Genomic DNA, 72,089 nt, shown 5'->3' with positions numbered 1-72,089 from the left:
TCCTCTTGTCCACGGGGAGCCAGTGAAGGTTTCTCAGGTGGTGGGAGATGTGGCTGCGGCGGGGTACGTCAAGGATCAGCTGAGCGGAGGCGTTTTGGATGCGTTGGAGGCATAGTAGGTCTTTTGCTTGGATGCCTGTGTAGAGTGCGTTGCTGTAGTCTAGCCTGCTGCTGACGAGGGCCTGTGTAACCATTCTTCTTGTTTCTAACGGGATCCACTTGAAGATCCTACGGAGCATTCGGAGTGTGTTGTAGCAAGAAGAGGAGACTGCATTGACTTGTTTAGACATGGTGAGGGAGGAGTCGAGGACGTAGCCCAGGTTGCGTGCATGGTTGGTTGGTGTTGGTGGGGTTCCTAGTGCGGTAGGCCACCAGGAGTCGTCCCAGGCGGAGGGGTTGGGTCCTAGGATGAGGACCTCCGTCTTGTCCGAATTGAGTTTGAGACGGCTGTTTTTCATCCATTTGGCAATGGATTCCATTCCCTCGTGGAGGTTGGTTTTGGCAGTGCGCGGGTCTTTGGTGAGCGAGAGGATGAGCTGGGTGTTGTCGGCATAGGTGAGAATGTTGAGGTTGTGTTGTTGGGCTACTTGTGCGAGGGGGGCCATGTAGATGTTGAACAGCGTTGGGCTGAGGGATGATCCTTGGGGGACGCCGCAGATGATGTCGGTGGCTTCGGAGCGGAAGGGGGGGAGGTGGACTCTTTGGGTTCTGCCGGAGAGGAATGAGATGATCCAGTCGAGGGCTTTTCCTTGGATTCCGATTTCGTGGAGGCGGGTTTTCAGGGTGTGGTGGCAGACTGCGTCGAAGGCGGCAGATAGGTCCAGGAGGATGAGGGCTGATGTTTCGCCGTTGTCCATTCGACGTCTGATGTCGTCTGTGGTGGCGAGAACGGCGGTCTCAGTGCTGTGGTTACGTCTGAAGCCGGATTGGGAGGGAGCCAGGATGTTGTTGTCTTCGAGGTGGCTGGTTAGTTGTGTCCCGTCAGGCGAAATCTAAATCCCTTGATATCCAGAGGGATTTGGATTTCCGTGATGGGATATAGTAACCCGTCTGCCAAGTTCTAACTCAGGCCCTAAGTGTCTCTTGGTTAGGGTTTAAAGGTGTTTGCCAAGGAGTTGTATGCTGCCACCTTCCTGGGGTGCTCTTGCGGTTAAGCAGAGGTTCAGACATGCGGGAGGGGACGGGTGGGATGGGGAGAGAGGGCACCTGCAGGAGGTCGCAAAACAAAGTGGGTGGGAAAGTTCCGGCATGCAGGAGGTGCTCCCCTTTACACCAGGGAGAGGGGAGGAGGGTACTGTGGATAGCCCCAGCAGGAACACCAAGGCGAGGTGATTCTGGGACAGAGCAGAGGGAGTGCTAGGGACAGAAGTGGAAAAGATCCACTGTGAGAAGGAGGCTGATCCAGGGTGAAGTGAGACTAAATGAACCCTACTTCCGCAGCAGGGGAAGCAGGAGACTGGGGGCTGGGCCTGATGGGTGCAGGTAGATTAATGTGATTTATGGGAAGGACAAACATCAGGGAGAGAAGAGCAATGTTTTACAGACTTGGATCACGATCTTAGAATGAGTGAAAATTAAGAAGAATGAGAGATGAGCATTTGTAGGAGGGGAGGGCGTGAGAGAGTTTTTGATCATAAGGCTTAAGTGAAATATCCGGTGAGATTTGTATACCTGGCCTTTTTGAAGGGGCGCGGGCAACAGGAGGCAGGAGGATGGATTATGAGACCAAGACGTGAGGTCAGTTCTCTGATCGCCACACCTCGGACTCTCCTAGGGTCAGTATTCCCGGTGACCTTGAGGGAGCCTTTAAAGTTTATGGGTGCATTTATATTTGATACACCTTTTTATTAACGACTATGCAACAGTGATTATAACATGCCTTGTCAGGGGTGTTGGGGGGGGGTGTTGAGGAGCCCTCTACTTCATGACGTAATACATTTATGTATGACGGTCTGTATTTTATTTGGGTTTTAACTTTTCTATCAGTTTTTTTAGCGGTGTTAAGTCCTTTTATTTTAATGTCCTGGCACTTTTTCCCCGCGAGGGGTCGTGTGGCCAGGCTGCCCTCTGCTCTCACCCAGCGGGGTCCGCGTCTGGGCGCTGGAAGAGTTCACGGGCTCATTCCAGGCACATGAAATGAGACGTGTAGATTTATACAGCGCGGCTTGTCGCCCGTGAGGGCATCCAGGCGCTATCCCTGTGCACGGGGAGATTGGCCCAGAATCACAGGACGTTGCTGACAGCGAGGCTCGGACCCAGCTCCCGAGGTGCTCTGACCGCTGAGCTACATCCTCTCCCCGATGGGAGGGTGTGGATGAGTTTTACCTTGTTGCTAATATCAGGTTCGAGGGCCTGTATTTTTATTGTTCATTAAAAAAATTGTTAGGAAATGTTATTTTTATTGAGTAGCGCTGGCACTTTTGTTACGGGTCTATATGGAAATCCCCATGGGGGGTTGAAGAGTGTATTTGAATTGTTCTCTGTTTTGGACTGTACCCCACATTGCATAGACAGTGCATCGAGATTCTATGTGTTGCGAGTGATGCACTAGTTGCAAGATCCCTACATTCCTGCTGTTCAGGTTTAGTCTGTGTGATAGGGTGGCGTTCGCCCCAACTTTTAGAAGAGTCTCGATATCCTGAAAATCCCTCTCTAGGTTGGCCATCTTTTTCAGTTTTTCCTGGTTTACTCCCAGTATAAGGGATAGTGCCTTCCTACTCCCACAGTGTGAGGGCCAAGTCAATGGAACCCTCCTATTCATGGGCTGGTGTAATTCTGGAGCTCCTCTATGATTGACAGTTTTTTGTGGCATCCGGGGTTGATTGGCGATACCTTCTTCCAAGTGTCTAAATTGTGTGCATCACAGCCAATATCAGCAAAGGGTCTGAGATACTCCTGATGAGGTGGAGTACCTCCAAGTAGCAATGTACCTATGTATGTCGGGTGAGGAGATAATTGAAACAAGAGAGATTTCTATGTGCACCTGAGTAGCATGTGTATTGCCTTTCCTGAGGGTTATGGACACTCCTGAGATCCACCAGCTCTTCCTTTGATCAAAAAGTCTTGGAAAGGACTGAGTCTCCCTGATCACTTTTCTTGTTGATCTGTCTTAGTCCTCCCTCAATACCATGTTGAAGTTGCCCCCAGTATCAAGGTTGCCCCAAGTGTCAAGGAGCTGCAATAGCAAGGAACCCACATCCGGCAGGGCAAATGCATAAGGTATGGGGAGGAAATATACTGAGCAAATGTTGATTTGAGAGCCCTCTTAGTGCCCTGAGAGAACCACATATCCGCCCTGTGGGTCCCCCTAAGTCCGCCGGGGGATAATGTAAATGTTTTTTTGATAGGTATGCCCACCCCGCTGGATCCGATTGTATACCCTGCATGAGCCAGCATTTTGTAGCCCCATCTATTTCAAGCCCTGTGATTATTGCCCACCATATGTGTCTCTTAAAGCTGCACTGCATCGGGGGCATGGCATCTAAGGTATCGGAGTACCCCCCTCTTTTGATCTTATACGTCCAACCTGTTAACGTTTCACGATAGTTTTTGCAGCGATTTTACATTGGCCATGTTTGATCCACAACCCGAGTGGAACACTTTCACACACTACTCCCACTCCCCACCCCAGCAGGTCAGCTGAAATAGGCTGAGTAACTCCCCCATCTGTGTATCTTGATAGTGAAATCAAGCAACAAAAAATTGAAACACAAACAAACAGTCCCCCCTAGACCTGGGAGTTCTGCGAGAACTCCACGAAGTGCCCAAAAACTCTACAGCGATGCACAGAGTTCCATGAGCGGCGGGGTTTGGGTGTGATGCGCTGTTCGTAATGATTTTCAGCACGGGAGTGTCTCCCGCACTGTAAAATCAGTGTGAACAGTATCACACAGAGCACCATAGTGCGCTAACTTCTTTTTGCCGCTCGAGTAGATTTTCTCATCACGAGTGGTTGTGGCCTACCACGATCTCTTGCGTTCAGAAATCTCGCTTGCGCTCGCTTAGCAATTTCTCTCGCTCGTGCTCACCAACTTAAGGTTGACGAGCGAGAGGAAAATCTCTGCTCCGCGTCAGAGTTTTTCTGAACTTCGCACTCCACACTGAGTGGGGAAAACTCTACAAACTCCGCTGTCGGATCAGAATTCTTTCCCCACCCCTAGCCAAAACCAGAGTCTCCCACCGCATCCGAAAGAAAGTGCCTTCTTCACGAAAAACCATGGAGACCCTGTTGAACTGCGTAAGGAAAGCTTCCCAGACCCTGATGGCCTCCCTCATCCCCACGTAAATCCGAATCCAGTGATGAGGAAGCGATGCGCCTGACATAGTGAGGCCCACCGGCCGATAAAAAGTCCTGCCCCCGTGCACCACTCTGCAAGCAAAATTCCGAAAGCCAAGCAGCTGCTGCAATACCTTCAATTCAACCTTGTGCAAAACCACAATCTCTTCCACTTTGTCCACTGGCAGCCATGCCACAAGTGTGACCATGTCCAATTCAGTGCCCAGGAATGTCAGTACCGTACTAGGACCCTCCATCTTTTTGGGAAACAAAGGAACCCCCAGGTCACATGCCAATCACTCAAAACACTTCAGAGCCCTGCTGCGAGCCCCGGACTCAGCCTTGCCCACAATCAGGAAATCATCCAGATAGTGAGACACATCATGATGTCCGCTCACGTTTATCAAAACCCACTTCAAACAATGCACAGGAGACAGCACAACCCATCGGGAGGACCTGTCCACAAATATAGCCCCATCCATCTGCATGCCCAAAATATAAAAATCTTCCGGTGAATGGGTGACAGCCGAAAAGCTGCCTTGATTTCACACTTGGCCAGTTCCGAACCCCTTCCACATCCATGAATAAGGCAAATGGCATTGTCCGCTCATGTGTCCTCAGGTGCGATGAAATCATTCACTAACATCCCCTCCAGCCAAGACAAGTGGTGTATTTCTACTTCTTTGGCACCATACCTAACGGTGAGATCATCAAGTCCTCCATGGGCCACCCGTAGAAAGTGCCCACAATCCTCCCCTCACTGACCTCCTTGCTCAACTTGTTTGATACCTCTCCTGGCAACTCCCTGGCTGACTGCAAATTGTCAGCCCAACGCTTCACTCTTATCCCCTGATATCCCACCCGGAAACCTTCTCTGAAACCCCACAATGCTGTTTCTCTTACAGGATACAGATCTGACCAGGGCAGCGACTTGCTAAGCCTAATTGGCGTAGAAGCCCTTTGGCCCAGCAGTCGCTCTGGATGCTCTCCATTGCTCTGCTGTGGTGGCCAGCGAGAAGCACTTCATATCTGGGTGTATCCCCCCGCATTTGGAGCACTCGTGTTTAAATTTACAGAGGTGTCACAAGCAGAAACCTTTATTGAAATTCCAGCAGGCTCCCGCATTAGAGACAGGGAGGACGCTGTGTGTTACCCGCCCCCACCTGGGTGGAACAAGGTTAAAAAGGCTTATAGATCGCAGGCAGACTGCCTGCTGTGTGGATCGATGCCACCAACTGGGAGGACGCCATCCACTACATCCACAACTCGGAATCCATATCCCTCCAAGGTTTTTCTGGATTCACGCTCACCTGTGCCCAGAACTCCTCATCGTAGCTAAGCCATGCATAAGCCCCAAAATGCATCTGAGCTTTCTGGATGATGTGCATGTACTTGAACAGAGCAATAGCCACCTCTGGGTATTTGTCACAGTAAATGCTCAGGTATATCAGGAAAGCAGATGTGCAATTGTCCATCGTGATGTAGACTTGGGCACTACATGCCAGTTCCCACTCCTCCTCCTTGGACCCCTCTTTATACTGTATTTCCCTGTGTAATAGCTTAAACACATATTCATATGTATTCATGATTCCATATTCAAGCTTTTGTTGTTTCAGACACGTGAGACCTGAGGGGCATCGCCAAACCCATATAGGGTAGCCTTTTCCTGTGTTCCCCCGTCCTTCTCCTCAACCTCTGTCCCCTTCACTTTTCTTACCCGCTTCAGCCTCTGTGCCCACATCCACCTTGGTCTTTTTTACTTCCTGGCTCTACTCCTGAACTTCCCCAGTACTTGTCACCTCATGTATTGTCCCTTTCCCCACGCCAATAGATTTGTATTAGACTTGGCTTGATCCGCGCTGGGGTGTTACCCACGCAGACCACCACTCTCCCTTACCTTTGAGCCCCTTCATCTGTTCCTGACCGTCCTGTGGCCCTGTCCGCGTTTGTCCTTGCGGGTGCATACAAGGGAGCTGAGGCTCCCTTGTCTGCGCTGGGCTCCTGCAAAACATCAAGTGAAGAGGGGGTTGTGCCGCTTCTGTGCCCCTTCCCCCCACCCCTATCTTGCTCACCTCAGCCTCCTGTATCTCCCCCTCTTCTTAATCATCGCTGCCATCCTCGAAATCGAGTTCCACCTCCGCCTCATTGTCACCCCTCAAATCGACATACTCAGCATCCAAAACACCTTGCCGTGTCTCCTCTCCATCACCCACATGGTGCCTGCCAGGTAGAGGTTGCGGCTGCACCATAGGGAAGGCTGCCACTAGCCCACTGAGGAGACAAGGCATATTCAGTAGAATAATGAAGTTAGAATGTAGTGAGGTAGTTATGACATGGGATGGAATGTGGAGGTCAGAGCAGCTCAGCTGGAGATGTCATGTGAAGAAATAAAGATTTTGTACTGAACGGATTTCATTGGAGTTAAATCTTTACAATGGCAACGAGCTAAAACTAATCTGTGCAAGGGGCAGACTGAAACAGACATCTCCACCCCTGGAACCTCAGAAGCAAATGTTATGACGTGCGGATGCGGACTGGAAATTATAAAGTTTATTAATAAGCAAGTCAACATTTCCTTTACAATTTAGGCAAGGCAGGCAGCAAAAGCAGAACTGTATTTAATTAAATGTACTTACGATGGAGTTGCTGCAGTTATTCGTGCGTGCATTGGGCATCCGCGCTGGTGCGAGCATTAGACCGCACAACTTCATAAGCGCGAGCATTTTACCGAGTACAACCGTGCGAGTACAAAATGAACCCATGTCACTAGAAACAGTGACCTGTTGACAAATGTAGAAACTGACCTGTTATCAAGGTAGCTACCATGAATTATGTTGAACAGCACAGCAACGGAAAAGAAGCAGCTACAAGACGAACGAGAACTCACGGTCTCATGGTACTATTCTTGACAAGCACTGGCAGTGTCATAGTAATAAACAAAAGACTATTCTTGATGCTCAATTGATGAAAATAAACGAAGGACTGCCGTTTCCTCCTAAGTAGAATGTAAACTTCCAAAGCAGCAGGCTCTTATAGATACTAAAGAATAATACATGTACAATATTTAAACTATTGCATATAATACTAAACTAGTACATAGAGACAAGGGTGAACACAACACCAGTTTGATTTTTTTTAAGTGGTATTTTAAACAAGTGCTTGGCTGGTAGACATCTGTCGATGCCTTCAAAAGGAGAGACTCAGGAAGCTGCTAGTCTCTGATAGGATGCATAAATATTGTAAGATTTCAGAGGTGCTATAAAGTATTTAGACAAAGTAACTAGAGAGACATAAAATAAATAATAATTGCATTTTTTTCATCTGTGTTAAATATTTTTACAGTTCTTTATTTAAATAACTGAATTAGCATTATTAGTATTTAAGGCTATAATCAGGGAAAAACAACAATATGGCAGAACAATCTATGTCCTCACCGCCACCATTCCTGTCAACACCTGGGAATCCACCTATTCCTTGGAAACAATGGATTTTCACAACATATTTGTTAGCAATTGGAGGAGTCCGATATGGACCATCTGGACGTCAAGCCATTTTATTACATCATTTAGGAATTGAAGGCAGGAGGATTTATGAAGACGTACCAGAACTATCACTATGAATGGGCGATGGGCAACCTACCAATGTACTTCATATGTCAATGCAAATGTTAGACATTCAATTTACTCCTAAAACAAATTTAGTTCTGGAACTGCATACATTTTTTTCAAGAGTACAAAGGGAGGATGAGGATATTGCATCATATGTAGCAGCGTTGAGAGGCATTGTGCTATCTTGTCAATTTGAACACTTAAGTGATTCTTTACTAAAAGATCAAATCATAAGATGTGCATACAGCAAGAGGGTAAAAGAAAAATGATTGATGAAAGACCTCAAATTAGAAGAAGCTATAGAAATAGCTAAAGGAATGGAACATACAGCAGTGTGGTTACAAGAAATAGACAAGACTGATGATGACAAAAAAAAATATGATGCAATAAATTAACTTAAAAATGACAATGGCAAGGAAACAACTAAAGAGAGGAATAGAAAGGTGAAGGAAAACCTATAACAACCAAGGTCGGAATACAGCTGGAGCAAAAAACCTCTGGATGGAGGGAAGTGAAATGTTTTCGTTGTGGTGCTCCAGCTCATATTGCATCTAGTAAAATGTGTGCAGCAAAGAATGTAATTTGTAGAAATTGTGGCAAAAGAGGGCATTTTGCCAAAGTATGCAAACCACCATTTGACTCAAGCAGTAATAGAAGGATACAACTAGTAGAAAAGGAAGATCAAGATAAGTATAAAGGTATTCATGAGGTAATTTTAACTGTTGATCAGTGAAATGGAATTGATCAATGTAAACAAAAAGATGATTATAGATCTGCAAAGAATTAAACCAGAGAGTACTGACAAATTAGAAAAGCCCCATTGTCAGTTTTGTTTTAATGATACACCAACTAAGGTGGTAATAGATTCAGTAAGCTTATTTACCCTTGTATCAAAGGAAACATATGAAGCAAATTAGGTGGGGATGCAAAATGCACAGTTAATTAAAGCAGATGTAAGGGCTGTAGGATATGCAAGAAAGAAAATAAAACATTTAGGAATTATATGGATGACGATTACTTTTAAGAACAGATCTGTGCACGGAAGAATATATATTACAGATTATGGTTCAGATTTGTTAGGGTGGCGTCATCAGAAGGATTTAGGTTTAATAATCAATCCAAATGTGAAAAAAACAGTTATGTTAGCAGAAAAAGAGACGAAAAGAGAAGTAGTTGAAGGTTGTAGTGACAAAGTGGATGAAAAATATCCACAAGTATTTTCTAACAGTCGGGGGTTGTTGAAGGGTTTTTCTCATAAAAAATATTAAAGGAAGGGGCAAAGCCAGTAATTCACAAAGTAAGAAATATTCCTAATTTGATGAGAGAACCTTTCAAATAAGAATTGGATAAACTGCTGGAACAAGACACTATTGAACCCACAGAAGCCCCTGAATGGCTTGCACCAGTTATACTTTTGTGCCAAAAGAGGGAGGTAAAATTCGGCTATGTGTAGATCTTAGAGATCTTAATAAAACATTTTGGTGGACAGACAACCTCTTCCTAATAAATCTCAAATGTTAACAATGATGGGAAAAGGAGAGATATTTAGTGTTCTCGACATGTCATCTGCATACCATCAAGTAAAGCTATGTGAGCAATCTAGGCATCTTACATCCTTTGTAACACTGCTAGGAGCTTTTCGTTACAAAATAATGCCTTTTGGATTAGCCTCAGACTCTGCGGTATTCCAAAGAATAATGGAAAATATTTTTGGAGATATGAAGCAAGTGCTTTGTTTTCAAGATAATATATTGATTGTGGGAACCAGTGCGAATGAGCATGAATTGTTATTCAACGATATAATGAAGACGTTTGAGAAACACTAATTAATTATAAAAAAAAGAGAAGTGTCAAATTAGGGAACGTGAGGTAACCTATTTGGGACATGTTGTATATGGTAATGGACCAAAAAAAAGCATAGTAGAAGCGATAGAGAAAGCACCAAAACCTGGGACCAAAGATGAGTTGAAGTCGTTTTTAGGACTTGCAGAGTACTGTTCAAAGTTTGTACAAAACTTTACGGAAATTGTGGAGCCTCCAAGAAGGTTAATGAAGAAAGGGGTAGAATTTATTTGGAATGAGGAGTGTGAATATGGCTTTGGAGAAATAAAAAAATGTATAATTCAGGTGCCCACATTGGGCCATTTTGATGTTATGGCAAGAACGTATATAACCACAGATGCTAGCAATGTTGGTATTGGTGCAGTCTTGACCCAATAGAAGGATGATAAGGAGTTTGTAGTTGGATTTGTGTCTAGGAGGTTACAAGGAGCTGAAAAGGCATATTCTGTGATAGAGAGGGAAGCCTTGGCTTGTTGCTGGGGAATTAATCATTTTAAGTTCTATGTGTGGGGTTTACCTTTCAAGGTAAGAACTGATCATAAACCCTTGATATATATTTTTGAAGGAGGAAGAAGATTGGAAGGGAATGTTACGTCATGCATTTCAAGATGATTATTGTCTGTTATGGATTATAACTTTGAGGTCGAATTTGTCCAGGCTAGTAAGAATGTGGTAACAGATTACTTATCGGGAATGCCGGGTGATGTGGAAACAGTTTTAGATAATGTAACTGCAAGTGAAGAGGAAATTAGGAAAATGTGTCTTGAGCAGGTGACTGTAAGTGTTGAGGAATAGGAGGTTGCTAAAGGAAAATACTTTGTTATGAAGGAGGTTGAAATAAGAGTTGTGGAAGGATGGAAAAATAAAGATAGATTTAACAGCGATATAAGTGAGTACTTTAAAGTAAGATAAGAATTGAGTATAGTAAATGGTAAATGAATGAGGAGAAATCAATTGGTTCCTCCAAAAGGAATTTGTGGACACATTATGGACACTGCACTTGAAGGGCATTCTGGTTGAGGAATGATGAGGAGAAAAGTGAGGCAATCATATTGGTGGCCTGGAATGGACCAGGAAGTGGAAGAGAGGGTAAGGAATTGTGTTGCATGTGCAAACAGTGACAAGATCAAAACAGTAAGACAACCCCAGTTATCAGTCATGGAGTTCCCGGAAAAACCGTGGGAGAAGTTGGCCATCAATTTTATGGGTCCGATATTTAAGTTAGGAGTAAGGCATAAGTACATAGTAGTGCTAGTGGATTATCACACTAAGTGGTTTGTGGTTAAAACAATGGAACATGTAAATACAGCAGGAGTAATTGTATTTTTGGAAGAAGTTTTTGAGGAAGAAGGAATACCGAAGAAAATTGTGTCGGATAATGGGGTACAGTTTGTTTCTAGGGAAATGACTGATTATTTGAATAGGATGGGAATAACACATGAAAGGGTAGCTTTATTCTGTCCACAAGCAAATGGATTCGAAGAAATAATAAATCGCATTGTGATGAAAAATATACAGCTATCTTTAGCTAATCAACTTTCATGGCAAAAAGAACTGAGGAAGATGATCTGGTCACACCGAATAACTCCACATTCTGTAACGGGTGACTCACCTTTTGTATCTTTGAAAGGGAGGGAACTACGTATAAAAGAGTATCCTATGTGGTTAAAAGAACAAAATATAGTGAAAGTTGATCGTGAAATAATAAAACAAAAAGTGAGTGATACGCAAGAGAAAAATATGTATTATTATAACGAAAAGGAAGGGTGTCAAAAATTGCAATGTACAAAGAGGAGACTGAGTCGTCATAAGGAAGGGAAGAAATGTCCACAAAGGGGACAGTAAGTTCTCTGTTTCGCAAAGAGTGAGAGAAGTTAGACACAATGTAGTAATTTTACAGAATGGAGCAACATGGAGCATGGGGAATGTATGCAAAGTCACACAGTGGTGAATATTATGTTGTTATACTCCTATTACTATCTTCAATGTTATACCCCTATAACTATCTTCATTGTAACAAGATGTGAAATGCAACAACAATTAACTATATTATAAGTTGTGGTTAAGAAATGTAAAGTTATTATAATAAATAATATATGTCAGTGTATAAGGGAGGAGATATGTGGAGACAATGCATATTGAGTAGAATAATGAAGTTATTGTGTAGTGAGGTAGTTATGACATGGGATGGAATGAATGTGGAGGTCAGAGTGAGGAGGGTTGGAGAGCAGAGCAGCTCAGAGCAGCTCAGCTGGAGATGTCATGTGAAGAAATAAAGACGTTATACTGAGAGGATTTCTTTGGAGTTAAATCTTTACACCCACCTAGTTCTTCCGAAAAATGCCCATGGGTCGTCTTGCACCCTGTTGGCATCGCCACCTGTCTTCCAGTCTCACCTACTGGCTTTGTCGCTCCCCACGCCATCTGGTCGCCCTTGCCACGTGTGCTTCTCACACTCCTGGCCCCGTAGGCCACGCTGGCCACCTGCTCCGCTCTGGACCCGTCATGCGGCATCCAAACCCAACTACTACTTTTGTCCGTCTGTCCCTCAGGGTCACTGTTTCCCCATGGGCCCTCCACACCAGTCTTCCTCTTTAGTTGCCCCTCCCACCCCAAAGCATCCTCCCTGTCCTTACACAGCTGCGCTCACCTGTCCTCAGTCTCCACCACCAACCTGCCCTGCTCCCGAATTCTAGCCTCAATGTCCACTTTGGACCAATCAATGGCTACTGCCTGGTGTGCCTTGGCCAACTGTGCCCGCTCTACATGGCTCCCAGGCCCCCCCTGACAATGGCCTGCAGCCCCCACACTGTAATATTTGTTCAGCCTACCACTGCCTGGATCCCTCCACCAGCTTATCATTGTTGGCCTTCTTTTTGCCCTCCAAGGCCTAGCTGGGTTGTTGGTCACTCACCCTGTTCTTCCCCATTGGCAGATCCACACTGGGGGGCTCTGTTTGCTCCTGCTCCAGCACCCTGCCTGTTGGAGCCCTGTCTGCTTGCTCTGGGGACAAAACTGCCTCACCCTGTGCCCCAGCCACCTTAGGGCCATCCAAATGTGCAGGGGGACATTTTACTTGACTCTGCCACCTCCCAGGGGCCTTCTTTGGGGCGGGCAGGGTAGACGCTCTGCATCCCCACCCCCTGCCGTCTTCTCCATTATTTCCTACATTTAGGCAATTGGCAAGTGGCAACCGCCGCAGCCACGCCGTGTACCACCGCTCCTGTTGGTCACATCATACCGACCCAGGCGTGGTCCTGTCCGACAGGCCTGAGCAGGCCTGCCCTCCCTGCCTCACCTATAATGTGGAGCGAGGTACGCACCGCCTCCGCGTTGGAACTCTCCGTCATGCTGCCTCGTGATCCATTGAGGCCGCTGCAACATGTCACAACTTCCCAACGCTCTCCTACCAGCCCAAACTTCCTGCAGTGCAAGAAGCAAGCCGCGTGGAAGAGGCCAACTCCTCCCCTCACTTACCTCTATATCCACCCACCCTGGACCCTCACCTGCTTCCCCCACCAATCCTGTCCCTACTGACGCTTCTCCTCATCACAAAGGATCCCGTGGAGAGACTAGGCTGCACCTGCTACTCTCTATGGGGCCCTTCATAATATGTAGGCACAAGCCCTGATCTGGGGCCCGCATCCAACACCAACCCAGCCGATGTTTCTCCAGGTCAGCAGTCATTCAACACCTTCCTGCTTTTAATGCTTCAGAAATAGGTGGTGCAGCGTGGATCCATGAATGGATGTCAGGGGATTACAGCATCCGTGATTTTGAGCCGCTTCAGCAAGAGGCCATTTTTCTCAGCTGTTGGCAATGACCCTTTGGGTGCATTTCTTATTAAATTAGGAGGATGTGTGATTTTATGGGAATTAGAACCTAAATTATTCAAATTGCTGCCAATGATAGTGTCATCGCTGCAAAGGTAAAGTTAGACTTTTGGTCTAAGTTTAGACGAAAAGTCTAACTTTTCAACTTTTGAGTATTCACAAAGTTAAGTTATGAGTAGTATATTTAGATCCGTACTTGGGGTGGAATCTCCACACTCGGGGTGGGATCTCCACACTCGGAGTGGAATCTCCACACTCAGGGTGCAGATATCACCCCGAATGCGAACGTAAGGATACTACTCATAACTTACATTTGTGAATACCGGAAGTCGTAAACTTATACTTTTGGTCTAAGTTTACTTTTGTGAATTGGGCCCTAGATGAGTAGGAAGAAACAGGATGGGAGAAGCGGATAGGGCAGAGTTCAAAGCCCATAGCAGGCAGTAAAGTTGCACATTAGCTAGTAAGCTGCAGGAGGGCACACACTAATGCCACGGTGAAGACAAACATGCATTGCTCTTAGCATTATGCCTGGGCGGAGTTCATGAAGTTCTGCATGACAAAAAAACCCTGCTGTGCTACACGGAATTCCGTAAGTGGCAGCGTGTGTTAGGTCTTTCTGTATGTGCTGATTTTTAGCACGGGTGTTTGCCCCCCGCTGAAAAATCAGCGTGAACTGCAACACGGTCAGTACAAGAGGTCACTGCTTCTTTCCTGCCGCTTGAGTAGATTTTCTACTTGAGCGGCAACTTCCTCAATGCAAATGGAACATTTCTAAATGCGGGCAGTTGAGACCATCCGCAACCGCCCGTGTTGACAAATCACGCTGGGAGGTGTTGATTTTCCTTGATTGCACTCAACAACTTAATGTTGGTGATTGCAAACGAGGAAAAAACTCCGCTCTGCAGAGATTTTCAGAACTCCATGCTCTACGTGGAGCGTGGGGTGGGGAAACCTCTGCAAACTCCACGAGCGGAGCGGAGTTCACCGCCCACCCCTACTTAGCATGAGCACTGGACTCAAACTGTAAATATGGAGAAAAGATTAAATAAATAGTTACGAGATCTAAGCTTCAGTTGTCAGAAGGCAGATAACTTTTTGAGACACCTCAGTAATTAGATAACACAATGAGGGGAGTCACCAAGGTAACTATAGACTGTAATGTTACTGTGGCTAGCAATGGTGGACTGGCCTGCAGCAGTTAATGTAGAATCGCTAGCATGCCCATGCCCTGAAAGGCCAGAAGAGCTGGAGTGGCATGCTGTGGTCCTGTATGATAAAGACATTAGAGAAGCCTGTAGGTGTGGATCCTCCTGCTGCAGGTATTATGGAGTTGTGACAGGCCAATGCCTCTGAAAGGCCAGACGGGCTGGGGAAGAATCAATTCCATGCCATGCTGCATGCCCTGGAACCCATCTACTATTCATGTCCCTCCATTCCTCCACAGATACCTGGGAGCAGTCTGGGCAGGACACTAGATACTTCCATGGGTGTGGGCCCTACTTAAGGTCATAGTGCACCTCTGTCTGCACCACAGTCTCTATCATGGTAGGTTGTGGTTATTCTTCGTCAATCATTGGCATAGACCCAGTCTTTTTGTGCATGTGACCTGGAACATCTGGTATTCCATCTTTCCCTAAACTAAAAGACGTGTTGCTCAGCCTAAACTCAGCTGTTGAAGAACCTCAGTATATTGCTTTGATCATTTACAAGTAATCTTCATTAAGTATGCAGGTGCATTGATAAAGCTAACACTTGCTTCAACACAACAGTACTGAACATGTGTGAGAGCCCAAGAATAGGATTCAGAAGCATTTGCTGGAGGGAGAATCTAAAGGGAGGCCACTCTCTGAAGAGGTGCCTCACCAGCTCTTTCCTGAACTGCAAAAGGTTTTGACTTTTCTGATACTCACAGCCTAAGGGATGGTATTGCCCACTATGAAAGCATAGACAGAGAAGGCATGCCTTCTGATGTCCTCCTTTTTACATTTTTTTTACTCTAGTCAGATGATGTCCTGTTACTAGTGTGACTCTGTCCTTCTACTGTGGTTATTTTCATGCCCCAGGTATGGAGGGTTGTGGTTATTGGTGGCCTCATAAGTTGTGCATTTGGACTTGAACGTGATGCAGGCTTAGAGGAGGGCACAATTCCCATCAGTGTTAGGGTGGTCTGCTTGAACCTCTGCATGCCTTTTCTGAGCCATGCTGTAGACTTTAGGATTCTTTCAATTGGATCAGTGTGCTGAAGAGAAGACAGGACACCGTAGTGTGAGGGGTTGCCTCAGTCCAGGTGGGAGAGGACCAGAGCTTGGACTCATTTCTCCTATTTTTCTGACTTTGCCCTAGCACGAGGGGTGGGATGAACTTCACAGAATTATATTAACAATTTCACAAGATTCCCCGCAGTTCCACCAACAGGCTGAACATATGCATGTCTCACTGCTTGTGCTGAAAAATAGCGCTGGTAGCATGAGCCGCGCTGAAAAATCAGAGTGATGACGCAAAAAAAGAGGGTCCAACATATATTCATATATCATATAACCAAAATCGTATAATGTAGTGTGATTTTAGTAAAGAAAATAATGTACGAGGGAAATTGTGCCCTCGGGGTAGTTCGCCATCATTATAAACAAGCTTTATTAATCGTGAAGAATTGAAAAATGTAGTAATCCGTCATAATTGCAAATGTATGCCATGATTACTTATTGAAACTGCTTTATGCTTAGCTTAAATTTAGTAGAGGCTTTGGCCTAGTTGCCTGGTCTCAGATTCTAACTGCGTGACTTTTCCTTGAACTAATGAAACATATATTCTTGCTTGAAGTTGTATTTTTCCAGTAGAGATGACTAATACACTTATCTCCAAGGTTTCGTACTAGGCCGGTTTCATCCCCTTTGATACAAGGTCAGTCTCTGCAGGTGCGTACAATGAAGGTACAGATACCAAAAATTATTGGCAAACTATGTTGCAACTTGTGTTCCAAGGCTCCAAGGACAATGTATGCATAAATGAGCGCTAGTAGAAAGACAGTTTTCATTGGACAATTTGAAGCCAACCTATAACCCCTCCAATGGAAGACCCTACAGAATTTGGAATGTTTCTTACTTAAACCCACTGGACAAAGAGAAGTCAGCCATTTTCCTTGATGCCAATTTGAAGCCAGATGCCAGACTCCATTTTGGACGACACCCTGATGCCCCTTTTCTCTATTCCAGAGAAAGAGACTTTAAGAATTCTCACCCTAGAGACTTTAACTTTGATTTGCCCCGTCTTGCCCATGCAGTAACTTTGCCCCATTCTCCTTGCCGCTGCAAGGAAGCTTGCCCTTAACCTTGCCCCTTTGAAACCTGCCCCATGCTGATCAAACCGGTACCTGAGGGACGAAGACTTTCTTGAATGCTGATTGTATTTGGTAAATATGGAAGGATAATTGTATTATGCATTGTGTTTTCCTTTTAGGTACCAACTGCTATTTTGATAGGGTCCAAGCTAGAAGTTTTCCAAATTTGTGTTGACTAAATTCGTTTTGCATGAAGTCCCACATGCCAATGCTAATTAGAGGCTAGTCGAGGTATTCATTTGATGCACCATGCAAATTTGAAATCTTATGCTGACCAATGTATGAAATTAGTCAAATACAGTTACTCATATTAGTGATTTGCATTGCCATAACTGAATGTATCATAATTCAGATTTTGCGTAGATTGCGTTTCTTCCGCTGCTATGGACAGCTAGTAATGTTCGTATACATATATCATTTGGTTTTGAGACTTATATACATCGTGCTAGCTTTGTTAATATAGGAAAATAAATTCACTAACTTTTAATAAACTGGTGTGGTTATTCATGACTGAAAGGTCATGGTGCGCCGAAATATCAACTGTTATTGATTTCTGATGTGTTATTTTGATTTATTAATTGAGTATTGAGTATCGATTACAATAGTTATTGATTATTGATCTAAGTGACCCGACTATTCTAGGATGAGGAGAGCCCGACTCGGCTAAAAGGTTCACCGAGCTCCAACGTGTCCAGATACAGGTAATTTATAAGGGCTGGACGCGTTATCAAGAGTGAAAGGCACCAGGTGGTGCGCAAGAAAGCACAGCCATTCGAGCTGACTTTGCTGCTGCTCGAGTATAGAAGCAGCACCCTGACCATGGCGGCTCCCAACCACCCGCATTAGAAAATGGTTCTTGGGGATGCCAAATCTCACTTGCATTTCTGGAGCCTTGCAGGAAAAAAATCCACCATGTGGCAATTGGCAGAATTTGGACGGAAATCCAGCTTACAACAGTAACATGGAGAAGTCACCAAATTCTGCCAAATCCGTGGGTGGAACGAAATATTTTGCTCACCCCTATCTAGCAGGTAATTTACCGAAGAGAGACCAACTCACAAGACAAGCAGTTGCTTTCAATTTCATAAAAACCCAACCCCACTCCTTCCCAAGCAACCCCCTGCTATGGTTTTGTGTGGTTTTGTTGCAGCATAAGATAAAGGGGCCTCCACTTTTTCAAGTACTCTAACAGGCTTGGAATTGAGAAAGAATCACTACTAGAAGTGAGAACCACTTACAAATACCCCTACTATAAAGGGAGACTAACGGACATTATAAATGAGTGATGTAGGAAAGTACCATCTTGCCTGGCATGTTACCCCCATATTTCACTGTATATATGTTGTTTTAGTGTATGTGTCACAGGGACCCTGCCAGCCAGGGCCCCAGTGCTCCTAAGTGTGCCCTGTATGTGTTCCCTGTGTGATGACTAACTGTCTCACTGAGGCTCTGCTAACCAGAACCTCAGTGGTTATGCTCTCTCTTTACTTTCCAAATTGTCACTAACAGGCTAGTGACCCATTTCACCAATTAACATTGGCATACAGGAACACCCTTATAGTCCCCTAGTATATGGTACTGAGGTACCCAGGGTACTGGGGTTCCAGGAGATCCCTATGGGCTGCAGCATTTCTTTTGCCACCCATAGGGAGCTCTGACAATTCTTACACAGGTCTGCCACTGCAGCCTGAGTGAAATAATGTCCACGTTATTTCACAGCCACTTACCACTGCACTTAAGTAACTTATAAGTCACCTATATGTCTAACCTTTACCTGGTAAAGGTTGGGTACTAAGTTACTTAGTGTGTGGGCACCCTGGCACTAGCTAAGGTGCCCCCACATCGTTCAGGGCAAATTCCCCGGACTTTGTGAGTGCGGGGACACCATTTCACGCGTGCACTATACATAGGTCACTACCTATGTATAGCGTCACAATGGTAACTCCAAACATGGCCATGTAACATGTCTAAGATCATGGAATTGGAGACAATTCCATGATCCCCTGAGTCTCTAGCACAGACCCGGGTACTGCCAAACTTCCTTTCCCGGGGTTTCACTGCAGCTGCTGCTGCTGCCAACCCTTCAGACAGGTTTCTGCCCTCCTGGGGTCCAGCCAGGCTTGGCCCAGGAAGGCAGAACAAAAGACTTCCTCAGAGAGAGGGTGTTACACCCTCTCCCTTTGGAAAAAGGTGTCAGGGCTGGGAGAGGAGTAGCCTCCCCCAGCCTCTGGAAATGCTTTGATGGGCACAGATGGTGCCCATCTCTGCATAAGCCAGTCTACACCGGTTCAGGGATCCCTAGCCCTGCTCTGGCGTGAAACTGGACAAAGGAAAGGGGAGTGACCACTCCCCTGACCTGCACCTCCCCTGGGAAGTGCCCAGAGCTCCTCCAGTGTGCTCCAGACCTCTGCCATCTTGGAAACAGAGGTGCGGCTGGCACACTGGACTGCTCTGAGTGGCCAGTGCCAGCAGGTGACGTCAGAGACTCCTTCTGATAGGCTCTTACCTGTGTTGCTAGCCTACCCTCCTTCCTAGGTAGCCAAACCTCCTTTTCTGGCTATTTAGGGTCTCTGCTTTGGGGAATTCTTTAGATAACGAATGCAAGAGCTCATCAGAGTTCCTCTGCATCTCTCTCTTCACCTTCTGCCAAAGGATCGACCGCTGACTGCTCAGGACACCTGCAAAACCGCAACAAAGTAGCAAAGATGACTACTGCAACCTTGTATCGCTGATCCTGCCGCTTTCTCGCCTGTTTCCTGGTGGGCCATGCTCTGGGGGTAACCTGCCTCCTTCTTGCACCAGGAGCTCTGAAGAAATCTCCCGTGGGTCGACGGAATCTTCCCCCTGCAACCGCAGGCAACAAAAGACTGCATCACCGGTCCTCTGGGTCCCCTCTCAGCACGACGAGAGTGGTCCCTGGAACTCAGCAACTCTGCAACTCAGCAACTCTGTCCAAGTGACTCCCACAGTCCAGTGACTCTTCAGTCCTTCCCACGCTAGACTGCATTGTTGGGTACTGCGTGATTTGCAGCTGTTCCGGCTCCTGTGCACTCTTCCAGGATTTCCTTTGTGCACAGCCAAGCCTGGGTCCCCGACACTCTAACCTGCAGTGCACAACCTCCTGAGTTGTCCTCCGGCGTCGTGGGACTCCCTTTTGTGTCTTCGGGTGAGCTCCGGTTCACTCCTCTTCCAAGTGCCTGTTCCGGTACTTCTGCGGGTGCTCCCTGCTTCTGTGAGGGCTCCCTGACTTGCTGGGTGCCCCATCTGTCTCCTCATCCAAGTGGCGACATCCTGGTCCCTCCTGGGCCACAGCAGCATCCAAACACCCTAACCGCGACCCTTGCAGCTAGCAAGGCTTTTTTGCGGTCTTTCTGCGTGGGAACACCTCTGCAAGCTTCTTCATGACGTGGGACATCCATCCTCCAAAGGGGAAGTTTCTAGCCCTCTTCGTTCTTGCAGAATCCACAGCTTCTACCATCCGGTGGCAGCTTCTTTGCACCCTCAGCTGGCATTTCCTGGGCATCTGCCCAATCTCGACTTTGTCGCGACTCTTGGACTTGGTCCCCTTGTTCCACAGGTACTCTTGTCCGGAAATCCACTTTGGTTGCATTGCTGGTGTTGGTCTTCCTTGCAGAATTCCCCTATCACGACTTCTGTGCTCTCTGGGGAATATAGGAGCACTTTACACCTACCTTTCAGGGTCTTGGGGTGGGCTATTTTTCTAACCCTCACTGTTTTCTTACAGCCCCAGCGACCCTCTACAAGCTCACATAGGTTTGGGGTCCATTCGTGGTTCGCATTCCACTTTTGGAGTATATGGTTTGTGTTGCCCCTATACCTATGTGCTCCTTTTGCAATCTACTGTAACTTTACATTGCTTGCATTACTTCCTTTTGCTGTTACTGCATATTTTTGGTATTGTGTACATATATCTTGTGTATATTTGGCATCCTCATACTGAGGGTACTCACTGAGATACTTTTGGCTTATTGTCATAAAAATAAAGTACCTTTATTTTTAGTATATCTGTGTATTGTGTTTTCTTATGATATTGTGCATATGACACCAGTGGTATAGTAGGAGCTTTGCATGTCTCCTAGTTCAGCTAAGCTGCTCTGCTATAGCTACACTCTATCAGCCTAAGCTGCTAGAAACACCTCTTCTACACTAATAAGGGATAACTGGACCTGGTACAGGTGTAAGTACCCCTTGGTACCCACTACAAACCAGGCCAGCCTCCTACGAGTGATCCAAGCATTAACTCCTCATCCCATTCCTCATCACAGTCCTTACCTTATTGAGGGTATATCATATCCACACATCTCAACCCCACAATCCGAAGCAACAGGAATACACCACAAACTCAAGCAGTATCAAAACACTTCTCTTTCATCCCACACAACAATGTGGAAGGAGCTGACAATTTGGGTGTTCAGGAGATGCATGTGAGAGATGCATGATGGGCTCCACATAGGATGTGGCAGTGCCCCATGTGGACCCATGGTGGATTACTTTATGGCCAGCTCCACTCCCTTCTGGGCCAGTGCGGTACACTTAATCCACTTCATGCACATGGAAACTGAAGCTTCCAGGCCGACCCTGATGGTCTTAAAATTTGTAAACAAGGCCATCACCCTGACCATAAACTGATGAAAATGGGGTATTGTACCACAACCATTGTGCCATTTTGAAGGTGGCACTGGAGAGAGAAAAAGGAAGGAAAACCAATGTCTAATTCATGAGAATGGGCATGTAAGAAAGTTAAAACTAAGTAGAGACCCAGGATATGAATAGAGGCAACGCATGGGACAAATGATTGCCAACCCTCCCAGCAAGACATTTCTCTGTCTTGAGCTCCTGCAGACCTCCAGCAAGAGTCAGACGATCACGATTGGTCAAATTACCAGGCGTAGGGCCACGGATCTGATCTTTTGCCTTGGGGCTCCGATACTAGGTTGGACCTTCGGTTTCATCAACAGGACTTTTATTGGGATGGGTCACCGGCCACACTTTCAGTGCTGTGGACCACTTGCTGGGTCACCCATGAGCCTTGGGGAGAGAACTGGCATCAAGAAGGCATGAAGAGGGTCTTCCTGGGAGGTCTGGCAATCATTTGCCCCATGTGTAGCCTTGATTTATTTCTGGGGTCTCACATTTGTTTTAACTTTCTTACATGGCCATCCTCATGAGCCTCCAGAAGAGGTCTGCTTAGTTTATTTATCTTGACGGCATTCTTCTTTGCAGCAATATATGGTGGAGTGAGGAGCCTGATTGTACAAATCTCCTGTGTTAGGGTCTTTTTAAATATGTTTGGTTTGTTCCACTTGTTATATGTTTCAAGGATATGCTTTACCATCCATAGGGAGGATCAGATGTTGCTCTCCTGTGTTTTTCCCTCTCTAGTGTCACCTCCAAGCTGGTACAATGGTAGTTGGTACAATACTCCATGCTCATCCGTTTATGGACAAGATGATGGTCTTGTTTGTAAACTTTGGGGTCACCAGGATTGTCCAGAGCCCTTCTGTTACCACCTGGAGTGGCTGGATTAAAGTTGCCTTCTTGACCTAGAAGGGTCACAGAAATACATAGTAAGTACGGATGTTGCACTAGACTAGATGCTTGCCTCGTCTGGACAGTTTCTGAGCCACTTAAAGTGTCTTCATTTCAGTGAAGTTCTCGTGTTTTTATGGTGCCTTCAGCACACCAGCACATGGGCCACTGGTCCCTCTGTTGCACTGCTTGAGGCTGGTGTCTCAGGGGTGTGATATGGGAATGCCTGTCTCCGGTGAGATTTGGCAGAGAAGGCCCAAGCCTCGGCAGGGGAGTTTTTCTCTAATACGGTCATGATTATGGCACACATCCACCATCTCTGGTCGTTCTCGGCACACCTGCAGCCAGGACACCATCAGATTGCAGACCAGCAAGTGTTAAAAGGTAAAGAAAAGGGGGCAGCCATTTTCCATCTATGCACCCAGGAACAACATCCCTGTATCCATCAGGACTGCACCAAAACTGCTTCAATTTAGGAGAGTTGAAGACACACCTCTTTAACCAACACTTCATTACAACACAATGACAGTCCCCAAACTAGCCAATGTTCCTATCACTCATTGGCTTTATACTTGCCCTAGACCCCATAAGGTGCCATTCACGTACCATACTTCCATTTGGATACGTTTGCACTAAACAAATAAGAGATACATACATACATACATAGATAAATCTCTCCATCCATGCATATATACATATTCACACATAAATATGTACATACATACATACATATATAAATACATACATACATGCACACATACATATATACATACATAGATACATAAATCCATCCATCCATACATCCATTCATACATACATACATACATACTTAAATAAATCCATCCATCCATACAACCATTCATACATACAAACATAAAGCTATGCATCCAGACATGCATATACACACATAAATACGTACATATATAAATCCATACATAAATCTATACATACAAACATATATGCATGCATACATACACACATACATACGTACATACATCCATACTTACATTAATCCATCCATCCATCCATTCATACATACATACTTAGATTAATCCATACATCCATTCATACATACACAAATACATACACACACACACATAAACAGATAAATAAATGCACACATTCATCCAGTGGGACGGGACTGGCAGCTGCCAGGCTGGAGTGGTTTCCTTTTGCTCTAGTGGGTCGCGCAGTGGTGGCACAGACTGAAGACAGGGTGCCCGGGTGATATGTTCGTAGACAGAGCCGGGCTGTGTTACAGACCCTGGAATCCTTGGCATTGCAGATGAGCTCTCGGACAGATGCCCCTCTCCTGGCCCTTGTGCTTTGTCATCAGAGTGGTGGACAGTTCAGGGGGCATGTGCCACCACCTCCGGGGAGAGGGTGGTCATGCCTGGGTCTCCCCACTTCTCGTACACCATGTCCCGGGGGCTTTCACCCATTTATCCTTCTCTAACCCTTCTTCCACCGCCCTCCCGACCTTGGGGTAGTCGTATCTCTCCCTCCCAGGGTCCTCTCCCTGCTCCCACCTCTGCCTTCAAGGCTGGTCCCACTTGTTAAAGTCCTTCAGTGGACGCCCCCTCACAGTCCAACCCGCCTCCCGCCGCCCACACCGCCGCCTGCAATCAGTGCGCCAACCAGTCAGATATTTGTAAAGCGCGGCTCATCACCCGGGGCCCAGTGGCGTAGCGTGGAGGGTTCAGGGGGGGCCGGCCGCACCGGGCGCAACATCTTGGAAGAGACTAAATCCACGGGTTAGGGGGCGCAAATTACTTGCCTTGCCCCGGGTTAGGGGGTGCAAATTACTTGCCTTGCCCCGGGTGCTGACAACCCACGCTACGCCACTGCCGGGGCCTCAATGCTGCAATGCCTTGAAGTCCATAAATCTGCAAGAAAATGTTGAAGCAAAAAGTAAACAAGCATTTACAATGCAACGGGTCTCGCGTTTGCTCATGTTAGAGCTGATCGCGTTGTAAACTCCTAAACCGACTTTTCACCTATCGGGAAAAAGTGCATTTATGTACATAACCCGAAAAAGTAAAATTAACTATGTAAAGCGCTCGACTTCTGCCAAGCGAGATCGCGCTCGTAAATCAGAGAAAAAGAAGTCCACGAGCCCGATGGAAAACAGCGAGCCTTGCATGGTTTCTGTACTTGGTCGCTGCGCTCGAGGAGGGCTAGCCACCGGAAAAGGCATGACGTATGCGTGCCTTCCACTAATGAAAGCAAGCAGATTTTATTAGGCAAGCACACAAAGCAATAAAAAACACTGACGTGAAGTTGACAGGGCTCCGAGCCCTTTTCTAAATACTAAAGCGCCCCGCTGCGATACGTACGCGCGAGCGCATGCAACGCAGGCTCGACCCTAAAAACGTCCATAGATTGCACTGCTCTTCCAGTTCAGGGGTGGTCTCCAACCCACTGACGCCCAGTTATTTCCTCTGCTGTCTCCTGGGTTCCTCCTTCCATCCCCTCTCTTTATAGTGGGGTCTGTCAGACCCACTTCCTGCTCAGCATCTCTGCAGGGGGCGTCGCTTGACACCTCATCTCACTTTTACATCTCATACAGGCCAACAAGTGGGAACACCAACCTGGGAGAGTTATAGCAAACAAGCCCCCCGTTTGGCATGCATTGGTGGGGAGAAAGCTGTGGGTGGGAAAAAGATGAACCGACGTAACCCTCTTCTCTACAATACCGGAAGTCTGCACCTCAGTCCTGAGCGTAAGGCTGTGTGTGAAACCCTAGTACTCACGCTTTCATAGCTACTCAGATAAAGTCACACCTGGGCTATGATTCAGGGAGAGGTGACCTGCAGGTGCACAGACGCAGCTTGTGTGCCTCTTTGGCACCCACTCCTCAAAATCAGAAATACCTAACAAGCATTAGCAATGCAGTGGGTGTCGCTTTTGCTCGAGTTAGAGCTATTAGCGTTGTAAATACCTAACTGGACTTTTCTTGCCACTTAAATTGTAAATGAAACGTAAAACATTAGTTGACATAAGCGAGCCGATTCAAAGCGCCATGGCCGCCATGAGCGAGAATGGGAGACACAAAACGAAAAAGAAGTTAGCTCACTGTAAAACGTATCAGCAGTGCAATTATCTATGTAACAGGGTCGGTGTCCAAGGTGGTAACGAAACCGCCCGAGGCTGGAGAAACGTAAAGCATTTACCAATGATAACAAAGGATTTTTGAAAGTCAGGCCCAGGAACGAGTAATAGTGATGGGCGTGCGGTGGTTAGAAACCCACAATGCTTACTACAGGTCAAAGCGCGTGCGCGCACAACCTAAAAAGGGGAGCAAAGTGACAATATTTTATCGAGAATCCCTTTTGTCAAACTTTAGTAAGATTTGCGGAGCAGGTACCACGTGGGCAGTAGCAGTGCCAACATAGCACACACATACGTTCGTTTGTATGCACATTCCTCCCAATCCCTCACACACCAGGTACAGTACTAGTCTCAGCAGTGTAAGCCTCCCTCTCGTACAGAACAAGTCCGCCATAGACATCCATGCACGCACATACATACACACGCACATACACACACACACATGCACACACACACATACAAATGCACACACACACACATGCACAGACTCACACATACAAATGCACACGCACAGACACACATGCACACACATACAAATGCACACACATATGCACACACAGGAAGAGGGAAGGGTCGAGGGTGGTAGGGATGCACATGTTTGTCATCAAGGCACAGGTGCGCGATGGCACAGAGAGCAAGAATGGCAAAAGGAGGTGTGAGTCAGGGAGCACACAGGCCAACAGTGATGGGCATGAGTGGTAGGGAGGCACAGAACCACACAAACATGAGCATATGGAGAACCAGCATGAAGGCACAGACGTGGCATGGGCAAGGATGGCATGGGGGCATGGGTAAGCAATGCAGAAGATGACACTGAGGCCATCGTCCTAGAGGGAAGGTGGCGCTGGCATGAAGGGACGGAAACCAGGCAGAGATTGCATGGGCTAGGGCATGCCCAGCAGGAGCTCTGGCAGGATGGCACAGGGTGGCACAGGGTGGTCGGACAGCCATTCACAGGACGTTATCTCCTCTGTGGCAGAGCCAGACCTCCTCATTCTCTCCATTCTCTTTCTGCTCTGAGAGCCTTACATGACTGCAGTTGCCCCCATGTCCATATAGTCTGCCCACACATACATCTAAATCCATACATATAATCTATAAGCACCTCACATGACTGCAGTGCCCCCAGGTCCATACAGTCTGCCCAAACATACATCTAAATCCATACATGTAATCTATAAGCACCTTACATGACTGCAGTGCCCCCAGGTCCATATAGTCTGCCCACACATACATCTAAATCCATACATGTAATCTATAAGCACCTTACATGACTGCAGTGCCCCCAGGTCCATATAGTCTGCCCACACATACATCTAAATCCATACATGTAATCTATAAGCACCTTACATGACTGCAGTGCCCCAAGGTCTATACAGTCTGCCCAAACATACATCTAAATCCATACATATAATCTATAAGCACCTTACATGACTGCAGTGCCCCCAGGTCCATATAGTCTGTGCACACATACATCTAAATCCATACATGTAATCTTATAAGCACCTTACATGACTGCAGTGCAGCCAGCTGCATATAGTCTGCCCAGAGATACATATAAATTCATAAATACAATCTACAACAACTCTAATTCTGATACAAGCATCTTATAAGACTGCACTGCACCCAGGTCCATACAATCTGCCCACACATACATCTATATCCATACATATAACCTATAAGCACCTTACATGTCTGCAGTGCCCCTAGGTCCATATAGTCTGCCCACAGATACATAGAAATGCATACATACAAGCTACAATAACTCTAATTCTGCTCCTAACATCTTACCTTATTCTCTTCTATGATACCAGAGTGGTATGTACTTATTTTGACTACTGTCCTGATGAAGACCTCATCCATTTCCAGACACTTGAGGCTGAAACATTAATAAACTTACTAACTGGACTTTTGCAAACATGCGAATGAATCGTAAACCGCGGCACATATCTACAGCGGTCAATCTTTTCTGGCTATATACATGAAACATATTGCAGCACTATTTTTCTTTTTTATGTATTCAGCACTGACTCACTTTACAACGTACTGTGTGTGCTCAGAGATATTTATACCTTTGATCACTTATAATTTTTAGTCCAGCTTTTTTGTCTCATATCCCCACACCACAGCTGGACCAAACAGCTGAAGACCAATGTAATCTAAGAATGAGGCATAACACCTGGAGGGGGATGGAGGCTCGGGTCAGTGGGTTAGTTTTGAAGGTGGTGAAGCATGATATGGGGTGGTATTTGAAGAGGATGAAGAGGAGGTTGACATGGGAGCTGGGATGGTCACAAAAGACTTATTTAGAAGAATGTCAGCTCTGCCACCTTGGTGGTTCTTTGGAGGAGTTTCTTAGGGGTGGACAGAGTATCAAGAGCAGCTGGTGTCAGTCCGTAGAGTCTAGCTCTTAATGATGGGTAAGTATCATAACTGGGCGGTGTATGAGTCAGAGTATTTGGTGTTGTATATGGTTTTGATGAACATGGATTGGGCACTCCAGAGAGAGTGAAGCTGATGTTTGTTGGATCAATATATTCAGCGACTTTCTTCTCTTTCAGTCTAGGTGAGTGCCGTAATATGTGGCCGGCGCCCATCTTCATGCTCGAAGGCGTGATGCAAGCGCAATACTTCTAACTGTCAGATGGTTCATGCATCCAAAGGAAGTAAAGGCTGGCTGTGTGCAGGGAGTGTTGGCGCTGTTTGTAGAGAGGCTTCGCATCTTTACCAGATGCAATATGTGAGATGCCTGGGGACCACCAAGGAAAATACATGTCCCTTGGAACCACAGGGCTCTCCTGAGAGGTGCTCTGAGGGGCGGCCATTTTTAAATTACCAAGTAATATTTCCTCATGGTCCAGAGCACCCTTGCAGGTCAATTGTGATACATTGTTGCTGCAGCCAGGCCCTGATTGTCACGGTTATTTTGAGAAACCTGGTAACTGTTGCAATCTTTCTTAAAGGACAGCTCTGAAACAAAACATTAGCCCTAGAGTTTTGTCTCCAAAAAAAGATTTGATTCTGAAGAATACTTCTATATCTTTAATTCAGATGTTGTTGATTCCAAGAGATTTACATGAAAAACTATATTTGAAGTGAAGTTCTTGTAGGAGGCTGGCTCAGTATATGGTGTACGCCTATGGTGAGGCACCCTCTACTGAGTCCAGGCAACCCTTAGTGATAGTGTTAGAGGTTCTAGATAACCAGAGTTCTTGAAGGGTAGCTGTGGAGAGCAGATAAGGCTTTTCCAGGAGGGTGTAAAGCAATTGCAAATACCACACAGGTCAGTCAGTGTTGTACACAAAGGAAAGAGCCACACAAGTGTTAGAAAAATATGTATCATTTATGATAACACAAACATTAAGACTAACTTTGGTATATCTCCTAACCTGAGATATGGACATACAAAAATGCACTTAGAAGCATGTAAGTAAAGGTATAGAATAACATTGACCCCTATTGGGACTATAAGGAAAGAGGGGGACAGAGTCCAGACCACCCGGAGGTGCCCACCCTTCAAGAAGATGTTTTCCTGTTGGATGGTGGACAAAGAAGTGTGGCTGTGGAGTTCAGGTGATGTAGGAAGATCACAGGAGTCATCCATGAGCAGTCCCATGACGGTCCTCGAATTGCAGAGGGGTCAGTGGTCAGCAGGACCACCAACAACTCTTGGCAAATGCAGGGAAGCATTGCACAGAGTTTACAGGGTTTTGGGGACCAGCAAGGGCCAGGTGACCCAACCTTTGTAGGTGGGTTAGGACCTGCCCTCAGCATGTAGGAAAGTCAATAGAAATCATCAGAGCTCCCAGATGGACTGGACCCTTTGGTAGCAGGCACAGGTAGTCACAGGGAGGCCTCAGCAGCACAGCAAAGAGGGATGCCCACATTGCAGAAGTTGCAGAGAGGATGTCGTTCTTGGAGCTGGAGAATGCTGAAGACAGGGGCTTCTTGGAGCTAGAAGATCTTCAGCCTGAATAGCCAACAAGCCTTGGCAACTACAAAAAGACGCAGTGCATAGGGGTTTCAGTTAAGCAGCTCCGGCGAGGGAACACAGACTTCTCAGATGTAAAGAAGACTGGTCAGACGTTTGGAGAGCCACAGAACCACCACCTGTGTTGCAGAGCCTTGGAGGGTCTGTGGGGCATCAGGATCCACAAACAGGTCATCGACTTTGGGGTGCCTGAGGATGCAAGGGAGTGACACCTTCACTACAATGGAGATTCCTTCTTGCTTCCTAAGTGCAGGCAGAGTCCTTGTGACTCTGGGGGATGCATGGCCATGGGGGTTGCAGAGTCCTTGCAATGCAGAGGGACAAAGTTGCAGTAGGAGCCCTCTGGCTAGACACAGCCTTCCCTTGGGTCCCGGCGAAGTCCAGCAGCGGTTCCGGTGTCCAGGTTGCCAAAGAGTCTTGCAGAAGTCTTCAGATGGGTCAACTGATTAATCTAGGGCCCCACCCTCAGGTGAGCCCCTAAGTAACCCAGTGAGGGGGTTGGACCCTTACTGCAGTGACCCAGCTATCACTGGGTGGGGCGTCAGGGATGTCACCCAGCTGGACTATCCAGTCAGATGTTCCCAGGGGTCTCAGCTCATCTTACTTCCAAAATGACAAAATCAAGTAGCCACCTGGTAGAGCTCTGTGAACCTCCCTAGAGGAGGAGCTGGGCAGAGGGGTGGTCACTCCCCTGTCCTTTGTGTGGTTTAGTTCCAGAGCAGGAATCAGGGACTCATGCACTGGAGCAAGGTGGTTTATGCAAGGAGGACACCAAATGTGCCATTCAAAGCAGTCTGTGGGTGCTCAGAGGCATCCCTCCCCAGCCCAGGAACACCTATTTCTAAAGGAGAGGTGGTCACACCTCTCCTCTACAAGAAAAGCTTTGTTCTGCCTTCCCCTGCCTAAGTTAGACTCAGCAGCAGGAGGGCAGAACGGTATCTGGGTTTGGCATCAGCACTGACTGGCATGCAGATACTTCAAGACTGTACAGGCAGACATAGGGGATCCCCTAGGGAACCCCCAGAGTACATGGCATCATGCAACTAGCACTGGAATCAGTGTAGGTGCATGTATCCAATATGTTTGATACCAAACATGACTAGGGTCTGTGAAGCCATTATGTAGTTGGACCACTCGTGTTGACCAGTATCCCCTATATACCTCAGGATGGCTTCCCTACACTTACAAAGCCCATGAAATGGAGCCTTGGATTTGTAGGGGCAGCTCTGCTCATGCAAGGGTGCCCTCACACTTACAATCAGGCACTCTACCGTTGGGCTGAAGGGCCTTCTTTAGGGGTGACTAATAGGGGCAGAATGCAGTGACTATGATATAAGGTAATCCTTATTTCTGGGGTGAAAGGTGCATGCACCATTTCACACAAGCTGCAATGGCAGGCCTGTAGTCACAGTTTGCATGGGCTACCATTGTGGTATAACACACACTGCAGCCCATGGGGGATTCCTGGTGTACCATTGCCCTGGGTATCTAAGTAGCATATACTAGGGACTTACGTGGGTGCACCAGTGTGCCAATTGTGTGGTGTAAAAGTCACTAACCAACTAAATTTAGGGAAGAGGACACTGACACTCGGGTCCTGGTTAGCAGTATCCTGTGTACTGCTGTCTGAACACACTGACACCAGGCAAAAAGTGGGGGTAACCATGTTAGAAAAATGTTACTTTATTACAGTTATGATTAAGGGTGGGTGGCTGTAACTAGCCTAATTCCATGTAGTGCAATCGTACAGAATTACGTGAGATAATGTTTGAATTATGTGAGATGAGTATTTCTGTGTTTAGCGCTATTTCTCAGTGCAAAAATGCCCCCTTGCTTCCAAAATGGATGCGAGGATGCATTTTGTGCTAATAAAAAGCAAAAAATGCAGCAAAACATAAATAGAAAGAGTGAGCGACCTCTCGCGCTTGCTAAATGTGCATGCATTAGGATTATTTCCTTCTAATTAGTCTTATTGACACAAGCTGGAGTAGTTGCGTACTTATCAGTAATTTTGCGTCAAAGAGTAACACAGAAAAAATCAAAATTACTCCGATTACTCTGGCGTAATCAAAATTCGGCCTGGGCTTAGTCATGATTAGAATTGGTTATAACATCTTAACATATGCATTAAAGCTATACACAAGGAGTGATACAGGATTGATCGGTTGTGGAACTCAACTAAATCTTCAGAACCACTTGGGTCTTCCTTGGTGATGGGCTAGCTGGTCTCCAAGTAGTGAATGCAAAGCCCAGATTGCACCAAGTGAAAAGTTTACGGCTCCCTTGCTTCACGCTCTGCATATTTTCGCACAGACGCTCATGCACCCCGCACAGCTTGCAACCTCAAAGTGGGTTTTGGCCTGGTACCAAGGGTGGCGTGCATTAGATGCTTGCTGTTAGAAATGAGGTGTTAATTATCATAATCTGGTAATTGAGAAAAATCTAATTATGCAGAGCTAATGGATTCTACAGTGGTGCCAGAAGACGGCGGGGAGGGGTGAGGTCGTTTCCTGGGCATCGCTTGCTTCCAGCCTACTCTCGCCAATGGCCAGTGCATCTGCAGAGGGCACCTCCACGCCACCTCAGAGAGGTTCATTCCATGCTCACTGAGCACTGACCGGGTTTTGTGTGATACCAGGAAGGTCCCTGAGCCTTTGACCAGCCTGGCTACCGCGCAGCACCCTTAGTTTAGGATGTTTTAATCTTTATGTGCAGAAAAAACATGCAACCCATTGGACCACAATGTGAACCACTGGTGCCCGTTAGCACCAGCAATGCATGCGTCATTATATGTACATTACGTCTCAAACTTGTGACCCACAAGCAATAATTTATGTATATAGATTAATATTCACATAACAATAACTTGTGCCGTAAGATAACTATAGCTTGTGCAAACGCCAGGTACAGTTTTCTCATCAACAGCTTTATTGCAAATGTTGCAGTGATATTCTGAATGATGTCACAGAAGATCCCATGAGTGATGTAATATGTGGGGTAATTAGCAATAGATGGCAAGGGACCGAGTTAGAGTGACCTTAGGGCACAAGGTATAGTTTCTTGAACTAACTATAACAGCTGGATTTCTATGGTTTTATGTGTGCACAATCTGAACCTAACTATAACGTCCCTGTTTGTGTTTTTTTAGTGAATTTCTAACTATAGCATCCCTGTAACCTTTTATTTTTTTCACTGAAGTTCTACAGTTTTTTAATGCTATTTCTTAACTAAAATGTCCCTATAACCTTTGTTTTTTTTCTGTAAATTTCTAGAGTTTTTTAATGTAAAGTAATACTTAATTACCATAGATCAATCCAACCGCTGTGGGGGAGTAGCCAGCCAAGGGTGGGTGCACTGGTGCCCGCCCACAGCACCCACCACACTATGATTGGGGACTATGGGGAGATGCCCAATGTCCCCGTGGCCCCAGCAGGCTACCCACTCCTAGTGAGAGCCGGCACTGCTCCCGCCCGCAGGGAGCAGATAAAAAATGCTTCTCCCTGGGGGAGAGCAATCTTCTCATCTGTTTTCCAGCCCGCTTCAGTGACACCGCCCTGTCACTGGCCCTGAAGGACACAGGTGTACAGGATCTGCCCAGGAAGACTTCTTGCCCCTGTGGAAATGCTCTCCTGTGGTAGGAGAGGGAAGAACGTCCTGGAATGCAGAGAGCTGATGTCTACCTAGAAGACAGTCACGGGGCTAGCTATATGTGGAATTTCACCCCGCTTGTCGCCTATGCTGTATTTCTCTCTTGTGGACAAACGTAGCAGTTGCTGCTGCAGAAACAATTCAAGTTGAGTAGCTGAAATGTCACCTTTTAATGTGGACCATAACTTGACTTGTTGGGTGTCCCCTGCACCTTGAAAGCATGTCCTAGTGTACCAGGAGCCAGTCCCCTTCATTTCAACAGTTTTGTGTATCAATGTCTAACTATGTATTCAAGAATAATGGGAGTGAAACTGTGCAATTCCTCTGCAACGGACCTAAATGTTTCCCTTTCTAATACACTTTTCCTCAAAAAAATGTCTTTCTCCAGTGTCTTTTGGGGTATTGCTTCCATTCAGTGCCAAAAATGAAAGCACAACTGTCCTATAGTTATCCATTTTTAAGAAAATAATACTTTGTACACAGAGTAACCAAAAATTGTTTTTGCTCTATCTTTTGATTCCTGTATGACTTCTCCCTTGTTTTTGTGCATCATATTTACTCCGTTCCATCTTTTATATCTTTTATACTGTCTTTGGTTTGGACAGTTCTCACCTGTGCGGTTGTGTGAATTACCCACATAAAAAAATCCATGGTATATTTCTGATTTGTATCCCACTTGATGTTTATTACAAATTGGTTCACCTGGTGAGATGCTCATGTGGTCTGGAGTCCGGCAGAAGGACATTAACGTAAAGGGCATGATTTAGAACTCAGCAGATGGGTTACTCTATCACAACGGTGATGGACTGCCCATCCACCGAAATATAAATTCCATTGTATCCTATGGGGTTTAGATTTCAACGGACGGGATATCAGTCACTGTTGTGACAGAGTAACCCATCTATCGGAATCTACATCAAGCCCAAAGCCTCTAACTGATGAAATCAGCTCTCAGTTTGTCACCAGACCTTATTTTATTCACATATATACCCACAGCTTCAGATCCTCTGCATCAGCCAAATCTTTCTCAGTTAAGTTGGGGGAGAGGGTGTTCTTTACTCAGCACAAGGCCTTGCTTCGTGAGACTGGGGAAAAGCATGAGTTGGGGATTTCTCAAAAACACCAGGCCACCTTTGTCTATCAGATTTTGTAGCATCTTGAGAGAGCTCAGCCGCAGCTCACATTAAGATTGCAACCACCCTCTCCCACTGCTTAGCAAACAAGCAGTGGCAAAACCATCAGGCTTCATCTTTGGGACCTATTGGCTTTAGAAATGGTTTTAGCAATAAGTTACTCTATATACGTTACATTTTTTCCATGTGTAAACTGTTTGAATCTATAACATTTCTAAATTCTATTAGTTTTAAAGCAACTTTGTATTGTAATTGGCTTCATTAAGTATTGGGTTTACCAGTGCTTGGATTGTACGTGAGCTGAGTCCCATTTAGATGTCTGATGGGTCCTGGTTGTGACTGGGTGTTCACAATGAGGCACAATTGAGAGCTCTAGAGCCGAGGCTGAAGGCAGTGTGAGTCAGTGAGCTATAACATGGTGCAGATTATATGCACCTTCAATCCTTGGCCTCTCTCAGTGCACACATGGTGATGATCACGTACGTACCATTTGTAATGACCAATTCTAATTATTTATAATAAAGTCGTTGCTGTTACTCGATTATATAAAACTGCTCACAACCACTCACAAAGGAAGAAGGTCTGCCTTGTTTTAGGAGAATGTTAGTTGTTGTGTGATATGTCTGATGCAAAAGCGGAAAACTCACAAAGAGACAACTAAATGCTGGTCAGGCAGCATGCTGTGTACATCACAGGATGGAGTTCACTCTTAAGTCACAGCCTTAATTACTTGGACAACAGACCTGTAAGGGAACCACCATCCCACCTACAGCACTAAGGTCCACAAGTGCCCATAGTCTGGAACCAGAACCTAGGATGTTGTGAAACAGTGGAGAACTTGGAGTCAATTGTAAAACCTGTGAAAGAGAAAGGAGGAGTGATGGCTTTGCTGCTCTACGGCACTCACTCTCCTCTGGGAGGGCAGGAGCACAGCTGGTGTTAGCTCTCAGAGGGGGAAGTCTTGCAGGTCAGTGGAAGAAGGCCAAGCGCCTGACGTCCTTCACTGTGACACCCAGGGCGGGACTCTAGCTCCTGGCGCCACCGGTCCCTCAGAGGTGGAGCTATAAGTTGATCCAAAGGTTGTGAAGATCATTGACTCCCTGATGAAGCAGATCCAAATATCCTCAGGTTCTTTGGGACTCAATGGGAGAAACACAGGGGAGAAACAGTAACATGAGTGTGGGGGGTGGAAGCGACACAGAAGCAGGGGGGTAGAATCACAGAGGATGAGGGAGGGAGGAAGCAAGAGTAGGGCGGGTGAAGCAACATAGAGACAGGGCAGAGGCAGTTTGGGGTCAGGGGTAGGTGGGAGCAACAGAGAGCACAGGGAGGGAAGTAAAGTAATGGTGAGAGAGAGCAACATGGAGAGGGCGAGGAGAGGAAACGTAAACGGGCGAAAGAGCAATGGCAGTAGGTGGGGGAAGTAAACAGGCAGGAGAGAGCACAACAAGGGGCACAGATGGGGAAGAACAGCGTACTAGGGAGACAGCTGGAAAATATGTGCACTCTTGTGGAGTTCCTAAAAAAAAGAAAAAAGTATTACCTGAAAAATTAGCAGTGGACAGGCACAAGTAATGTGCCCATGCTCCAGGAGAGGGGCGAACACAAGAAAAACCCGCACAAGCTAACCAATAAGAAGCAATCGAATGAGAGATACATGTGCTTCAGCCAGCCAGAGGTAAGCAATGTCGGGCAGACCCTAGGTCCTCTGTAGACTAATAATACACCTTGCATCAGGCTCTTGCGCTGTAATCAAGACCTAACCATTCCTGCAGTACCCACCCCTCCATCTACTTAGCCGACACCCCATCATGAACTTAATAAATGAGTGCATTTAAAAACCACTCTGTTATGTACCCCACATCAATATCAAGTATCAAGGAAGTGTGTGAGAGGGCTGAATACAGGCCATCATTTAAAAAACAGATCATGCTTACATCTCCCCAAGACCAGACTTTCTGGAAGGTTAGTTAATTGGCCTTTGGTCCATCAATCAATCAATCAATCAATCAGTGCTTGTAAAGCGCAACTACTCACCCGTGCGGGTCTCAAGGCGCTGGTGGGAGATGGGAGGTAGCAGGCTGGTTCTCCGTCCCGGACTTGTTCACAGACTAGCTCCAGGAGGCCAAGAGCTGCTAGGGAGTAACTGAATCTTCTTGGATTGACGGACCATGGCCATTGGCATCCATGGCGGAGAAAGAACCGGTCGAGGTGACGCTCCCTCCGCCGTAAACTCACCAGCAGACTCATGGCTGTAACCAGTATATATCATATACATCTGTTATCAAATAATGGGGTTGGCCAACAGATAGGCTGCTGTGGCTGTTCAGCACGGAACTGATGAAAGACAAAATCTAATGTGAGAGAAAAGGGCAACTTTGTCAGCAACATGTGGAGCTTACATTAAGAAATTCATTATAACTTCTGCGCAAATCTCAATTCAGGCACAAATTGTGGCCCAACTACTTACCTACCCAAGTTTACGAGGTAACACCTGCCACAAAATGCATGTCCAAGAGGCACAAAAACTGACAGTGGAGCTCAGGACTGGAGAAACTCGTGCAATTAGTGGCTAATCTCGGCCTGGGTGAAATGCTAATCATGTCTGTGTAATCAGAGCAATTTTGGTAATTTTGCATTACTCTTTTCACCTGAAAGTACTGACAATTACATGATTATGTCTGTTGTCATAATTATGAGAAGGTTGGCACACAAATCCTACCACAGGAGCTCAGCAACAACAAACTTAGCACGTGAGAGCGGCTGCAGGCCGCTTCAGTTCTTGTTTTGTTGCATTTAGCGCTACTTTATAGCGCACAATGCATTCTCTGGTCCATTTAGGACACAAGGGTGTATTGCACATTGAGAAACTAGCACATAGCTGCGCTATGCTCCGCGAAATCTCCCATAATTTTGCTGTAATTTCACATAATCACACCATGGCAAGTTACGGGAGTTACACCCACTCGTCGTGGAAGGATGCACAAAGTGTAGTTACCGAGGGCAGCATTAGTTATGGGGCACTCTGCCCTGGTGTGCACCCTGGCACTCGTTTAACAAGGTGAGCTGGGAGCAGACTTGGACAGTGTGCCCTGTGACAATGAATGCGCTTACCTGGCCAGGGGACACCACATTATTAAAGGTCAGACCATCTATTCAAAGATACCGGCCTGTATTTCACTGTGGAGGTGGAGACCTGGCCTGCATTGTAAAGGGGGCGGAGAACCTCCAGTGGGAGACTGCACCCACCTGCAGAGGGATGTCGGGGGGTTTAAGGAGCATCCTTTCCCCCTTTCAAGGGTTACTCTTGGGTGGTGCACTAGTTGTCCACCACCTCTACATGGTGCACAATCAATGTGCCCCCTGCTTCTCTGCCCACATCTATAATATGGTGCAAGTGCTGAGGTAAATGGTTTCCTTATCTGAATGGGCCACACCCCCAGGGGAATGAGGGAATGTCCCAAGAAGATCATACTGGCAAACATGTAGCACACGCGCAATCTGTATTACATAGGGGTCTGCAAAGGGGATCGCAGCTCCTTCTGTAATGCCACAATGACCCGAGATCGCAGAAAGTAGATGTGCATGCCAGTTGTACCCTGTGGCACTTTCCTGGCACAATGGTGTCAGCTGCACCATTAAGTAAATGTTGGAATGTGTCTATTAGTCTTTCAGCCATGGGGCCCTAACCAGGAGTGGGTGGAACTCAGGGAGTTTCACTCAGGGATTTATATGGAGCTACATGAAAAACTGCATGAGATCCCACGAAGTTCCACCAACAGGCAGAAATATGCACGTCACAACGCTTCACTGCAATTTAGCTCCAGTAGCACGAGCAGCGCTGAAAAGTTACCGCGAACGACACCATGGAGTGTGCAAGAGCTCGCGGACATTTGAGTTGATTTTGCTGCTGCACAAATACAAATCTATGCAAGCCGCAGCAAAACCTACTTGAGAAGCAGCCCCGTGACTGCAACCACTCGCAACCACTTGCATTGGAAAGTCGTGCCAGGGGCCGAACAATCTCACGTGTGCTCGCCAGCTCACGTTTCTGGAGCCTCGTGGAAAAAAAATTCTGCCACACAGCGATTGGCTGACCTTGGCTGGAACTCCGTGTTCCAGGAGTAGCGTTGAGTTGCCAAATTCTGCCAAATGCCACCAAGTGGGATGCAACATTCCACCCACTCCTACCCCTAACCCATGCAAAGCTGAAGGCATTGTAAGATGGAGAGAGAGTGGTGACTGTAGAAATATTCTCTGCAGGGACCTTCACAGGACAGGCTTGTTTGACATCTTTGGAGTGCTACAGACATGATGTATCTTCTAGCAAGTTTCAGCTACAAGTATTTTGCTGCCTCCAATGCATTAACAATGGGCAAACAGCGCCCAAGTGCATCAACTGGTGAGTACATGGGATGCCATCACTGTAACCGTGCCTGAGTGGCCGAAAACAACAATTCAAATGGGAAAAGGTGCCATACAAATGGTAAATAGGCTAGAGTGAAGTGCCAACCCCTGTCTATGGTACCTTTGTGCTGAGCAGAGTCACTGCTGAGGCAGCCTCCCAGGAGGCCTCCCTGAATGCTTCTTCCAGCCCCCTATGAACCAGTGATCAGTGTCACCTCCTGAGATCTCCACCACCGTTCGTGTACAAACATTGAGCAGGCGTGCTCTCAGCGCCACTGACCCTTCAACCGTGACACTCAGATGCTCCTCTCAGGGCTTTTCCTCCACATGCCTCTGAAAAACCATCTCAGCCTACATTCCCTGTCACTTGGACATAGTTGGTCTGGTTACCCCCCACCTTTTGCCTAATATTGATGCTGACTTGACTGGGAGTGTGCTGGGACCCTGCTAACCAGGGCCAGCACCAGTGTGCTTTCCCAAAACTGTACCACTGCTTCCACAATTGGCACACCCCTTGGCACACAACTAAGGGGGTCATTCTAAGTCTGGCGGGCGGCGGAGGCCGCCCGCCAGACTTCCCCCCTCCAAAATACCGCTCCGCGGTCGCAAGACCGCTGAGGGTATTTTGGCTTTTGCACTGGGCTGGCGGGCGACCGCCAAAAGGCCGCCCGCCAGCCCAGTGCAAAAACCCTTCCCACGAGGACGCCGGCTCAGAATTGAGCCGGCGGAGTGGGAAGGTGCGACGGGTGCAGTTGCACCCGTCGCGAATTTCACTGTCTGCAATGCAGACAGTGAAATTCAAAGTGGGGCCCGCTTACGGGGGCCCCTGCAGTGCCCATGCCATTGGCATGGGCACTGCCGGGGCCCCCAGGGACCCCACGACACCCCATACCGCCATCCTGTTCCTGGCGGGCGAACCGCCAGGAACAGGATGGCGGTATGGGGTGTCTGAATCCCCATGGCGGCGCAGCGAGCTGCGCCGCCATGGAGGATTCAGAAGGGCAGCGGAAAACCGGCGGGAGACCGCCGGTTTTCCTCTTCTGACCGCGGCTGAACCGCCGCGGTCAGAATGCCCTGAGGGGCACCGCCAGCCTGTTGGCGGTGCTCCCGCCGACCCTGGCCCGCCGGGGTCAGAATCACCCCCTAAGTCTCTTGTAAAAGGTACCAGTGGTACAAAGGGCCCTGTGACCAGGGAGGGTCCCTACGGGCTGCAGCATGTGTTGTGCCACCCTAAGGGACCCCTCACCTAACCCATGCACACTGCCATTGCAGCTTGTGTGTGTGTTTGTGGGGAGAAAAAGGCAAAGTCAATGTGTCAGCCCTCTCAGGGTATCATGCTCACAACCCACTGCCTGTGGCCAGTGCTTAATTTGTAAATAAAAAGGTGCCGGTGTCCAAAGCCCTCCTCTTAAACACGAAGCTGCTGCAATTAAATGTGTAAACATGGAATACTGAGGCGGCATAATCCTGAAACCATCTTGGACCTCTTCAATCCATGTAAAGCCACTTCCTGCTCCTTCAGCTCTCTCTTGCAGCTTTCTACTTTCTCTCTTTGAGATGCTTTTTCGTTTTTCCCTTCCTCCGTCTTTCCCATATGTGTCTTTTGATTGCAGAAAATACTTGAGGCAGAAGAATAAGCCCCGGCCCGCAAAAATAAGTGCCGGTGCTCAGCACCGGAAACAACAAGCACAAATTAAGCACTACCTGTGCCATTGGTAAGTAACCCCTTTAGCAGGCCTTGCATCCCTACGCCAGGGTGCACTATACCACAGGTGAGGACATAGCTGTATGAGCAATATGCCCCTACAGTGTCTAAGTCCATTCTTAGACATTGTAAGTGCAGGGTAGCCATACTGAGTATATGGTCCGGGAGTTTGCCATTACGAACTCCACAGCACCATAATGGCTACACTGAATACTAGGAAGTTTGGCATCAAACCTCTAAGCAAAATAAACCCACACTGATGCCAGCGTTGGATTTATAGTAAAATGCACAGAGAGGGAATTTTAGAGATGCCCCCTGTGTTTTATGTAACCCTTTAGTGCAGGGCTGACCAGTCTGTGCCAGCCTGCCACTAAGATGCAAGTTTCTGACCTCATACGGTGAGAGCCTTTGTGCTCTTTGGGGTCAGAAACAAAGCCTGCACTGGGTGGAGGTGCTTCACAGCTCCCCTGCAGTAACTGTAACACTTGGTGGTGAGCTTTAAAGGCTCATACCCCCGGTTACAGTGCCCCAGGGCACTCCAGCTAGTGGAGATGGCCGTCCCCAGACCAAGCCCCACTTTTGGCGGCAGGTCAGATGGGAAGATTAGGTAAAACAGGGAGGAGTGACCACTTCAGCTAGGACCACACCTAAGGTGTTCAAAGCTGAAGTGACCCCTCCCTGCAGAATCCTCCATCTTGAAGGGTAGGGACCATTAGAGTTAGGGATGTGCTCCCTCGCCAAAGGGAGTGGGCACAGAAAGGGTGTAGCCACTCTCAGGGTCAGTAGCCATTAACTACTGCTCCCTGACTCCTGTAATGCCCCTAAATCTAGTATTTAGGGACACCCCTGAACCTCACTCAGGAGATTCCTGGTGACCTCATGAAGAAGAAAGAAGAAAGAAGAAGGACTGATAAGCCAACCTCTGCAGCAAAGACTCCAGACGACAACTGATTTGGCCACAGCCCTACCGGCCTGTCTGCAGCTTCAAAGACCCCTTCTCCAAGAAGGCGACACATCCTGCAGGACCAGTGACCTCTACAAACTCCCAGAGGATTGCCTTCCCAACGGAGGACCAAGAACTCAAGAGGACAGCTGCCCTGTCCAGAAGAAATCACCAAAAGGACTCCAGAACCACCCCGGGTCCGCAAGTCCTGCCCACTCTGCACCCGACGCCCACGGCCCGAGTCCAGGTGGCCCACCTGTTCAGAGAAGGTCTCCAGACGATTCCAACCTCGAGTCCATCCTGTGTTGACCCCTCCTGGCCACCACAACGACGCCTGCAACCTTAATCCAGAGGCTCCACAACCGTGACCGGACCTGATAAAGATTCCCAACACCTAAAGGTATGCCTGGACCTGAAGCCCCGTGGCCTTGGGGAATCTGACCGACAGTCCAGCAACCTCCAGCTGGTGCCTCTCCTGCCTGTCCAGCCTTTGGTTTTCCGGAACCGATCCCCTGGACCCAGCCTGCAGCCTCTTTGTGGTCCCCATTGAAAAGCATTGGGCGCTGATGATGTGTTTGCACCCTGTACCAGGCCGCCCGTGTGCTGCTGAGGGTGTGTGTTTAGTGCTGACCTGTGGCACCCCTGGTGCTGAACTAAACCCTGCAGGCCTGTGTCCTGAAACTGAGGGTACTTACCTGCAATCTCTTCTCCAACATGTCCCCCGGTCCTCATAGGATTCCATTGCAAACCCCACACCAACTTTGACCTCTGAACCCGGCCGGCAGTGTGTTGCTGGGGGTGTGCTTTGGGGGTCAACTTGAACTTCGAACTGTGGACATCCTAACTCCTTCAGACTGGAATCGTAAGTTGTGTACTTACCTGTTTTCTGTGCTAACACTTTTCCCCTTCAGGACTCTATGGACTCCTTTGGAAAATTTCACTGTGTCAACTTTTGAAATAGAAAAGTGTTAAGTACTTGTTAACTGTTTTACCTGCAAAATCAAAACAATGTACTTTTGATACATATGTTTGATACATACTTACAACTGTATTTACCTGCAACTGAGATCTTTTGATTCTAGTAATAAAGGCACAAAATATATTTTTGCTATATAAAAACAATTGGCCTGGAGTTAGTCATTGAGTGTGTGCCTTATTTCTTGACTGTGTGTGTATAACAAATGCTGTGCAAAACCTTCCGATAAAGCTAACTGCTCGACCACACTTCCACAAAAGAGAGCATTAGTATTGTCTACTTTAGCCTCTGTTAAGCCTCTGGGGCACCCCTGGACTCTGTACACACCGTACCCCATTTGGTATAGTATATACAGAGCTAGCTTCCTACACTTAGTACCACTTCACCTCCCCTAAGTCATGGGCACCTCTTCTGTATCTCCCTAGCCAGAAGATACTTCAACCCGTGGTCGTCAGCAAACTGGTATTTCAGCTTCTGATCTTCTCCAGTCTGACATTTCAGTGTCTGCCCTCCGGTAACCAGCCCCCAATCTGCTCTAATTTAGTACATCAGTCTTTAATTCCATCAGGTCTGTTAAAACTGTCCTTGCTCCCTTCAGGTTTGTCACCACATGGCCTGAGGCCTGTTGTACGGGCCACTGATTTTCTCTACTTTTGTTACCCCAGGCCCTGATCTCTTATCAGACCCTTTCCAACTTACATCTGTGGTCCCCTCTGATGGGTTACGTCAGTCCCTGAGCTTGTCTGGTTGCTTATGTCAGTCTTTGGTCCCCTCAAGTCTGTTATGTCAGACTGTGATCTGATCCTGTCTTATCAGTCTCTGATTAGTTTGTCACATCCGTCTCTGATCTCCTCAGATCTGTTATCTCAGGCTGTGATCTCACCCTCTCTTCTCAGTCTCTGATCTTCAGAGGTGCGCGTGTTACACTAGTGTGCAATTTCCTCCAGCCTATTACTTATGCCTATTATCTCTAATTTGTTACATCAGACTTTGAGCTAGCTGGTCTGGTGCGTCACTCTCTGATCTCCTCTAATCTGCTGTGGTGCATCAGTCTCTGATCTTCTCAGGTGTGTTACATCAGTCCCGAAACATGTCAGGTCTGTTTCAAGCTTCTCTGACTTTCTCAGGTCCCTTACTTGAGATTTTGCCCTGTTCATTGTTATTACCTCAGTCCCTCAGCTCATCTGTTACTTCAGTGTCTGGTCTCTGAGGTCTGTTATTTAAGGCACTGATCTCATCCTAATCCATCAGTTTCTGATCTTCTCACATTTGTTATAACAGTCCCTGTGCTTGTCTGGTCTGATACAACAGCCTCTCATCTCCTCAGGTCTCTTATTTCAGGTCTCTGCTCTCTTCGGTTTTTTAAATCAGTCCCTGATCTAGTCTGATCAGTCCCTGATCTCCTCAGGTCTCTGCTCCCCTCAGTCTGTTTAATCATTCTCTCCCCAGGTCTCTGTTCTCTTCAGTTTGTTACATCGGTCCCTGATCTCCTCAGGTCTCTGCTCTCTTCAATTTGTTACATCTGATCTCCTCAGGTTTCTGCTCTCTTCAGTTTGTTACATCAGTTCCTGATCTCCCCAGGTCTCTGCTCTCTTAAGTTTCTTACATCAGTCTCTGTTGACAGGTCACTGCTCATTTCAGTTTGTTACACCAGTCCCTGATCTCCTCGGGTCTCTGCTCTCTTTAGTTTGTTTCATTATTCCCTGATCTCTTCAGGTCTCCGCTCTCTTCAGTTATTTACATCAGTATCTGGTACATGAGGTCTGTTATTTCATGCTCTGATCTCATCCTGCTCCCTCAGTCTCTGGTTTTCTGATATTACGTCAGTCCCTGTGCTCTGATACATCAGTCTCTGATCTCTTAATGTCTCTTATTTCAGATACGCTCTCTTCAGTTTGCTACAGAAGTCCCTGATCTCATCTGTTACACATCTCTGATCTCCTCAGGTCTCTAATCTCCTCAGGGTTCTGCTCTCTTCAGTTTGTTACATCAGTCTCCAAACTCTTCAGGTCTCTGCTCTCTTCAGTCTGTTACATCAGTTCCTGATCACCTTAGGACTCTGCTCTCTTCAGTGAGTTACACCAGTCTCTCATCTCCTCGGGACTCTGCTCTCTTCAGTTTGTTACATCAGTCTCTGTTTTTTCAGGTCCCGGCTCTCTTCGATTTGTTTTATCAGTCTGTCATCAGGTCTCTGCTCTCTTCAGTTCGTTACATCAGTTTCTGATCTCAGATCTCTGTTGTCTTCAGTTTGTTACATCAGTCTCTGTTCACCTCAGGTCTTTGCTCTCTTCAGTTTGTTACATCAGTCCCTGATCTCCTCGGGTCTATGCTCTCTTCGATTTGATACATCAGTCTCTGATCACCCCAGGTCTCTGCTCTCTTCCATTAGTTACATCAGTATCTGGTCCCTGAGGTCTGTTATTTCATGCTCTGATCTCATCCTGCTCCCTCAGTCTCTGATCTTCTGTTTGTTACATCAGTTCCTGTGCTCTGTTACATTAGTCTCTGACCACTTCATGTCTCTTACTTCAGATACTGCTCTCTTCAGTTTGCTACACCAGTCCCTGAGCTCATCTGTTACACTTCTCTGATCTCCTCAGGTCTCTGCTCTCTTCCGTTTGCTACATCAGTCTCTGATCTCCTTGGGTCTATGCTCTCTTCAGCTCTCTGCTCTCTTCAGTTGGATACACCAGTCCATGATCTCCTCAGGTCTCTGCTCTCTTCAGATCTCTGCTCTCTTCAGTTTGTTACACCAGTCCCTGATCTCCTCAGGTCTATGCTCTCTTCAGGTCTCTGCTCTCTTAAGTTTGCAACACCAGTCCCTGATCTCCTCAGGTCTATGCTCTCTTCAGTTTGTTACATCAGTCCCTGATCTCCTCGGGTCAATGCTCTCTTCAGTTTGATACATCAGTTCCTGATCTCCTCAGGTCTATGCTCTCTTCAGGTCTCTGCTCTCTTCAGTTTGTTACATCAGTTCCTGATCTCCTCAGGTCTGTGCTCTCTTCAATTTGTTACATCAGTCTCTGCTCTCCTCAGGTCTCTGCTCTATGCAGTTAGTTACATCAGTATCTGGTCCCTGAGGTCTGTTATTTCATGCTATGATCTCATTCTGCTCCCTCAGTCTCTGATTTTCTGTTTGTTACGTCTGTCCCTGTGCTCTGATAAATCAGTCTCTGATATCTTTATGTCTCTTATTTCAGACACTGCTCTCTTCAGTTTGCCACAACGGTCACTGAGGTCGTCTGTTACACATCTCTGATCTCCTCAGGTCTCTGATCTCCTCAGGTTTCTGCTTTCTTCAGTTTGTTACATCAGTTCCTGATCTCCTCAGGTCTCTGCTCTCTTCAGTTTGCTACACCAGTCACTGAGCCCGTCTGTTCCATGTCTTTGATCTTCTCAGGTCTCTGATCTCCTCTGGACTCTGCTCTCTTCAGTTTGCTACATCAGTTTCTGATCTTCTCAGGTCTCTGCTCTCTTCCATTAGTTACATCAGTATCTGGTCCCTGAGGTCTGTTATTTCATGCTCTGATCTCATCCTGCTCCCTCAGTCTCTGATCTTCTGTTTGTTACCTCGGCCCCTGTGCTCTGTGAGATCAGTCTCTGATCTCTTCATGTCTCTTATTTCAGACACTGCTCTCTTCAGTTTGCTACACCAGTCCCTGAGCTTGTCTGCTAAACGTCTCTGATCGCCTCAAAACTCTGCTCTCTTCAGTTTGTTACATCAGTCCCTGTCCTCATCTGGTCTGATACAAAAGTCTCTCAGCTCCTCAGCTCTTGTATTTAAGGCTAATCTCTCTTAAGTTTGCTACTTAAGTCCTTAAGCTCATCTGTTAAATGTTTCTGATCTCCTCAGGTCTCTGGTCTCCTCAGGGTTCTGCTGTCTTCTGTTTTTTATATGCATCAGTCTATGTACTCTTCTGGTCTCTGCTCTCTTCAGTTTGTTACATCAGATCCTGATCTCCTCCGGTCTATGTTCTCTTCAGTTTGTTACACCAGTCTCTGCACACCTTCAGTCTCTTCTCTCTTCAGTTTGTTACATCAGTCCCTGATTTCCTGAGGTCTCTACTCTCTTTACTTTGTTACATAGGTCTCTAATTTCCTCAGAACTCTGCTCTCTTCAGTTTGTTACATCAGTCCCTGATCTCCTCACATCTCTGCTATCGTCAGTTTGTTACATCAGTCCCTGATCTCCTCAGGTCTCTGCTCTCTTCTGTTTTGTTAGATTAGTCCCTGGTCTCCTCAGGTCTCTGCTCTCTTCAGGCCTCTGCTCTCTTCAGTTTGCTACATCAGTCCCTGATCTCCTCAGGTCTCTGCTCTCTTCTGTTTTGTTAGATTAGTCCCTGGTCTCTGCTCTCTTCAGTTCCCTGCTCTCTTCAGTTAGTTACATCAGTGTCTGGTCCCTAAGGTCTGTTATTTCATGCTCTTATCTCATCCTGCTCCTTCAGTCTCTGATTTTCTGTTTGTTACATCAGTCTCTGTGCTCTGATACAACAGTCTCTGATCTCTTTATGTCTCTTATTTCAGACACTGCTCTCTTCAGTTTGCTGCATCAGTCCCTAAGCTTGTCTGTTACACGTCTCTGATCTCCTCAGGTCTCTGATCTCCTCAGGTCTCCACTTTCTTCAGTTTGTTAGATCAGTTCCTGATCTCCTAAGGTCTCTGATCTCTTTATGTCTCTTATTTCAGACACTGCTCTCTTCAGTTTGCTGCATCAGTCCCTAAGCTTGTCTGTTACACGTCTCTGATCTCCTCAGGTCTCTGATTTCCTCAGGTCTCCACTTTCTTCAGTTTGTTACATCAGTCCCTAATCTCTTCAGGTCTCTGCTCTTTTCAGTTTGTCACGTCAGTCCCTGATCTCCTCAGGTCTCTGCTCTCTTCAGATTGTTACATCCGTCTCTTATCTCTTCGGTCTCTGCTCTCTTCTGATTGTTAAATCAGTCTCTGATCTCTTCAGGTCTATGCTCTCTTCAGTTTGCTACATCAGTTTCTGATCTTCTCAGGTCTCTGCTCTCTTCAGTTTGTTACATCAGCCTCTGCTCTCTTCAGGTCCCTGCTCTCTTCCATTAGTTACATCAGTATCTGGTCCCTGAGGTCTGTTATTTCATGCTCTGATCTCATTCTGCTCTCTCAGTCTCTGATCTTCTGTTTGTTACCTCGGCCCCTGTGCTCTGTGAGATCAGTCTCTGATCTCTTCATGTCTCTTATTTCAGACACTGCTCTCTTCAGTTTGCTACACCAGTCCCTGAGCTTGTCTGCTACACATCTCTGATCGCCTCAAAACTCTGCTCTCTTCAGTTTGTTACATCAGTCCCTGTCCTCGTCTGGTCTGATACAAAAGTCACTCAGCTCCTCAGCTCTTGTATTTCAGACTCATCTCTCTTAAATGTGCTACTTCAGTCCTTGAGCTCATCTGTTAAATGTTTCGGATCTCCTCAGGTCTCCGGTGTCCTCAGATCTCTGATGTCTTCTGTTTTTTATAATCATCAGTCTATGTACTCTTCTGGTCTCTGCTCTCTTCAGTTTGTTACATCAGTCCCTGATCTCCTCGGGTCTATGCTCTCTTCAGTTTGTTACATAAGTCTCTGTTCTCAGGTCTCTGCTCTCTTCAGTTTGTTATATCAGTCTCTGATCTCAGGTCTAAGCTCTCTTCAATTTTTTACATCAGTCTCTGATCTCCTTTGGTCTCTGTTCTCTTCAGTTTGTTACACCAGTCCCTGTTCTCCTCACATCTCTGCTATCGTCAGTTTGTTACACCAGTCCCTGATTTCCTCATTTTTCTGCTCTTTACAGTTAGTTACATCAGAATCTGGTCCCTGGGGTCCGGTATTTCATGCTCTCATATCATCCTGCTCCCTCAGTCTCTTTTCTTCTGTTTGTTATATCAGTCAGTTCGTGTGCTCTGGTACATCAGTCTCTGATCTCTTCAGGTCTCTCATTTCAGACACTGCTCTCTTCAGTTTGGTACACCAGTCCTTTATCTCCTCAGGTCTATGCTCTATTCAGTGTGTAACATCAGTCCCTGGTCTCCTCAGGTCTATGCTCTCTTCAGGTCTCTGTTCTCTTCAGTTTGTTACATCAGTCTCTGGTCTCCTCAGGACTCTGCTCTCTTCAGTTTGTTACATCAGCCTCTGCACACCTCACGTCTCTTCTCTCTTCAGTTCGTTACATCACTCTATGCTCTCTTCAGGTCTCTGCTCTCTAAAGTTTGCAACACCAGTCCCTGATCTCCTCAGGTCTATGCTCTCTTCAGTTTGTTACATCAGTCCCTGATCTCCTCGGGTCTGTGCTCTCTTCAGTTTGTTACATCAGTTCCTGATCTCCTCAGGTCTGTGCTCTCTTCAGTTTGTTACATCAGTCTCTGCTCTCCTCAGGTCTCTGCTCTCTGCAGTTAGTTACATCAGTATCTGGTCCATGAGGTCTGTTATTTCATGCTATGATCTCATTCTGCTCCATCAGTCTCTGATTTTCTGTTTGTTACGTCAGTCCCTGTGGTCTGATAAATCAGTCTCTGATCTCTTTATGTCTCTTATTTCAGACACTGCTCTCTTCAGTTTGCCACAACAGTCCCTGAGGTCGTCTGTTACACATCTCTGATCTCCTCAGGTCTCTGATCTCCTCAGGTTTCTGCTCTCTTCAGTTTGTTACATCAGTTCCTTATCTCCTCAGGCCTCTGACCTCCTCAGGTCTCTGCTCTCTTCAGTTTGCTACAACAGTCCCTGAGCTCATCTGTTACTCATCTCTGATCTCAGGTCTCTGATCTCCTCAGGTCTCTGCTCTCTTCAGTTTGTTAGATCAATTCCTAATCTCCTCAGTTCTCTGATGTCTTTATGTCTCTTATTTCAGACACTGCTCTCTTTATTTTGCTACATCAGTCTCTGATCTCCTCGGGTCTATGCTCTCTTCAGGGCTCTGCTGTCTTCACGTCTCTGCTCTCTTCAGTTTGTTACATCAGTCCCTGATCTCCTCAGGTCTGTGCTCTCTTCAGGTCTCTGCTCTCTTCAGTTTGTTACATTAGTCCCTGATCTCCGCAGGTCTGTGCTCTCTTCTGTTTTGTTAGATTAGTCCCTGATCTCCTCAGGTCTCTGCTCTCTTCAGGTCTCAGCTCTCTTCAGTTTGTTTCATCAGTCCCTGATCTCCGCAGGTCTGTGCTCTCTTCAGGTCTCTGCTCTCTTCAGCTCTCTGCTCTCGTCAGTTTGTTACATAAGTCCCTGATCTCCTCAGGTCTTTGCTCTCCTCAGGTCCCTGCTCTCTTCAGTTAGTTACATCAGTATCTGGCCCCTGGGGTCTGTGATTTCATACTCTGATCTCATCCTGCTCCTTCAGTCTCTGATTTTCTGTTTGCTACGTCAGTCCCTGTGCTCGGATACATCAGTCTCTGATCTCTTTATGTCTCTTATTTCAGATACTGCTCTCTTCAGTTTGCTACAACAGTCCCTGAGGGCGTCTCTGTTACACATCTCTGATTGCCTCAGGTCTCTGATCTCCTCAGGTCTCTGCTTTCTTCCGTTTGTTACATCAGTTCCTGATCTCCTCGGGTCTCTAATCTCTTTACGTCTCTTATTTCAGACACTGCTCTCTTCAGTTTGCTACAGCAGTCCCTGATCTCCTAAGGTCTCTGCTCTCTTCAGATCTCTGCTCTCTTCAGTTTGTTACATTAGTACCTTATCTCCTCAGGTCTGTACTCTCTTCAGGTCTCTGCTTCATTCAGTTTGTAACATCAGTCTCTGCTCTCTTCATGTCGCTGCTCTCTTCCGTTTGTTACATCAGTTCCTGATCTCAGGTCTATGCACTCTTCAGGTCTCTGCTCTCTTCAGTTTGTTACATCAGTTCCTGATCTCCTCAGGTTTCTGCTCTCTTCAGTTTGTTACATCAGTCTCTGCTCTTTTCAGGTCTCTGCTCTCTTCAGTTTGTTACATCAGTTCCTGATCTCCTCAGGTCTATGCTCTCTTCAGGTCAGTGCTGTCTTCAGATTGTTACATCAGTCCCTGATCTCCTCAGGTCTATGCTCTCTTCAGATTGTTACACCAGTCTCTGCTCTCCTCAGGTCTCTGCTCTCTTCAGGGCTCTGATCTCCTCAGGTCTCTGCTCTCTTCAGTTTGTTACATCACTCTTTGATCTCCTCAGGTCTCTGCTCTCTTCAGGGCTCTGCTCTCTTGAGATTGTTACATCGGTCTCTGATCTACTCAGGTCTGTGCTCTCTTCAGGTCTCAGCTCTCTCCAGTGTTTTACATCAGTCTCTGATCTCAGGTCTATGCCCTCTTCAGATTGTTACATCAGTCTCTGATCTCCTCAGGTCTCTGCTCTCTTCAGTTTGATGAACTTCTGTTTCCTTTTGTGTGCTTCTTCACGCTCATGGCATAGTGCTTTAAATCGGCTCACTTATGTACAACTATATTACTTTTCATTTTCAATTTATGGGGCAAGGTCTTTACAACACTAATAGCTCTAAGTCCTGCAAATACGATTCCTATTGCATTAGAAATGCTTTTTAAAATGTAAATCTGGTCCTAGTTTGTTCTCAGTTGTGAGTTATGCATTTGTCTGAAGTGACAGACACTACCCTGGTCTCTCTAGAAGCCCACACTCTCCCGCCAGTGACACCCCCTCCCCTCACACTCCCTCCAGGTCTGAGGCCTTGCACCCTGACACCCACTCCCCTCACACTCCCTCCAGGCCTGAGGCCTTGCACCCTGATACCCCCTCCCCTCACACTCCCTCCAGACCCAGGCCTGAGGCCTTGCACCCCGACACCCACTCCCCTCACACTCCCTCCAGGCCTGCGGCCTTGCACCCTGACACCCACTCCCCTCACACTCCCTCCAGACCAAGGCCTGAGGCCTTGCACCCTGACACCCCCTCCCCTCACACTCCCTCCAAACCCCGGCCTGAGGCCTTGCACCCTGACACCCTCTCCCCTCACACTCCCTCCAGGCCTGAGGCCTTGCACCCTGACACCCTCTCCCCTCACACTCCCTCCAGGCCTGAGGCCTTGCACCCTGACACCCACTCCCCTCACGCTCCCTCCAGGCCTGAGGCCTTGCACCCTGACATCCCCTCCCCTCACACTCCCTCCAGACCCCGGCCTGAGGCCTTGCAGTCTGACACCCACTCCCCTCACACTCCCTCCAGGCTGAGGCCTTGCATCCTGACACCCCCTCCCCTCACACTCCCTCCAAACCCAGGCCTGAGGCATTGCACCCTGACACCCCCTCCCCTCACACTCCCTCAAGACCCCAGCCTGAGGCCTTGCACCCTGACACCCCCTCCCCTCACACTCCCTCCAGGCTGAGGCCTTGCATCCTGACACCCCCTCCCCTCACACTCCCTCCAAACCCAGGCCTGAGGCCTTGCACCCTGATACCCCCTCCCCTCACACTCCTTCCAGGCCTGAGGCCTTGCACCTTGACACCCACTCCCCTCACACTCCGTCCAGGCCTGAGGCCTTGCATTCTGACACCCCCTCCCCTCGCACTCCCTCCAACCCCAAGCCTGAGGCCTTGCACCCTGACACCCCCTCCCCTCACACTCCCTCCAGGCTGAGGCCTTGCATCCTGACACCCCCTCCCCTCACACTCCCTCCAAACCCAGGCCTGAGGCCTTGCACCCTGACACCCCCTCCCCTCACACTCCTTCCAGGCCTGAGGCCTTGCACCTTGACACCCACTCCCCTCACACTCCGTCCAGGCCTGAGGCCTTGCATTCTGACACCCCCTCCCCTCACACTCCCTCCAACCCCAAGCCTGAGGCCTTGCACCCTGACACCCCCTCCCCTCACACTCCCTCCAACCCCAAGCCTGAGGCCTTGCACCCTGACACCCCCTCCCTTCACACTCTCTTCACGCTCCCTCCAGCCCTGAGGTCTTGCACCCTGACACCAGCGCCCTCGCCCAGACCGGAGCGAGGCTACCCCGGCTCTGCACACAGCCCTGCGGCCGCTGCTAGGGATGTCGGTGTTCTCGGCCACGTGTGAATAGGAGGGATGTTGGGTGTCGCCATCAGCGCCTTCGATCCGGCGTCCTCTGGTGCTAAAGAGCTCATTGACACCCGGCCCTCGGGGCAGAGCTGGCCGCATCAGTCACTGCGCAGCCGCCTCCGCCCTGTGATCTGAGACAAGACACGTATTTACGGCAGCTTTAATGGGACATAACACGAGGCTCTGAGCGCTCAGTGAAGGCTACAGAGATGAATGGCTCGTAATGCCGCGTCCGTCCGGCGCATTTACTCCCATCACCAGCTGCGCCATGGGACGATGGAGGGAGGGAGGCCTGGAGGGGGCCACCGTGGGGCTGGGGGCGTCAGCAGCACGGCCTGCGGGCCCAGAGCAGGCCCCACGCACAGCCAGCACGCGGTAGCAGGGGTCCTGGAAGTAGGGGTGCTGCGGCTCCCACGGCCAGTGAGCGACAAAGGAAGAGGCCTCCACATTCATGCGGAACGGGCCCCACGCCAAAGTGGAAGGGCAGGAGTGCACCCTCTGTATGCAATGCGGTGCATTCCTGTTCTTTCCCTGGCTGCCTAGCGCCAACCCTTGCACCACGGCGCAAGGGTGTCTGCGGTGCATGCAGGATTGTTTTTGCGCAGACGCGGCACCTTCCTGCACAAAAACAGCCCAGAGAAGCGTTTTCCTCTTCAGATTCTGCAGCACACATAGAAAGAGGGAAAAAACAGGAGAAATGAAAATATTGCTTTTGGGCACGTTTAAGTTTTGGCGCTGCCCAAACTTTACGTGATTAAGTAAATCTGGGGCGGCGTCAGAATCCGTGGGTGTTGTGGGAGAAACCCACTGCAACGCCCAAGGAACGCCCCCACCCCCCCAGGCGCAGACTAAGGCAACGCAGCGACTCGCACTGCATTGTCTTGCTCCATCTCTATGAGGCCATTCCCTGACGCTCCGGCCGCTCCGGCGGTGCATGCCGCTCATCAAGACGCCCCTTTGTTTTTATTATGTCACATTTGCTGCACGTTGAAAGACAAAGGTCAAATGTCAGGCCACGTCTTCTGGCAAATCCCTGCTTATTTGTAAACTGGTGTTTAGATTTATTCCTCTGATTTTGGTAAAGTGACCTCGTTGACAATCTTGCTGGGGTACAGGAGCTGAAAGGAAGGGCTGTAGAATGTCAGATTTTTTTTAATAAAGAACAACATTTAAATACCTGTAAATGAATTATGCACATATTTCAAAACACATCAGTAGTTAGGAAGCACAAATAAATCAGTTTTTGTAATTCTGAAGCATGATGAAAACAGTTACTAGGAGCAAATCAAGGTACTTTACTTGCTGCTAATGATAAATACTCACTGAAACCTGATTTCCACACATCATTAGTTGTGCACTCTTTAGTTTTATCAGTAGAACTACATGTCTATATATGCTTAGTGGCCAACTCAACAGAAGACGGCGCGATCAATGAGAGTGTGCTACCTCACTGGTGATCCAAAATGCACCACTGGCCACAAACCCACCCTTGCCTCTCTCCTGCTGAATGTGCGTGGCACATTTGCAACACTTGTTTTTGTGTGATGCTTGTTTTTTCACAATCCTTAGGAGTCCAGTGATAGAACATTAATGGCCGCAGCAGGACCCCCCCGCGAGGTAGCGAGGTTCAGAATACTGACTGTGGCCTTCATTCGAGAAGAACTACTAATCTTGACTGAGGCCCAAACTCCCATTTGATTTGGAATCGGAGGTCTACAATTGTGTAAACCGTGCACACGGGCGTTGGCACCTGCACCATGTTCACCAGATAAATTGTGGTGCATATTGTGCAGGCAAACACCCTCCAATGAGGAGTCTCAAGCACTATTGGAATGATAGCCCCATTCAGAAACGCACAAATCAGAACGTAGGAGCTGAGTGCATTTTTGAAAAAAAGAAACCCTTTACAATCAAAATCTACTTGGTGTGCAATTTGCACCTGGGAGACACGTAATTAGCGATCTTCTTGGACTGGGTCGCTGTGGGGTGGTACCGAACTAAAACACAATCATGGCAAGACTGCAGGGGTGGGCTGGGACAACAAATAGACCCGGGCACCAAAATACAAGTGGCCCCCATTAGCGAAGCAGATAGCTAAAAACGTGGTAATATCAGGTAAATCAACAGTAGAAACAGGCCCACCTAGCCTAAAACTGGCCCACAAGGGTTCAAAACCAGCACACACACTGATCTGCCATACCAGCACAGCAGGCATTGCCTGGTCGCCCTTTAGGCCAGTCCGAGCCCGGGTAAGAGTGCGGAGGACAGTGTGGGGATTCTGAGCACTCCCAGAACAAAAGGACTTTGCCAGCTGGAGTTCTTGCCATACACCTGAGTAAAATTTTGGAGCCTTTTGCAGTAGGTTCTTCCCACCACTAGATGGCTCCCTAAGGCTGCAGTCCTATTTCACCTCATGGAATCCCTCGCGCTGCCGGTGAGCACGTCCCGGAAGTGAGGCTGTGAGACTTTCCTCCTCCGTCACATCACCGGTCTGTCAGAATTTCCACATGCTTCCTCCCCTCTTCAATGTTTACATTAAACAGATTTGTTCACATTTCTCGTACTTGCCAACATTTTGTGCCCACAAATAGGTAGGATTTCACAATTGCTAATTAGAAAAATGATGAGAAATGGCATAATACAAACTTTGCCCATGGGATGTCATCATTTCTAATGACGTCACCTGTCACTCAATAGAAAGCCCTCCCTCTCGCCCAGTGGCTGCTGACGTGTCCATCCCTCTATTATTGTGGTCCTACTAGCTCCACCCCCCTTCTCAGGTTACTGTGACCCTCTGCTCGTCACTACCCGTTCCGCTCCCCCGGCCCATTCCGCCCTGCTCTTGCCTCTCTCAGATCTTTACCCCCCCCCAGCCCAGTGTCACTCTCCTCTCTCGGTGTTGTGACTCCTGTGCGGAAAGCTTCCTCCCTTGCAAATCTGAGGATGTCTGTCATGTCCAGCAGCAAGCGCAAAAGCAGAATTATTTATTTATGCATTTTTATATAGCACAAACAGTACCCAAAGGCACTAAAAAAGTTTACAATAGAGAAAGATCATTAAATAAGGTGCAAAATGATCTTGAAACATGTAGGTAGGCCCGGAACATTAGAGCAGACCGGCCAACTCACACGGTGCCGCCATCTGACACAGCGGAAAAGTCAAAATAGGGAGCCAGATATACCGCCAGCACAGCCGGTATACTGGCACCCGCAGTTTCGGCGGTCTTTTGCTAAGACTGCCGAAGTTGTAATGAGGCCCTTTATCGGGAGCCTATACCACACGGTGGCAGGGAAAACCAGCTGAAAATCACTGTAGACAGTGGTTTTCAGCTAATTTTCGAAGGCTTTGAACAGCCGACATCAATTAATGCGTGTGAAAACACCCCAGGACATCGGCAGCAGCGCTAGCAAGCTTTTGTTTAAGGAGGAGGGGATTTGAGGTGGGATGGGGGCAAACGTGCTGCTTAGCTACTTCTCGGCACAAGCCCCCCACCCTGCAAGGCCTTGCCCCCTCGTCACACAGTGAGATTTTTATTCAAGCCGGCAGGTCTGTTAGAGGATAAGAGTAAATCATTACATAAGACACAGAATTACATTATGGGAAGAAGTAAATACATTTAAAGCCACGAATATTGGAGTGCAGTATTAGTTACAGTGGTCATAGAGGTTACCTAACAGGATATTGACTAGTGCCAAGTGCAAGATGGAGTCTAATGAAAGTGTGGTAAACATCAAGGTACTGCTCAGGGCATAGATCATAGGACAGAGGTCAAACTGGGCTGTAGAAGTTAGCTAAGATGTCTTTGAAGGAGAAGGGTTTCCAGTAGGGGTGGACGTAAGTGACGTAATTCTCTCTAGTGTAATTACTCATAAATACTGCAAGGTTACTCGTAATTAGGCGTAATTATGTGAAGTGTAATCTAGCATTTAATCCTATTTTCATAGTTCAACATGCACCCTCATGTCCAAAATGAGCACAAGGATTCATTTTACGCTAAGAAAACAGCACTAAATGCTAGCCGGCAGCCGCTCGCTCCCTCATAGTTTGTTGTACGTGTACTCCTGCGGTAAGATTTTTGCCCCAGATTACTCTCAATTAGTCAAGATGGGGTAATCGCATAATTTCAGTAATTTCGCTTCAGTAGCAGTACTGCAAAATTACTAATATTACTCCAAATATTCCGGCGTAATTCAAATTTCACAAAGGCCTAATTGAAAGACAGCCTTCCCAGTGGCGGTGCCTAGCTTTGGCGCTAAGGCGTTCCATATTCTGGTTGCGCTTCCTGAGACGGTTTACGCCACGAGCATTCTGTTCTGGATGCAGTGCGGTGGCACTCACGATGCTCTATGTCCCAGGGAGTTAGAGTTAGTCAGTCAGGTGTCGCGGAGTGGATGTGTGTAGGGGTTTATGAGTTATACAGCCATCTTGTTTGCGGCCCTGGCTTTGATGGTCAGCCAGTGAATGATAACCAGTATCGGTGAGATATGGTCATTCCTTTTGTCTCTGTAGACAAAGGTTGATGCTGAATGTATGATTTATTTAAAAGGGGTGAAATGTATCTTGGGGAGACCAGGAGGAGTGAGTTATGGCCTTCAGTCCTGGAGAGTACCAGTGATTGAGCAAGAGTTTTCAGCTCTTGCTCTGGTGTGCAGGAGTAAATTCCCCAGAGAAGACACCATTGATTGGAGGGTAAGCCTTTTATATAGGATGACTCAGGGATTTCACGGTGTTGACAACAGTAGGCTTACTGTTACTGCTGAGGATCTATAGTGGATCCAGGATTTACAAGAAGTGGTGAGTTCAATGAGGAGGTACTCAGTGTTGAAAGGGTTCAATTCTAAATGATGTGAACTCATCCAGTCTTGAACAGAGTTTAGTGTTGGCTAGGTGAGAGATGTCTTTGGGCAGGAGACCTTTAAGTGCAGTGCAGTGTCATCTCTATATTGATAGACGATCCATGATTTTATTGGTTTGACTCCAGGAGGTTCAATATACAGATTGAATAAGGTTGGTGCTAGGATAGCTCCCTGAGGGACCTGCTCTGTGAGTCCCATTGTGGGCAGAAGAGATGCCTCCATGCGGATAACATGCTTCGTGCAGAGGCATGCTCTCATCAACATGTCTGCAAAGCCAGGGTCAGTGTTTGAGTACAGACTTCCCTAGTGATATCATACAGTCTGCACATCTGTGCAGCCGACCAGAGGCTGCAGAGGAAGAACACAAGCAGAGCAAACCCCTCATGGATTCCCATTGGCTAGGCACTCTGCTTAGCAGCAGCCAATAGGCTCCCGGGCCTGCTCAACGCACGCAGCCTCTACTGGGCTCTGCTGATTTGTTTTTTAGGCTTCTTCTGCTAGTGAGCTGGAATAGCTGCTTCCTGCCCGAACCCTACGAAGCTCAGTCGATGACAGGGTGAAATCACCAGGTGGCTGGAATCAGGGGCCAGGATCAGTGCACAGTTTGAGGGCTGGAGTCTCTGCACGGGGCAGAGAGCCCTGCAACTATTCTTTATTTGAGCCTCAGGCTCTCTGCCTTGCCCAGTGGCCTTGTTTTCTCGGTGCCACTGGAGACACCTCAGGTGGTTTTGTTGTCCCCCAGCAGACATTAGAGTCTGCATCCTGGGAGTACCACCCTTGGTAGTGGATGATTTTGATGCATGTGGACAGATCACACACGGGTCCTTCACAAGAGGTGCTTCGGGTACAGGGCTGCATGAGCCCCCCCTGCAGGAACACTCCCTAGTTCCACCTTCCCCAGTGTCACCTCTGCCCCTGCAGGAACTCTCCCTAGTTCCACCTTCCCCAGTGTCACCTCTGCCCCTGCAGGAACTCTCCCTAGTTCCACCTTCCCCAGTGTCACATCTGCCCCTGCAGGAACTCTCCCTAGTTCTCCTTCCACAGTGTCACCTCTGCCCCTGCAGGAACTCTCCCTAGTTCTCCTTCCAGTGTCACCTCTGCCCCTGCAGGAACTCTCCCTAGTTCCACCTTCCCCAGTGTCACCTCTGCCCATGCAGGAACTCTCCCTAGTTCTCCTTCCACAGTGTCACCTCTGCCCCTGCAGGAACTCTCCCTAGTTCCACCTTCCCCAGTGGCACCTCTGCCCCTGCAGGAACTCTCCCTAGTTCTACTTCCACAGTGTCACCTCTGCCCCTGCAGGAACTCTCCCTAGTTCCACCTTCCCCAGTGTCACCTCTACCCCTGCAGGAACTCTCCCTAGTTCCACCTTCCCCGGTGTCACCTCTGCCCCTGCAGGAACTCTCCCTAGTTCCACCTTCCCCGGTGTCACCTCTGCCTCTGCAGGAACTCTCCCTAGTTCCACCTTCCCCAGTGTCACCTCTGCCCCTACAGGAACTCTCCCTTGTTCTCCTTCCACAGTGTCACCTCTGCCCCTGCAGGAACTCTCCCTAGTTCTCCTTCCACAGTGTCACCTCTGCCCCTGCAGGAACTCTACCTAGTTCCACCTTCCCCAGTGTCACCTCTGCCCCTGCAGGAACTCTCCCTAGTTCCACCTTCCCCAGTGTCACCTCTGCCCCTGCTGGAACTCTCCCTAGTTCCACCTTCCCCAGTGTCACCTCTGCTCCAGGGGTGGGTCCGGCAGGTGACCTGCTCATGCCCACCGCTGTATGGTTAGAGGTATAGACGGGACGATATATGGTCATAGTTATGGTTATATTGTTAAGGGTAAATGGTGTGTGATACTGGGGTCAAGGGTCATCGGCTTAGGGGTTAGGGTTTCAGTAAAGGGGTAACCCATATGATTACCACCTTAAGAAATGTGTTGAGTCTAAGGTGTCTCAATGGTTGTTACTATTATCCATAGTGTTTCTTTCCACAGAAACACTGCACCTAAATCATTTCACACTGCACTAAATCATTTCACACTGCACCTAAATCATTTCACACTGCATCTGAACCATTTCACACTGCACCTGAATCATTTCACACTGCACTAAATCATTTCACACTGCACATTAACCATTTCACACTGCACTAGATTATTTCACACTGCACTAAATCATTTCACACTGGGCCTAAATCATTTCACACTGCACCTAAATCATTTCACACTGCACTAAATCATTTCACACTGCATCTGAACCATTTCCCACTGCACCTAAATCATTTCACACTGCACTAACTCATTTCACACTGCACATGAACCATTTCACACTGCAGATTAACCATTTCACACTGCACACGAACCATTTCCCACTGCACCTAAATCATTTCACACTGCACTAACTCATTTCACACAGCACCTAAATCGATTCACACTGCACCTAAATCATTTCACATTGCACTAAATCATTTCACACTGCACCTAAATCGTTTCACACTGCACCTAAATCATTTCACACTGCACTGGATTATTTCACACTGCACTAAATCATTTCACACTGCACCTAAATCATTTCACACTGCACCTAAATCGTTTCACACTGCACATGAACCATTTTACACTGCATCTGAACCATTTCCCACTGCACCTAAATAATGTCATGCTGCACTTAAACCATTCTCCCTACATCTAAATCATTTCCCACTGCACCTAAATAATTTCACACTACATCTGAATCATTTCACACTGCACCTAAATCGTTTCACACTGCACATGAACCATTTTCCACTGCATCTGAACCATTTTCCACTGCACCTAAATAATGTCATGCTGCACTTAAACCATTCTCCCTACATCTAAATCATTTCCCACTGCACCTAAATCATTTCACACTACATCTGAATCATTTCACACTGCACCTAAATCATTGCACCTAAATCATTTGACACTGCACCTAAATCATTTCACACTGCACTAAATCATTTCACACTACATCTGAATCATTTCACACTGCACCTAAATCATTTCACTTTGCATCTGAATCATTTCACACTGCACCTAAATCATTTCACACTACATCTGAATAATTTCACACTGCACCTAAATCATTTCACTTTGCATCTGAATCATTTCACACTGCACCTAAATCATTTCACACTGCACCTAAATCATTTCACACTGCACCTTAATCATTTCACACTGCACTAAATCATGTCACACTGCACCTAAATCATTTCACTTTGCATCTGAATCATTTCACACTGCACTAAATCATTTCACACTACATCTGAATCATTTCACACTGCACCTTAATCATTTCACACTGCACTAAATCATTTCAGCGGAACACACTGCAAGTTTGAAGTGATGTAATTAGACGTGTTGAATTGAACTGATGCCGTTTCTTAGGTACGAATTGTCAATGAACAAGACACAAACCCCAGGATGAAGAAGGCAGTGAAGCTTATCCTGGCACATTTGTGAATCCGGATGTCAAGCCCCCCGCGATAAACTCCTTTTAGGGGCACCGAGCTGGAGACCAGGGTCCCGGTGAGTGAGGGCATCAAGCACTGAGTGGGAAAGGAGGCACCCCAGCACCCCTTCAGTGGGAGGGGCCCGGGGCACGCGCGGCACAATCTCCCAGGCACTGCAGGTGAACGGGGAGCTCTGCTGGGGAGGACGGCGTGGGTTTTAGGGGCTCACCAGTACAGTAAGGAGCTGAACCCTCTGACTCTGAGGGGCCAACTCACAGCAGACACCCCATAGTTTCATCTGGGAGGCTCGCCCCCTGGGATAAAAGGAGGAGCCCAGTCTTTGAACGTCTGGGGCCCTGATCATGAGGCAAGCAGAGCTGCAGGTGGGGGCGCCTGATGGCTGGAGTCACTGTCCGGCTGGAGTCACCACAGGGAATGCCGTGGAGTGCGACCCTTCAGAATGAGGAATAACCAAACGAACTCAGACTGACCATGTGGGACTGCGACTGATATTCCCTATCAAAGGGGTCTGAGGCTCCCATTGGGCACCTACTCTGAGCAGGTGAAGAGTGTGGGCAGTGCCCTCCCTGTGGGCTGGGGTTGAGGGGCTGGAAAGGTAGACGAATGAAGGGGAGAATGGATTTAGCTCACTGAAGCATTGCATGCTCCCCCTTCCTAGACAAAGCGCTAGGCAGGGGCCAAGCCTCGTCACCTTTACTGCCTGGCATTTCCGACTGGTAAAACCAGGTCCTTTGTTTCCCTGTAAGACAGATGATGGGGCACCGGCCCACCCGTGGTCGGGGGAGTGGTATCCGTCCTTAGCATGCCGCTGCGACTGACTCCTAGTCCTCGCTCAGACCTTTGCACTGGCTCCATGATACACAAGTCCCTTGGTGCTCAGTGCCCCCTACTGCATGGATACTCAAAGTATGGCCCACGGGCCGCATGTGTCACTCCCTCACCCTCCCACCCCCGAAGTTTACATGCGCCCCCCTGAGCTTTATATGCAGCCCCCTGACCTTTACATGTGGCCCCACTGAGCTTTACATGTGGACCCACTGAGCTTTACATGCACCCCCCCTGAGCTTTATATGGGGCCCCCTCTGACCTTTACATGTGGCCCCACTGAGCTTTACATGTGGCCCCACTGAGCTTTACATGCACCCCCCCTGAGCTTTATATGCGGCCCCCTCTGACCTTTACATGTGGCCCCACTGAGCTTTACATGTGGCCCCTGAGCTTTATATGTGGCCCCACTGAGCTTTACATGTGCCCCCGAGCTCTATATGCAGCCCCCTGACCTTTACATGTGGCCCCCCTGACCTTTATATGTGGCCCCACTGAGCTTTACATGTGCTCCCCCTGAGCTTTATATGCGGCCCCCATGACCTTTACATGTGGCCCCACTGAGCTTTACATGTGGCCCCCCTGACCTTTACATATGGCCCCACTGAGCTTTACATGTGGGCCCCCTGAGCTTTATATGCAGCCCCCTGACCTTTACATGTGGCCCCACTGAGCTTTACATGCGCCCCCCCTGAGCTTTATATGCGGCCCCCCTGACCTTCACATGTGGCCCCCCTGACCTTTACATGTGGCCCCACTGAGCTTTACATGTGGCCCCCCTGAGCTTTATATGCAGCCTCCCTGACCTTTACATGTGGCCCCCTCACCTTTATATGTGGCCCCCCTGACCTTTACAAGTGGCCCTGTGGGCAGCAGGAGCACTGGGCAGCTGTTTACCCGACTCAGCACTAACAATAAACATGTTAAATAGACAGACAAACATTTATTTCAAGCTTAATTGGTGTTAAATAAAGGAAGTAACTAGGGAGTCCTGCACTTAACTTTAGAAACTCTTTTTTGAAGACATCTTGCAGCCAAAGTGTAAAACTATGACAGTCTCCTCAAAATCCAAAGAGTGTATTTAGTTAACATGCAAAACCTTTTCACCTGAGTACAATTTATTCTATCAGTGCATTGAGAAGTATTCAATTAAAAGTGATTGTTTTCAAACATGAATTTATTTACATTAATTGTTCCCCTTACCCTAACAACAACGGAAATAGCAAATTAAAGAGGCACACTGTAGGAGGCTGGACTGGCTTCTAGTGAGTACCAAGGGGTACTTGCACCTTGCACCAGGCCCAGTTATCCCTTATTAGTGTATAGGGTGTCTAGCAGCTTAGGCTGATAGATAATGGTAGCTTAGCAGAGCAGCTTAGGCTGAACTAGGAGACGTGTGAAGCTACTACAGTACCACTTAGTGTCATATGCACAATATCATAAGAAAACACAATACACAGTTATACTAAAAAATAAAGGTACTTTATTTTTATGACAATATGCCAAAGTATCTTAGAGTGTACCCTCAGTGAGAGGATAGGAAATATACACAAGATATATATACACAATAGCAAAAATATGCAGTATAGTCTTAGAAAACAGTGCAAACAATGTATAGTTACAATAGGATGCAATGGGGAAACATAGGGATAGGGGCAACACAAACCATATACTCCAGAAGTGGAATGCGAACCACGAATGGACCCCAAACCTATGTGACCTTGTAGAGGGTCGCTGGGACTGTAAGAAAACAGTGAGGGTTAGAAAAATAGCCCACCCCAAGACCCTGAAAAGTGGGTGCAAAGTGCACCTAAGTTCCCCAAAGAGCACAGAAGTCGTGATAGGGGAATCCTGCAAGAAACAACAACACCAGCAATGCAACAACGATGGATTTCCTGACAAGAGTACCTGTGGAACAAGGGGACCAAGTCCAAGAGTCACGATCAAGTCGGGAGTGGGCAAATGCCCAGGAAATGCCAGCTGTGGGTGCAAAGAAGCTGCCACCGGATGGTAGAAGCTGTGGATTCTGCAAGAACGACAAGGGCTAGAAACTTTCCCTTTGGAGGATGGATGTCCCACATCGTGAAGAGTCGTGCAGAAGTGTTTCCGTGCAGAAAGACCACAAACAAGCCTTGCTAGCTGCAAGGGTTGCAGTTAGGGTTTTCGGATGCTGCTGTGGCCCAAGAGGGACCAGGATGTCGCCAATTGCGTGAGGAGACAGAGGGGGTGTCCAGCAAGACAAGGAGCCCACTCAGAAGCAAGCAGCACCAGCAGAAGTGCCGGAACAGGCACTACAAAGTGGAGTGAGCCGGAGCTCACCCGAAGTCACGAAAGAGGGTCCCACGACGCCGGAGGACAACTTGGGAGGTCGTGCACTGCAGGTTAGAGTGCCGGGGACCCAGGCTTGGCTGTGCACAAAGGAAATCCTGGAAGAGTGCACAGGAGCTGGAGTAGCTGCAAAACACGCGGTTCCCAGCAATGCAGTCTAGCGTGGGGAGGCAAGGACTTACCTCCACCAAACTTGGACTGAAGAGTCACTGGACTGTGGGAGTCACTTGGACAGAGTTGCTGAGTTCAAGGGACCTCGCTCGTTGTGCTGAGAGGAGACCCAGAGGACCGGTGATGCAGTTCTTTGGTGCCTGCGGTTGCAGGGGGAAGATTCCGTCGACCCACGGGAGATTTCTTCTGAGCTTCTAGTGCAGAGAGGAGGCAGACTACCCCCACAGCATGCACCACCAGGAAAACAGTCGAGAAGGCGGCAGGATCAGCGTTACAAGGTCGCAGTAGTCGTCTTTGCTACTTTGTTGCAGTGTTGCAGGCTTCCAGCGCGGTCAGCAGTCGATTCCTTGGCAGAAGGTGAAGAGAGAGATGCAGAGGAACTCTGATGAGCTCTTGCATTCATTATCTAAGGAATTCCCCAAAGCAGAGACCCTAAATAGCCAGAAAAGGAGGTTTGGCTACCTAGGAGAGAGGATAGGCTAGCAACACCTGAAGGAGCCTATCAGAAGGAGTCTCTGACGTCACCTGGTGGCACTGGCCACTCAGAGCAGTCCAGTGTGCCAGCAGCACCTCTGTTTCCAAGATGGCAGAGGTCTGGAGCACACTGGAGGAGCTCTGGGCACCTCTCAGGGGAGGTGCAGGTCAGGGGAGTGGTCACTCCCCTTTCCTTTGTCCAGTTTCGCGCCAGAGCACGGCTGAGGGATCCCTGAACCGGTGTAGACTGGCTTATGCAGAGATGGGCACCATCTGTGCCCATCAAAGCATTTCCAGAGGCTGGGGGACGCTACTCCTCCCCTGCCCTGACACCTTATTCCAAAGGGAGAGGGTGTAACACCCTCTCTCTGAGGAAGTCCTTTGTTCTGCCTTCCTGGGCCAAGCCTGGCTGGACCCCAGGAGGGCAGAAACCTGCCTGAGGGGTTGGCAGCAGCAGCAGCTGCAGTGAAACCCCGGGAAAGGTAGTTTGGCAGTACCCGGGTCTGTGCTAAAGACTCGAGGGATCATGGAATTGTCTCCCCAATGCCAGGATGGCATTGGGGTAGCAATTCCATGATCATAGACATGTTACATGGCCATGTTCGGAGTTACCATTGTGACGCTGTACATAGGTAGTGACCTATATCCAGTGCACGCGTGTAATGGTGTCCCCGCACTCACAAAGTCCGGGGAATTGGCCCTGAACAATGTGGGGGCACCTTGGCTAGTGCCAGGGTGCCCACACACTAAGTAAGTTAGCACCCAACCTTTACCAGGTAAAGGTTAGACATATAGGTGACTTATAAGTTACTTAAGTGCAGTGTAAAATGGCTGTGAAATAACGTGGACGTTATTTCACTCAGGCTGCAGTGGCAGGCCTGTGTAAGAATTGTCAGAGCTCCCTATGGGTGGCAAAAGAAATGCTGCAGCCCATAGGGATCTCCTGGAACCCCAATACCCTGGGTACCTCAGTACCATATACTAGGGAATTATAAGGGTGTTCCAGTATGCCAATGTAAATTGGTTAAATTGGTCACTAGCCTGTTAGTGACAATTTGGAAAGAAATGAGAGAGCTTAACCACTGAGGTTCTGATAAGCAGAGCCTCAGTGAGACAGTTAGTCATAACACAGGTAACACATACAGGGCACACTTATGAGCATTGGGGCCCTGGCTGGCAGGGTCCCAGTGACACATACAACTAAAAGAACATATATACAGTGAAATATGGGGGTAACATGCCAGGCAAGATGGTACTTTCCTACACACACCATGTACACTTTGTGGGTGGCCTGGGTTTCTATTATGCACAAACAACATTATAGTTGGTTAAATCACACACAGGAGCAGGTTTTGTACAGCACACACCTTGAAATCATGTATTTCGAGGCCCTCTTATAGGTGATAATGAAAGAAAAGGAGAGAGAGTGAAATTAAACATTTGCTTAGGATCACACAATTTGGAAAAGTGGGGAAGCCGGGATTAATCCCAGGTCTTCTGGTTTTCACATTGTTCAGTTCAGCCACTAGGTATGTATCCTTTGTGCCGGCCACACCTGCCCTACCTCCCATCCCTCCAGCCCCCTCGGCCGACTGCCACCCCGCTGGGATCTATTCGGCCCTCAGGGACATCACAGGCCAAACTTCTTGGACCCTGGGAAAATGTTTGCGAGTACCAATACCCTACAGTGATCATTCAAAGCTAGCACTCCAAACATCACTTAGTAAAAATCTGCTGTGAGGAGAGAGAGGGCCGCTAGGGGGCATCAGAGTGCTGTGCATGGACAGAGGGTGAAGCAAGGGATGTACAGAGCTGCAAACTTGAAAGGTAGAGACCACTCAAGAAAGTTTTTGTTCCCAACGACTTGACCTGGCATAAAATGTTTTCTCTGCATTGCAGTCTAGGAATGTGCAGTCCCCGGGGGCACAGTGGGGAGGGGGAATGGGGAGTGAGGAGGACTCCACCCCCTCCCTGCTGTCGATGGAAACAAGCTTTCATACACCGCAGATCAATGGCTGAGGCCTCAGGGCAGCGCTGGGAATGAAACCCTGAAGAGACCTGTGCGGTGCCTTCATCACAAGCATCCGGGAACCTTCGCGTGTCGGAAGTGACTGGGCATGCAGCCGGATGGCGCTGCTCAGGGTCCGAGCCACATCAAAATCTGAAATGTGCCTCAGCCTGCCTGAGCCACCTCTGAGGCATCTTTGGACATCACTGAAATGTGCCTCAGCCTGCCTGAGCCACCTCTGAGGCATCTTTGGACATCACTGAAATGTGCCTCAGCCTGCCTGAGCCCACCTCTGAGGCATCTTTGGACATCACTGAAATGTGCCTCAGCCTGCCTGAGCCACCTCTGAGGCATCTTTGGACATCACTGAAATGTGCCTCAGCCTGCCTGAGCCACCTCTGAGGCATCTTTGGACATCACTGAAATGTGCCTCAGCCTGCCTGAGCCCACCTCTGAGGCATCTTTGGACATCACTGAAATGTGCCTCAGCCTGCCTGAGCCACCTCTGAGGCATCTTTGGACATCACTGAAATGTGCCTCAGCCTGCCTGAGCCACCTCTGAGGCATCTTTGGACATCATCAGAAATATACAGGAGCACCGGTGGGTTCCTACGGCAGGCGCAGATTTACATCTGCGAATTTGTTTCTCAACATAAACTCGAGGAAATGTCACACAGTAGGAGGGCTTTTTCCCATTTAAACTCTTTTTTGTTTACCAAAGACAAAAAATACTTTTCCTTCTGCAGCAGTGCGTTCCTGTTTGTACCTTCTCTGGAGGCTTCGAGGTTGGGGGGGGGAGCTGCCTGCAACGGCTTTGTAATTTACCACACCTTTGCATCTGTACCACTGTTCACATCCTTCCAAAGATGGTGTCCGGAGCCCCGAGGTCAGACTCCATTCGGAAACCCTTGTTAGCCTGTCTGCCTTCGGTCCACAGTCAGCAGGATCTTAGCAGAACTTGTGAAAGTGTATTTTCTCAAACTCTAACAGAAGACATGGGACATGTAGTCTGGGTTGACCTACTTTCATCTGGCTGGTTTAAACCGGTTGCATCATAGATTTTGGAAAATCTTACATAAACCCCCGGAACTGTCCATTTAGGAGAGGCCTTCACACCAGGTTATCAGTCTGCTGGCACATCCACTCTAGTGCCAAGAACTGATCCGTGATGAGCCCAGCGGTTGCGTGTTCTCCTTCTGAGTGAACACCTTCTTCCCAGCAGAAGTCTGATCATCATAACTGATCTGCTGTGAACAGGTGTGCAGAGCTCTGGGCCGCAAGAAACTGTAGAGGCAAGCTAGCTGTTCCATGCTGTCATAATGTAGCGCGTAGAAGTAGCTCTAGGGAGGTAGGATGCTAGCAATATTCTTAAAGTGTTAGAACTGTTCATTTTACTCTTGCTGCAAGTGTTGTTTTGTTTATATGCTGTGTGGTTATTACTCATGTATTAAGCAGCTGAATATGACTGATGACATAAACACTCGTCCTCAGTGCCATGCTTGAGCGTGCGATTCAAAGAACAAAACGGAGTCTGAGTTAACGCTCAGACCCTGAACTGCTTGTGGGATTTAGTGACCCAGAAATCACCGCCGCCCTTGCAGGAACGCTCAGTGGGTTGTGCAGGCTGCAGGTAAAAGGGACTGACTTCCATAGTGATGATGGACTGAGTTAACCCCCTGTACCCGTGTGTTATGAACCCAGCCCCTGCAGACCAGGGGCCTGGCACCCTGCACTTGTGACAGTCTATCCGTTCATGAAGTTGCACAACCTCCCCTGTGGGTAGACGTGCCTACACAGATTCCACGATGCTGGTGGTATTTTCTGGGTGAGGAAATTCACCTGCAGATGAAAAATCTCAATCCGTGAACCGTGACTGCCGATGTGCCACCTAAGTGAAGACACTTATTTCAAGTGAACCCCAAGTTCACACATTCCTTTGTGGATCGGGCCCAGGGGTCGGTGCAGCAAGAGGCCGCTCATTGGCTCGGCCACACGGCCGCCTGTTCTCGCTTCTGGGTGCAGGTATTGGTGGAAAGGTCACCACTCACATGGCACCGACACTAGCTTTCACTCTCCGGGGCACTCAGGTCCAGTCTCAACCAGTGGCGTAACATACCTTGAGGGGCACCCCTGCAAAGTACATGGAGTGGCCCCCCTGGACCCAGTCAGGAGCTCTCAGGCCAGGGGCCCGCTGCTCGTGCACAGACTCCACTGTGCTGAGGGGGCCCCAAGAGTTGGGGCTCCAAACAGCAGGGACTAATGTTACGCCACTAGTTTAAGGGTGTCATTGCCTGGAAGGGAGCATGGACGTGACCCCTGGACTCAGCACTAGACTTGCAGACTCGCTCCATGTCGGGCAGACACCACTTTGCCAGACCTGGGGTCTCCTTCTTCAAATCCTTGTTCTCCAATCAGGACACGAAGACGGCTACTTCCGGAATGCAGTCACTTCTTCAATGAAAGCCCAGGACTGGCTATATGCTTTCCACCTGTCACAGAGCAAGGTGGCCGCCCTAATGCATGAGTACCATCTTGATATAGACAAACCAAAAACATGTCCTACAAGCATTATTTTGCGCGTGACCAGCGCGCAGGCCGCAAGCTCAGGGCCGGTAATATTGTGTTTCCTTATGTGCAAAATGTTCTCTGCCTGCTTCATCTTTTCTTTGGCATCTCGGATTCGAAGAGTTTTCCAAGCTTACATCTGTTTCGCTGGAATGCTTCTACCCCCACCATGCCCAGGGCACTAGGTGCCATGCAGGATGGTGTCGGGAGTCTCAGCCAATGTAGCCGACTGGGCAGCAGCCAATAAGAGTAGCCTGAACACAGTGAATTCTGATTGGTTGAACGGAGGCCAATCATTTTCACTAAAACACCAGCAGCCTGATGTAGCCAAGGGTTTACCCATTCTTAGTGGTTACTTTTCAGCCAATCAGGATTGCTTTGTGTTGTGGCCATTCTAACATCGTGCTGCAAAGAGGGTGGGAATTAGTTTAAGCCAGTCAGGGAAACTTACTATGTGCGCTTTAAAGGTCTGAAGTCTGTTGCAGCCAACAGAATTCCAATGAACTACTTGGCGGGCGCGTAAACGTATCAGGAGCAGGTGCATTGGCACACTGAGCTTGAATGGATCTATTACAAGGAAAGACTAGGCATGTGCCTTGGGTGGCACCTGGGGATGGCTCTTACCACCTGCAAATGCTGCTCGCTTGTTGAAAACAAAGGGGCATATTTAAGAAAAGTGGCGCTGCACACAGTGCCCCCATAACGCCACCGTGTGAGCAACGTATTTAAAATATGGAGCACCAGGGCGCAGGGTAGGGGGCAATAGCATCATTTTTTTTACGCTATTGATGTACTCTGCAGGAGTGGCACCAACATTTTGGCACTACGCCTGCAGAGTACACAGGGGCCCGTTATAAATAATGGAAGCCCCCTTTTAATGCCTGCTCTGAGCAGGCGTTAAAGGTCCCGAAAAAAATGGCGCTAGGAAATCTCTTAGATATCCTTGTGCCATTTTTTTGCCCCCCTAATGGGGGAACGCCCCCCTTGCATGCATTATGCCTGGCACAGGCATAATGTGGTGCCCGAGTTTACCAATGCAAGCATTGCGCCACTTTGTAAATATGGCGCGAGGAACATGCCACTCGTATAGGTTATAGTATAGGTTTCACCACTTTTTCTCTTTAGTAGGAATACGTAGCCAGTCTGCCTCTGATAAAACAGAACATTTGGGTTTGTTGCATTAAAATACCAAATATCATGTGTTTCAGTAATTTCCAGCATTTTATTTACCAACACTCGGGATTGTGGTCCATGAATTTAAAAAGGAGTCATTTACTGCCCATCCTGCACTCTTCGCAATCAGGAGACGTGTCTGAATCCTGGCCGCCCCAATCTTCTCACAAATGGCGTTGACAGTCTGTCTTATTTCTCTTCTCTGCCAACAAGGTAAAGCCTGCAGGATTGTTTGATTACTATTTGTGCGCTGCACAAGAAAACACATTTATTGTACATTTGTTTTCCTTGCTGTACGCATATAAGTAGGTAATTTCTCTACCTGCTCCTCATACCTTGTAGGAAGACGTTGGTACATGTGCTGGTTACTTTCAGGCTAGATTGCACCAATGCTTTCTACCTGGGGGGTGTACCAGGCTCTGCTACGTCATCAGGGATGCAGTTTTGGGGGAGGCGTGGGGGCGGTGTTTTCGGTGTTACACTCCCCTAGTAAATGTATTGTTGGGTAAACAGTTGGGTGCAGGTGCTTTCAGTGGGGTATTGAATTTTTGCGTGCACACTTTGACAAACACACACACGTGCTCTCTCATTTCTGTTTTGAAAGCACAAAAAATGTTGAATATTTTACAAAATATTGGGTCTCATTTATGAGGGCCGTGGCGCAGGGCGGCGCATCAAGTGCCTTGTTGCGCGACCCTGTGCCGCCGGGAAAGGGCAGAAATGCCTTGTATCTACAAGATATGTGCATGTTTGTCCTCTCCCCGTGAGCAGGTGCACAAATCGCTGCCATGCGCCAATGTGGGCACCCTTACACCATGGTGCAAGGATTTCTGCAAAGTGGGAATGATTGTTTTTGTGCAGCAAGTAAAAAGTGGGGAGAAATAAAGATGTTTTCCCCTGCTGTGTCATTCTTACGCCACCCCTGAGATGGCGTAGGAATCTCATGCATTCCCAGACTTGTAAATCTGGGAATGCGTCAGATTCCTTCGGGTTCCATGGATGTTGCGTGGGAACACCCCAAGCAATACCCATGGAACGCCCCTTTCACGCAGTGTTATGCGTGGTAGGGGTCCATATTTACAAGGTTCTGAAAAGCTAAGCAAGGTGGCTTTGCGTGGCCTTGTACGGACTGGCACACTGCACCACCAAAGCCACATGAGTGACAACAAAAATGATACTCCGGGGGCGCAGTGTGCCGCTAGGGCCTCAGTTACCCTTACTCCTTGGGTTTATCAACTCTTTTAAAGTCACCTGTTGCATCTGAAACTGGAAAACCCGTCAGGCCTCGGGACATGTGAATTTACTGAACACCTGCAGGCTGCAGACAAGTTGATGTTAAACAACATCTGAAGGTAAATCCAAGGGAAACACTAATCTTCACCTGTGGAACATGGAAGTGTAACCCAACCCTAGCCTGGCAAAAGGAGAGAGGATCTCTGGCTGACACTGTGACAGAAACAAATTATGTGGTCATGGACTTCAAACTCTCACTTCAAAGTCAGGTCAACAATGTGACAAAGGTGCCTTCCACACTTTGAGACCATCACTACAAATATTCCCCTAGGTGTGGTACTCTAGGAGGGCCCATCGCCAACAGCTACTTGTGTCATGAGAAGAGGCTCTACTGTGGACTTACTAAGCATCTAATCAACAAACTCCAAAGAATCCAGAATGCTGTTAGGTCATTTCTCTGAATCTATTAGGTGCCTTAATGTCACAACATACATGCTTTAGGCTCGAGACCAAGAGCAGTGCACAGCGATTTCAGATGAAAAGCAACAATCCCATTAGGGTTATGTCGTAGGATAATGTGTCATTTGTGCATGGGTCTTACATGCATGAATTTGTATACTTGTGTTTTTAATGTTACAAACTAC

Source organism: Pleurodeles waltl, chromosome 3_2 (genome assembly GCF_031143425.1).
Source record: "Pleurodeles waltl isolate 20211129_DDA chromosome 3_2, aPleWal1.hap1.20221129, whole genome shotgun sequence".
NCBI lineage: Eukaryota > Metazoa > Chordata > Amphibia > Caudata > Salamandridae > Pleurodeles > Pleurodeles waltl.
Note: the sequence above shows the minus strand (reverse complement) of the source record.